General features: G+C 41.9%; 4 protein-coding genes across 4 annotated transcripts; all 4 read left to right on the top strand.

Annotated features, from left to right (window-relative positions):
• The first annotated feature begins 21,807 nt into the window (after positions 1-21,807).
• LOC122403156 lies at positions 21,808-23,968 on the top strand. The gene is made up of 2 exons (XM_043406510.1): positions 21,808-23,047; positions 23,820-23,968. Exons 1-2 carry the CDS (start codon positions 21,808-21,810, stop codon positions 23,966-23,968), a joined length of 1,389 nt encoding a protein of 462 aa, XP_043262445.1.
• Positions 23,969-29,084: 5,116 nt separating this feature from the next.
• On the top strand, positions 29,085-29,555 carry LOC122403155. Its single transcript, XM_043406509.1, has one exon. It carries the CDS (start codon positions 29,085-29,087, stop codon positions 29,553-29,555), a length of 471 nt encoding a protein of 156 aa, XP_043262444.1.
• A 4,388-nt stretch (positions 29,556-33,943) lies between these two features.
• LOC122403154 lies at positions 33,944-36,911 on the top strand. Its single transcript, XM_043406508.1, has 2 exons — positions 33,944-34,001; positions 35,917-36,911. Exons 1-2 carry the CDS (start codon positions 33,944-33,946, stop codon positions 36,909-36,911), a joined length of 1,053 nt encoding a protein of 350 aa, XP_043262443.1.
• A 15,347-nt stretch (positions 36,912-52,258) lies between these two features.
• Positions 52,259-52,894, top strand: LOC122403152. Its single transcript, XM_043406506.1, has one exon. It carries the CDS (start codon positions 52,259-52,261, stop codon positions 52,892-52,894), a length of 636 nt encoding a protein of 211 aa, XP_043262441.1.
• Positions 52,895-72,089: the final 19,195 nt, after the last annotated feature.

The following is a 72,089-nucleotide window of genomic DNA, read 5'->3' as shown; positions in this document are numbered from 1 at the left end:
TTACTTTTGTTTAATTTGATCTGCTGTATGCTCAATTTTATGACAGTAAAACAAAAACAGTTTTGTTGCTTTTGCTAAATAGAAATGAATAATTAATTTTATTTAAGACTTTTTCCATTAATTGTCCGTCAAAATACACGAACAAAATAAATATTATGTTTTTACTTTTAAGTATGTCCGTTTATGTTCATTTTCCCACCAGTTTTTATTAACTACATAGGTGTACGCTCAATTTTGTTAGTAACTGTATCTAAGAGACGGACGTTCTTCGTAGTTTCGCATCGATCGCGGGGAACGGCTGAGCGAACTGAATGTGTCGACTCTGATTGAATGATTGAATGTATGAGTGCGTGAACCATAGAAACGAAAGATTGATGCGAAACGTCGAGAACGTTCTTGAAGCTTCACCGGACGTGAAATCGACAAATGTTCGAGAGTGAGGGGGACAAAAGGACGCGTCCGGAAGACGAGCGGGAGATTTGACGGCCAACTCTGTTACAGTGTACGTGACGTTTACGAATATTATACGAATGTAATACGTTACGGTGTGTCTTTACGTGACGATTGCGAACATTGTACGAATGTTATACGTTACGGTGTGACTTTACCGTTAATAAAGTTATATGTTTATAGTGTCGATTCACGAATTCTTAATAAAGGGTTAGATTTGCAATTCTAATCGTACATATATATGTATATATATATATTTGTTTTTTCTTAATGTATGTTGGCGCCACACTTGAAGTCCCGCGGGACGGCACAGGGGCAAGAAGAGTCGGACCGCCCATCCCTACCTTTAACGCTCCCTGAGCCGCAAGTTCCAACCTTCGACCACGCCGTGTGACATAGTAGTAGGAACAGATTTTAATCGCGTCCCTATTTCAGTATGTATACAAATTTAAAGCTTAGAGACCATATGTTGCCGCCACGTGAAGGGTTTCCGCTACACTCGACAATGAACAGTGCCGTTTTTGAGGAAGTCACAATTTTTCACGGACAGCATGCAATTTCCAAAGGACTAGGTCTGGCCGGATGCCGGTTTCAGATTTCTCTGGAAACGGTCCCCGGTTAGACCACCCTCAACGGCAATTGATGTATCGCAGACCCTCACGTGCTTGCCATCAGGGCCAGGACAGTCACTAGGACAAAGTAGGGTAATAAATTAACCCAGGGATTGTGCAACGTCCTGCAGACCTTGATTTGCAAGATGAACAAACCAGGCTGTGGGCGTTGCACAATCCAAAACCTAAACAAATTCCGGATTGGGCAGGACAAGGCCCAATCCGAACATCGACGCCTCCAAGGAGGCACTAAGAGGGAGACATGACGTCTTCCTCGAGGACAGCATTTTGGACGCCAACCAGACCAATCTTGGTTTCTGAAGGCACTTGGACGCCAACGGGAACATCTTAGTCTCTGAAGGCATTTGGACGCCTGACCAGAACTCGGACTTTGCTAGACCATATTTCTTGTTATTAATTTTAAGAAGTTATTGTGATCGTAGATAAAATAAATTGATCTACTACATAATCTAACTCCTCGAACAAGTACGGAGTTAACATTTGGTCCTTCGAGCCGGATGTAAAATCAGTGAACCGGACAAAGAACGTACAACGAACATTAAAGGTCGCGAAAACGAGTGAAATTTGTGGAACTGTGAACGACAACGCAGTCATAAACCACTCTTGACCCGGACAACGGGTCGGAAGAAGGACGCTGACACCGGACAACAGCTACCTGCTCGGTAGACGACATCAGGCGCTTACCAACGCACCCAAAGGACTCGGGACGCCAAGGCCAACGCCTGACCTGTATCGGACGCACCTGAGGCATTGAAAGGCTCTGGACGACGCACGACGCTGAGTATTCCTCGTCAACTACCTGTAAGTCCTTTCTGATTTCTTTCGACCTGTGTTGAGACAATGGACCCCGCACTAAAGAACCTCATTCTTGAACGCGGAAAGATCAGGGCAACTTTGACGCGTTTCAAAAATTATGTCGATTCGTACGATAGAACATCCAGTCCTGCTGCGCTTAGAGTACGATTAGGTAAAACGACGCCTATATATGAGAGCTTCGATTCGGTGCAACAGAAAATCGAGAGTACAGTAGAAGGCACCGAAGCTGAACGCACGCATGAAACCATACGCGATGAATTTGAACTTGACTATTGCGAAACTGTTGGTCTTGCGGAAGACATCATTTCGCAATGGCAAAAACCGGAGCTCCCAGGGGTCGGACCTGCAACTGGGATGGCTTCAAATACGTCTCAGTCAAACTTTGAGATTCAGTCTAAGGTTAAGCTACCCACCATCGAGCTTCCAACCTTCGACGGGACATATAGTTTATGGATTAAATTTAGGGATACATTCGAGTCATTAATTCATACGAACAGTACACTGAACAACATAGAGAAATTTCACTATTTGAACTCCGCAATTAAGGGTGACGCGGCTAGGGTGATTGAGACGTTGGGGATATCGGACATGAATTATTTGTTTGCATGGGACGCTTTAAAGAGCCGATTTGAGAACAAAAAGGTATTAAAGCACAATCAAGTACGGACGCTTTGGGATTTGCCGACGGTGGCAAAGGAATCATGTACAAGACTGCGACGATTACTGGACGGGGTGAACAATAGTTTATTAGCCCTTAAGGCCTTAGGAGAACGGACAGAATTCTGGGACACAATAGTAATTTACCTGGTATCGACAAAATTAGATTCAGCGACGAAACGCGAATGGGAACGTCACCAGTCACGAATTACAGGCGACGTAACGTTACGAGACATGAACGGATTTTTAGAGGAACATTGTCGATACCTAGAAAAGGTACAATTCGAAAAACCGCAAGTTACCCTCAAACCGCAATACCAGCCAGTTGCAGGTACGAACCGTCCCCGGGTGACTCAGGTAGTCGCACATGCTACAACCTCTCATTCGTGCTTACTTTGTAAGAAACAGCACGCAGTTGCCCAATGTGCGGAATTTAAAAGGCTTACGCCTTCAGCACGGATTTCACGCGTACAGCAATTGCGTGCATGTTTTAATTGCTTAGCGATAGGACACCGGAACATGGACTGTACGCGTGATCCGTGTAAACTGTGCGGGAAAAGGCATCATACGCTTCTGCACCTGGACCAGACTGCAAAACAGTCAAATACAGTCATTGAACAGCCCGAACAAACGAGCGCAAATACTGCGCTGAATTCTATGTCTTGCGTTACACAAGCAGAATCGGTGTCAGAAGCGGTGATCCTTTCCACCGTTGTAGTTTACATTAAGGATCATAAAGGACTAAAGCACGAATGTAGAGCGTTGTTGGACTCGGGATCGCAATCGCATTTTATTACGGAAGCCATGATAAAGAAATTGGGTTTACCGTGTAAGGACTCGAACACCCGCGTCACGGGAATAGGAGGCTCCAATCATGGAGTGCACCGCAAGGCATGGGTAGAAATCAAATCCATGTACAACGGATTTAAAAGGTCCATTTCGTGTCTGATCCTACCGCGGATCACGGGGCATTTGCCAGGGACAGCCCTGGACAACGGACGTATTCAGGTTCCGTCGAACTTTAAATTAGCGGACCCACGGTTTAATGAACCACGCGAGGTACAAATGATCATTGGTGCTGGATTATTTTGGGACATTCAGTGCATCGGTAGGCATTCACTAGGTCGAAATCAACCTATCCTGCAAAAAACCCAATTAGGGTGGGTTTTAGCAGGCAGAATTGGTTTTCCGGACACTGCAACCAATTCTCAGGTCAATTGCAACCTAGTAACAAACGAACAACTACATGAAGAATTACAAAGGTTTTGGGAAATCGAGGACTCCGCATCTGAGCCGTCCAGACAGATTCCCAAGGACCTTTGCGAGCGGCATTTTTTGGAAAACACCGAACGCGGCAAGGACGGACGCTTCGTTGTAGGAATTCCATTTAAGGACACGCTCATCGAACTCGGAACATCGTACGAACAAGCGCACCGCAGACTTCTATCCTTAGAACGCAGGCTCCGCAGACAACCAGAATTAAAACAGCGTTACATAAAATTCATGAAAGAGTACCAAGAATTAGGACACATGACTGAAATCGCGAGATTGGACAAGCAGGACTCAATTCCAGGATATTTTCTACCGCACCACGCAGTTCTGAAGGAGACCAGCACAACTACGAAGCTGCGCGTTGTGTTTGATGGCTCGTGTAAGAGCACATCAGGATTGTCAGTTAACGACGTGCAAATGGTTGGGCCAACGGTTCAGGACGACCTATTGTCGATTTTGTTGCGCTTCCGGAAACACAAGTACGTGCTGTCGGCGGACATTGAAAAAATGTACCGACAGATCCGCATCAGGACGGAAGATCGCCAATACCAACGGATTTTGTGGAGGACAAACGAATCAGAAGAAATAAGAGTCTTCGAACTTAACACGGTGACATACGGCACCGCATCAGCACCATTTCTAGCCACACGAGCACTTCGTCAGTTAGGAGAAATCCACCGAGAAGAATTCCCTGCCGCCAGCCGAACGATCATAGAAGACTTCTATGTGGATGACCTCCTTACAGGAACGGACTCTTGGACACGAATCAAAGAACTAAAGGACGAATTGAAAAGGATTTTGGACAGCGCAGGCTTTACATGCGCATCTTAAATTTGGGCGAAGACGAACAACCACACGTCGAAATCAACGCGGACAAGGAACCAAAGACTTTAGGACTCTTATGGGATGCAAACAAGGACAATTTGCGGTATTCGGTGACTATTTTTAAGAACAAACGGATCACCAAGAGAAGTATACTCTCGGACATAGCCAAAATCTTTGACCCCCTAGGACTGATAGCTCCTGCTATATTACAGGCGAAGTTGTCCATGCAAAAATTATGGCAGCTACAATTAGCATGGGATGAATCGTTGCCCCAAGACATTCATTCCCAGTGGACAACGTACCGGACGGACTTGGATCATATCAACAGCATCGTGGTACCTCGACACGCTTCTCTTCCTGACTGCCAGTCGACTCAAATACATGGGTTCTGCGATGCCTCGGAAAGGGCAGACGGAGCCTGTGTATATTTACGGACTGTAGGTACACAAGGGACATGCAAAGTGCAGCTGCTTTGTGCCAAGTCACGCGTGGCTCCATTAAAAAGAATTTCACTCCCACGACTTGAGCTGTGCGGAGCCTTATTGCTTTCGCAACTAATTAGCAAGGTTAGAAGTGCATTGAGCCATGACTATCAGGAATTTTATTGGACGGACTCGACGATAGTCATCGCGTGGCTCAAGGCTTCCCCGAGTCGATGGAAGACGTTTGTGGCGAATCGGACAACAGAAATACAAAGGTTGACGAGCGATACATGGAACCACGTATCATCGGAACAGAACCCAGCGGACATCATCTCCAGAGGACTCCGACCGTCAGAATTAGCAAATGCTGGACTCTGGTGGAATGGACCCGAGTGGCTGGCGCAAAGTCCTGACTGTTGGCCAGCAATGGAGGTAACCACTCAAGATCCTCCGGAAGAACGAACAATTAGCAGGTGTCTTGTATCGACGCAAACCAGTGAATGGGACATATTCACTAGGTTTTCGTCGTACAGCCGCCTGATCCGCGTAACTGCCTATTGTTCACGGTGGTTGCGAAGACATCGAGAAAACCGAATGACTCGGGATAATTCGGCACCAATGGTTTTGGTCTCTACCTGCCTTTCGGTGCGCGAAATTGCGGACGCCAGGACCGTACTTTTAAAAATAGCACAACTCAGCCATTTCAGTTCGGAAATTCAAAGCTTAAAATCCGGGACGGACATTTAAAAAAATAGTACTGTTTATTCGTTGAACCCATTTCTTGATAACTCAGGCTTGCTGAGGGTGGGCGGACGGCTGAGGAATGCTCCTCTCACGTTTCAGCAGCGACACCCCGTAATTTTAAATCAGAAACACCCGTTCACAAAATTAATAATCCTCTACGAACACTTGCAATTATTACACGCGGGCGGACAAGCCGTATTGTACTCATTACGTACAAAGTTTTGGATAGTTTCGGCGAAAAACGCGGTGCGCGGCGTAATTCGAAACTGCGTAAAGTGTGCGCGCATGAGGCCCATTACGGTTTCCCCTCTAATGGGTGACCTACCTGCGGCACGGGTCACACCCTCGCGACCGTTTTACACCTGCGGTGTGGACTACGCAGACCCGTACTTAATAAAGGACAGAACTAGAACAAGGACGACTACAAAGGGCTATATGTGCCTGTTTGTTTGTTTCACCACAAAGGCGGTTCATATCGAATTGGCAATAGACCTCTCAACAAACGCCTTTTTAAATTGCTTAAGGCGATTTATTAGTCGTCGAGGTCTATGCCAGGACATTTATTCGGATAACGGTTCTAATTTTATTGGGGCACGGAACGAACTACGCGAACTGACTAACGTATTTAAGAATGAGGTTCAGAATCAGCAAATACAGGACTTTCTGTCAGGCAGAAATATACAATGGCACTTGATCCCTCCTCGCGCGCCACACTTTGGGGGGTTGTGGGAAGGCGCTATAAAATCAGCAAAATACCATGTAAAAAGGGTCATTGGTGAGACCATTCTCACGTACGAGGAATTGTACACCATGCTCACACAGGTGGAAGCAATCCTTAATTCCCGCCCTCTCTCTCCTCTCTATACTGATCCTACGGATCTGGACCCGTTGACCCCCGGACATTTCCTGATTGGCGAGGCGCTCACGGCACACCCCGAACCCGATGTGCGTGATATTCAATCAAACAGACTGTGCAGGTTCCAACTTATACAGCAGCGGGTGCAGCACTTCTGGCAACGGTGGCAATCTGAATACCTGCACCAGCTACAACAGCGGAACAAGTGGCGGACCTCTACCCCAGGTAGATTTGGGCCTGGCACACTGGTCGTCATAAAAGAGGACAACCTGCCTCCTTTACGATGGCGACTTGGACGGATCGAGGACATTCACCCAGGACAGGACAAGGTCACTAGAGTAGTGACCGTACGAACAGCTGATGGCCTAGTAAAAAGGCCATTGACCAAGGTATGCCTGCTACCTGTGGACCACGAGTCGGTGCCGACTACAGGGGCAAAGACACCAGATGGACGGACTGCACTTTAGTTTAATGTGCCAATGTTTATGTACACATAAGTGTAAGTGTAGAACAGTGGCGGGACCTTTGATATGTTTCGGACACTCATAGTTGGACACTCATAAGTGTAATATAGGTATATCCTGTATTTTTGGACATTTATCAGTGTATTGTGTATTAATGTTAGGATAACATGTTAATTCTAAGGATTTGTGTGTTGTATGGATTTTCGTTCTTTGTTATTGGACTTGTATTAACTGTGTGGACTATAGAACTAAGGATTATTCTAAGGATCACGTATTGAACGCGAATCGTTCAAGGTGGGCGGTATGTTGCCGCCACGTGAAGGGTTTCCGCTACACTCGACAATGAGCAGTGCCGTTTTTGAGGAAGTCACAATTTTTCACGGACAGCATGCAATTTCCAAAGGACTAGGTCTGGCCGGATGCCGGTTTCAGATTTCTCTGGAAACGGTCCCCGGTTAGACCACCCTCAACGGCAATTGATGTATCGCAGACCCTCACGTGCTTGCCATCAGGGCCAGGACAGTCACTAGGACAAAGTAGGGTAATAAATTAACCCAGGGATTGTGCAACGTCCTGCAGACCTTGATTTGCAAGATGAACAAACCAGGCTGTGGGCGTTGCACAATCCAAAACCTAAACAAATTCCGGATTGGGCAGGACAAGGCCCAATCCGAACATCGACGCCTCCAAGGAGGCACTAAGAGGGAGACATGACGTCTTCCTCGAGGACGGCATTTTGGACGCCAACCAGACCAATCTTGGTTTCTGAAGGCACTTGGACGCCAACGGGAACATCTTAGTCTCTGAAGGCATTTGGACGCCTGACCAGAACTCGGACTTTGCTAGACCATATTTTTTGTTATTAATTTTAAGAAGTTATTATGATCGTAGATAAAATAAATTGATCTACTACATAATCTAACTCCTCGAACAAGTACGGAGTTAACACCATATACGATGCATATATTCACTTTTTTAATTCGCGTTTGGTATTATATTCACATAAGATATTCTTAAATATTACTATACAGGGTGTTCGGCTACTAATAGTAAAAATTTTAATGAGCGATAGTAGAGGCCAAAATAAGACGAAAATCAAGAATACCAATTACCCAACTGAGGCTTCGTTAAAAAGTTATTAACAATTTAATTCAAAAATTTCAAATCGTTTTGGAAAAATTATTTTCGGTTGCGGGGGTCAATTACAATAATTTTTGGTGAATAGACCCAAAATCTTGCGCATTTTCGAGAAAAAAATTCAGTACGAGCGGGACTTTAAACGTTAATAACTTTTTAACGAAGCTTCAGTTGGGCAATTGGTATTCTTGATTTTCGTCTTATTTTGGCCTCTACTAACGCTCATTAAAATTTTTACTATTAGTAGCCGAACACACTGTATATTTTTTATACATTTATTTATTATGTAGACTTTTTTACATTTTAACTATTATTTATTTTACACACTTGAATAATGCTTCAGATTATGATATCTGGTGAAGCATTCTCCTTTGTGCAATGGTGTTTGGTACAATTTGCAACTATATCTAGTTTCGCTTCTTTCTCTACTGGACAAGCAGACTTTACATTTTTTTGTTGGGAGTTTCTTTTTGCCTTTGCCTATTATTGGTTCAAGGGTATGCTGTTTCATAAAAAATCTATTTTTAGTTCCTTAAGACATCGATAGAGTCGAAAAAACATGAAAACGAGATATCTCGTCACCCGTACGCAATGTGTTAATATAGGAAGGAACAATATGTAATATTAGCACTTTTTTTATAAGTGGAGCAATAAAGATGATTTTGAGATATAATTAGTTTTTCTTAATGGGATCAAATATTTTGTCTGAGATAATCCAATTTAACTCTAGTCATTTTCCTCAAAAAAGCATTAAATTATAAGGGTAAAAAACCATGAGTCGATTACTCTTGACCCAAGTTCGATGCATTTTTGCTGTCGAAGTCGAACCGTCCCAATTCATATCTACATATCATAAACAAAAGAGGTCACCGACATGGAGGACCCCTTTTACTACGCACGTTCAAGGAGCTGACTCTCGAATGAATTTTGACCTAAACCTAAATATTTTGCACATCGATACGCATGTGATCTAAGCCTAAACACTTCCATCATCGGCACCAACGATAACATTTCCTTCTCGTGTCAACGTTCCTGTGTTTAAACATAAACAGTAATATACACTTGTTACAATTAGTCCCAGCTCATCGCTTCTAAGAAATTCTATGGCGACCATGGCATCACTATTTGTCGTTTATATAAACAATCTCGATCTATATATAAGGGACCATCTCGGAGCTCTTCATATTCCTCCAAGTCTTCAGCAAGTCAAGTTCAAACGTTTTTTTCTGTATAGCGATTCATAGCGATTTTTATTATTTAATTTATTATTCAAATTTTTATCATTTCTAGAGTATAGTTTTCTATTGTTTTACTATTATAGTTTTATTGTTTTATTGTAATATCTCGTATTTTTGTTCTATTTTTAGTGTAATTTTTATATAAGTGTTTAATCCTAGTTTTAGTTTTAGTGTTACTTTTTTGGCATAGTTGTAGTTTTATATTATCATTTTTTAGTTTTTTCATTTCTATTTTGTTTAAATATTTTAGTAGTTTTATAGTTTTTAAGATTTGATATTTTAGATTATATTCCTTTTATTTACATTTTTCAATTTTAACGTTTTTTTAATTTATTAAATTAAATAAAAAAAAATCATTATGGAACGTAAACAAGGGCAAACCATCCACAGTGAGGCCCGAAATATAGTTCGCCATGTAATAAAACGGTGTGATGAAGAAAAGTTTTCAAACCAACTGATTCACCCTATTGAGCAAGCAAACGCCCGTGTTGCTGAATACTGTGGAATATCAACGAAAACTGTGTCACGCATTCGTAAAGAAGATGCATCATGCAGCGAGGAGGAACAGTTATCGTCGCCCGGAAAGAAACGTCCGAAGACAGAGGAGAACAAAGGGCAATGTTAAGTCATAGAGGGGTTTACTGACCCAAGAGCGTACAGCATATGCTATACACCGTTGGAAAGGTCTTGCCAAGGCGAATCGACTGATACCATTTTTAACTTCGATATCAGATGGGATAATGTCGAAAAATGGCCTCAAAGTTCGAGATTTTGCGGTTTTGAACAAAAGAAACCGGTAGTAAAAGCCCATCCGGCCCGAGGGACCTCGGGTAGGCACCTGAGGAAAAACCGAGGGGTGTAAGCGATACTCTAGCAGATTGGGACGGCAACTGTGCCCCACCACCTTCATTTCAGTGCCGTGTTGGGCCTGCGTTTGTCGCATGGGCCCCGTTCCAAATGCCCAGGGCGAAATCGCCAATGGATCAGTTGTTTTTCATGAACATAATATATTCATGGTAGACAATTCGCAGGTATAAGTTGGGAATGTGCAGGTTAGTATTCAGACTAATGCGTCACTTACAATAGTGAATGGAGTGACATTTTATTGATTGAACGAAACATAATGATGTGAATACTGAATACTAACCTGCACATTCCCAACTCATACTTGCGAATCGTCTATCATGAATATATTATGTTCATGAAAAACAACTGATCCATTGGCGATTTCGCCATGGGCATTTGGAACGGGGCCCATGCGGCAAACGCAGGCCCAACACGGCACTGAAATGAAGGTGGTGGGGCACATTTGCCGTCCCAATCTGCTAGAGTATCGCTTACACCCCTCGGTTTTTCCTCAGGTGCCTACCCGAGGTCCCTCGGGCCGGATGGGCTTTTACTACCGGTTTCTTTTGTTCAAAACCGCAAAATCTCGAACTTTGAGGCCATTTTTCGACATTATCCCATCTGATATCGAAGTTAAAAATGGTATCAGTCGATTCGCCTTGGCAAGACCTTTCCAACGGTGTATAGCATATGCTGTACGCTCTTGGGTCAGTAAACCCCTCTATGACTTAACATTGTCCTTTCATTGCTCCGCTGAAGACAGAGAAGTAATAAAAAGCATTATCTCCGATTTCTATACAGTTCAGAGAATTGTGCCAACGGGCCAAAAATTATTGGTGGCTATTCGAGAACGAATTGCTTTCCTATGGAAATTGACCACATTATATAGGTTATTAAGAAGTATGGGATTCAAATGGAAGCGAAGCCAAAGCGTCCGAAAACTTTTAATAGAAAGACCGGACATTGTTGCGTGGCGAGGAAAATATTTACATGCTATGCAACATTATAGGTTGCAGAAAAGAAACATAGTATTGTAGGGAATCGTGCCGGTAAAAACTATTAAGAAATTATTAAATCGCGCATAAATTTCAGCCGAACAGCGAATCGTTCGCTGTCCGGCACAAGCGGAGAAAAAACTATCAACACGCGGCGAGCGAACGGCCGATCAGCTGACGGGTGAACAACCCAAAGAGCGGGAGAGCATAGAGAGGAAGAGAGAAAGATCGAAAAGTTCGGCAACCGCCGAACGTAAGTGTAAATGTAGTGAGCAAAATAAATACGAGCCAGCCGCGTAGAAAAGGTTAGACATTGTCGAGCGTGTTAAGAGAAAGAGTAAAAACAGTGTAACGTGTGCGAATAAAATATCGTTGAAAATCCGATAAATCGATTTAAAAACTAATTAACCAAACCACCGCCGCTTGGAAAATATCCTACAAATTGGGGGCTCGTCCGGGATTGACAGTAGCAATAGCGGTCAAAGGTTAGTAAAGTCGGTTTATTAGGGATTAGTGTGTTTCGTTTTAAGAAGCGAAGAGAAAATATATATCTTAAAAAATGAATCCAAATGATTTAACTGTGGTCGAACTAAAAGATAGACTAAGGGAGCTAGGATGTTCTAGTTCGGGAACTAAAACAGAATTGGTTCGACGATTGCGGGAGGCAGATCCATCAGGATCAATTATCCTAGACCTTCCAAGAGCACGCGGTGCCCTAGACGATATTGAAAACGCATGTGCTGCGGAGGCACGTGCTATCGAAACGGAGGTTCCGAATGATTTAAAAGAAGACGGCGGTAGGCGAAGCAGAGAATCACTCGAACGGGAGTTAGAATTGGTTCGACGAGAATTAGAATTGTTGAGATCCCTTCGCGGTACAAACATTCCGAATGAAAGGCCACAGTTTGAGAGTGCAGTGAGAACGCCGGTATTTATCGATAACGGACCGCGAGTGAACGTTGCAACGGTGGCAGATTTGCTGAGCATCTACAAAGGTGAAGTGGGTGAATATGAAAATTGGGAGAAACAGCTGCATATGATATGCAGAAACTATGAGCTGGATGCCCGTCAAGTGAAGACGTTAATCAGTATGCGACTCAAGGGGAAGGCTCTCGAATGGTTCTACTCAAGACCCGAACACATCGAAATGAGTGTTGAAGAATTGTTGATAGAGCTCAGAGGGATGTATCATCATCGACAGAACCGAATAGCACTCCGAAGGGCATTCGAAGAACGAGTATGGAGACGGAACGAAACCTTCCATGAATACGTCCACGACAAGGTAATAATGGGAAATAAAGTACCGATAGCAGAAGACGAGCTTCTCGATTACCTTATCGATGGTATACCTGATGTAAATCTAAGGGATCAGGCACGAATTCATAAATTCCGCACAAAAACCGATCTGCTCGAAGCATTTGAGCAGATAAGTCTACGAGACAGAAGCCACAGCAACACGGGCCAGAACGCGAGATTCGGAAGCAGCGGATACAAGCGACCATCGACCACGAGGAACGAGATGACCGAGAGGACCGAGAGGGGACAGGATTTCCGAGGCACGAGACGTTTTTGCTACAACTGCGGTTTACCAGAGCACATGAGTGATAAGTGTCCGACGAAAAACGAGGGTGCTAAGTGCTTCAGATGCCACGAACGCGGACATATCGCGGTGCAATGTCCTAAAGCGCGGGACACAGCAGCGGTGAACGATGTAGCGTCTCAGGTAACACCAAAAAAATGTATAAAAGATGTTGAGATAAACGGTTATCATATCGAAGCACTGATTGACACTGGAAGCGATTTTTGTTTAATGCGTGCTGATCAGTACATACAGTTAGGATCTCCGCGATTACAGCCTAAAGAGGTCAAGTTCACAGGAGTAGGCTCTACGAATACGACATTAGGCGAATTTTACGGAAAACTAACCGTTGACGGCAACTCCTATACGGTCCTCATACGCGTAGTTTCAGATTCATTAATGAGTCATCAATTGATCATAGGAACAGATTTTCTTGAAACTGTTGAGCTCCGCTTAAGGAACGGTAATATTTCCATCAGTCCTTCCGATAAAACAGCCGTTAACGATTTACCGGAGATATACCAAATAAATCTAGTAGAAGAGACGAAAGAGAAAGCTGATGTTTCGCACATCCCCGCCGAACATCAACGGGTAATAGAAAATCTGGTCGAAAATTACGAGCCCGCGAAAACAAAAGAGGTCGGTGTCCAAATGTCAATCGTGCTTAAGGATGATGAGCCCGTTTATCAAAGGGCGAGGCGATTATCGCCTTCGGAGCGAGATATTGTTAATGAGCAGATACAGGAATGGTTGGACGAAGGCATAGTTCAACCCTCACTATCAGAATATGCAAGCCCGATAGTCCTAGTTAAGAAAAAGAACGGTTCTATTAGATTATGCGTAGATTACAGACTCATAAATAAAAAAATTATTAAAGACCGATATCCACTGCCCTCTCATAGACGATCAAATAGACTCGTTACAAGGCGCGAAATATTACAGCACTCTAGATTTGCAAAATGGATTTTTTCCATGTCCCCGTAGAGCAGAATAGTCGGAAGTACACCGCCTTCATAGTCCCTGATGGACATTACGAATTTCTCAAAGTTCCCTTCGGCCTTTGTAATTCCCCGGCAGTCTTTCAAAAATACGTAAATGCGGTCTTCAAAGAGTTGATTCGAAAGAAAGTTGTTTTAACGTATCTAGACGACCTAATAATACCTTCGTTCGAGTTTGAGGACGGCTTAAAAAATCTTACACTTGTATTGAATACAGCCAGTGAAGCGGGCTTACGAATAAATTGGGGAAAATGTAGTTTGTTACAAGACACGGTCGAGTTTTTAGGATACATAATTAAAAACGGACAAATACGTCCTTCCGAACACAAAACGGAGGCAGTTAAGAGATTTCCGGAACCAACAAATACGCGACAATTACAGAGCTTTCTTGGACTAACCGGCTATTTCCGGAAATTTATTTCCCACTACTCGCTGATAGCGAGACCATTATCTGATTTGTTGAAAGCAGATGCCAAATTCACATTTGGCGAGGAACAGAAAAATGCCTTCATCCACCTGAAAGAAATCCTAAGCAGCAAACCGGTACTAAATTTGTATAGAGCGTGCGCGGAAACACAATTACACACGGACGCATGTATGTATGGCTATGGGGCAATTCTCTTTGCAAAGAGATGATAAAGATCACGCGTTTCATCCGATTTACTATGCGAGCGGGAAAACCACGTCGGCAGAAAGAAATTACACGAGTTACGAATTAGAGGTCCTCGCGATTATAAAAGCCCTCAAAAAGTTTAGAGTGTATTTGTTAGGATCACCATTCAAAATCGTAACCGATTGCCGGGCTTTTGCATTAACCATGAAAAAAAAAGATTTGTGCGTGCGAGTAGCCAGGTGGGCTCTCCTTTTAGAGGAGTTCGACTACGTCATCGAACATCGGCCGGGAAAAAATATGATGCACGTGGACGCGTTAAGTCGGCACCCGCTGCCGTCGTGCATGATCGTAGAAGGACAAAGAGGGGGGTTAACGATGAATCTGCAACGAGCGCAGCATAGCGATACCGATTTAAGGAGAATCATTGATCTCGCGGAACAAAACAAAATTTCGGGTTACGAGGTTCGAGGCGGATTATTATTCAAAGAACTCGACGATGATTTCAAGCTAGTAGTCCCAAAACAAATGTTTACACAAATAATTCGGCAAGCGCATGAAAGAGGGCACTTCTCCGTGAATAAGACTGAGGCACTCCTCAGAAAAGATTATTGGATTCCCAATGCAAGAGAAAAAATAGACAGAGTTATCCGAAACTGTATTGCATGTATATTAGCTGAAAAGAAGCGCGGTAGACAGGAAGGATATTTAAATCCCATAGAAAAAGGAGAAGTGCCACTCGACACGTTCCACGTAGATCACTTAGGGCCACTCCCTTCCACTAAGAAAAGTTACAAACACATATTTGTAGTCGTCGATTCGTTTTCAAAGTTCGTGTGGCTATACGCAACGAAAAGCACGAGTAGTGCGGAAGTAATCACAAGGCTTCGAAAACAAGCTACAATTTTCGGAAACCCGCGACGCATAGTGTCTGATCGAGGGACTGCATTTACATCCAAAGAATTCACGAATTATTGTACGGAAGAAAATATAACGCATTCCCTCGTGACGACCGGCATACCGAGAGCCAACGGGCAAGTCGAGCGCGTGAACCGAACATTGATACCTCTTTTAACGAAACTGTCTAATCCGGAAAAGGGTGAATGGTACCGTTATCTGGATAAGGCGCAGCAATTTTTAAATATCACAATACATCGAAGCATTGGCACATCGCCATTCCAATTATTGTTCGGCACACGAGCGCGACTAAAAGACGATCCCCAAATGAGAGAAATGTTAGAAAAAGAATGGACTGATATGTTTGAAAACGATCGAGAAGAACTGAGAGCCCACGCGAAAGAAAACATAGCCAAAATACAAAAGGAAAATCGGAAAACGTACAATAGAAAACGAACGGATGCAAAGATTTACCGCGTTGGCGATGCAGTAGCGATTAAACGGGTACAACAAGGGCCCGGTTTAAAATTAGCCAATAAATATTTCGGACCGTATAATGTAACCAAAGTGATGCGTAACAATAGGTACCTCGTGGAAAGAATTGGCGATCATGAAGGACCATTACAAACATCAACAGCGGCCGACTACATGAAACCGTGGACCGAGGAAGAGAGCGATACATCGGACTGTGAAAGCGACGACTCCGGAGACGATCGAGGGCGAACGTCCGTGCAGGATGGACGAATGTAGGAAATCGTGCCGGTAAAAACTATTAAGAAATTATTAAATCGCGCATAAATTTCAGCCGAACAGCGAATCGTTCGCTGTCCGGCACAAGCGGAGAAAAAACTATCAACACGCGGCGAGCGAACGGCCGATCAGCTGACGGGTGAACAACCCAAAGAGCGAGAGAGCATAGAGAGGAAGAGAGAAAGATCGAAAAGTTCGGCAACCGCCGAACGTAAGTGTAAATGTAGTGAGCAAAATAAATACGAGCGAGCCGCGTAGAAAAGGTTAGACATTGTCGAGCGTGTTAAGAGAAAGAGTAAAAAGAGTGTAACGTGTGCGAATAAAATATCGTTGAAAATCCGATAAATCGATTTAAAAACTAATTAACCAAACCACCGCCGCTTGGAAAATATCCTACAGTATATATAGACGAGACGTGGGTAGATAACACCTTGAGCTTTAGCAAATGCTGGCAAAGCAACGAAATTATTGGTATTTCAAGAAATAACAGCTCTTCACACCGTCTAGTCATTGTGCATGCAGGAGGAGAAAATGGATTCATTAATGGGGCCGAATTAATTTATAAGCCGACTTCAACAGTAGGAGACTATCACGGGCAAATGGATGCGGAGAAATTTGAAAAGTGGATAGTGGAAAAATTATTACCTAATATTCCACAAAGTTCAGTTGTTGTTATGGATAACGCTCCATACCACTCAACCCAGTTAAATAAGCCACCAACAAAATCGTCCACCAAAGCTGCTATGGTGAAGTGGTTAACCGAAAACAACATAACATTCTCTTTTACTATGAGAAAATTTCAACTATTTGATTTAATCGAAAAAAGTAAACCTCAGAAAAGTTTCAAAATTGATCAAATTATGATGCTACATGGACATAACATTTTGCGCTTACCGCCCTACAACTGCGATCTAAATCCTATTGAATTGATATGGGCTGAATTAAAAAGAAAATTGAGAGAAAGAAATATTTCAGCATACACGAAAGATGAATTAGAGACTTATACCTCAGAAGCAATTAGAGGAATTAGTGTTACTCATTGGAGCAATTGCTGTAAACATATCGAAAAATTAGAAAACGAATATTGGGAGAAAGATGGATTGTTAGAAGATATGATGGAATCAATGGGTCTGATTACAACAGACGAAGAAACTGATGCTGAATCGGAATGCAGCACAAGTTCAAATAATGAATAAGGTAAAAAAACACATACTATATTTTTTTTATAATTTGTATATGCAGTTTTTTTTTAAATGAAAAATTATTTTAACAGGCAAACATACCCAGAGCACATCGTCTGATCGTCTTGCGTTCCGAGGAAATTTCACTGTCACACCGCAAAAAATTGTACACATTTCAATGAGGCTTGAATGCTTCAGCGTAATAAATAATATATTATATACATAATATTGCATATATTTAAGTATGTAGAAATTTTATATTTATACAGATTTCATATTTATATTTATGTATAAATTGTGCTTTTTATATATGTATACACATACAGAGTTGTTATCACCTCTTTATTTATTTCTAAATTTTTTATTGAGATGTTTTTATTATTGTATTGTTAAAAGGATTTAAATATTAAATATTAAATAACACTTCCATTGGTAATTACATAACCTATACTTTCCTAACATATTGTTGTCTTGTATTAGATATAACTTTTATAATAATCTATATATATAAAAATAAGTTGTCCTATGTTCGTGATTTTATAACTCGAGAACCACTCAACCGATTTTCAAACGAGTACATACGTTGGAAAGGTCTACTTTCACTGATGGTTTATAAAAAAAAACATCGAAAAATTTCTACGAATATGCGTTATACGCGCACTTTTATGATGGTGTGTTTTCCCTATATAAAATGTATTTTTTTTCTTATGCGAATTACATTTTGTCGGTATAAGGCTCTGCTTGCTCGCGTCATTTGACTTATTTAATTTCTGTGTGTTTATTGATTGTCATTTCAGTTTACAGTGCGAGCATTGACATTTGTAATCTTTCACTTATTTTCACATTTATAATCTTTCATTGACATTTTGTAATCTTTCACTTAAAATTAAAATCTTTTGCATCAAAAAAAATTAAAAAAATTATTCAACAATGCCGCGACGAATACGTTCACAAATTGGTCGACGAACACGCCACAGCAGTCAAATACGTTTAAATAGATCTAATCAGGATGAAGAAGAGCGATTAGAAAGTAATGAATTAGCAAGGCAACGAATGGCACGATCAAGATCAAATCAAAATCAAGAACAAAGAGAAGAACGTATTGAAAGTGTGAGAGTTAGAAACAGAAGAGATCGTGAACGTAACACTGAACGTGACAATCAAAACAGGCAACAACGGAGACGTAGCCATTCAATTGGAAATTTGGATCGTGCAGGTTTTAATTATGATCATAACACTGATTACGCTTCGCATCCATCTATTCAAATTGGGAAAATGGATAAAGTTTGTAATAAATGCAATGCATTTAAATTTAAAAATGAAACCGATGGAATGTGTTGTGCTGGCGGAGAAGTTAAATTAACACCATTAAGTCCACCACCTGAGCCATTATTCTCTTTGGTTCGTGGCAGAACAAATCAGTCAAAACATTTCTTGAAATTCATTCAGTCGTACAAGTGTTGCTTTCAAATGACATCATTTGGAGCACAACACATTGTTCGTGATAGATTTATGCCAACTTTTAAGGTAAATAATGTGGTTTTCAATTCAGATATTAATATATGTTTTCATTTATACGAAAATTCTAACCAATTTGTTGAATATTAATTAAAGATTCAGGGTCAGGTGTGCCATAAAATTGGTGGGTTATTGCCATTCGACAACCAAGAGTATCGCTTTCTACAAATTTATTTCATGGGAAATGGAGATGAAGAAGTTGATCAGCGTTATTCAATAAATCCGAAATTAAGCAAACCAATTATTCGTGAATTACAAATATTATTACATGAACATAATGAATTGGTTAGAATGTTTAAATTACAAATTGATAATGTGCCTGCTGACAATTATGGAATAAGAATAAATGCGGATAAAACGCCAGCTGACCAACATGTAGGAAGATTTAATGCACCAAGCTTTCAAGATGAAGTAGCGATTGTCATGGTTGGAGAAGAATTCAATAGGCGTGATATTATTTTGCAACGTAGAAATGACCAGTTGGAAAATGTTAGTGAAACACACCGTTCTTATGATTCGTTGCAATATCCGCTAATTTTTTAGCAAGGTGAAGATGAGTACCATTTTAATTTAAGAATGATTAATCATTCAACCGGTGCGTACAAAATAAAATAATTTTAAGGAGTGAAATTAAAATATAATTGATTAATGGAATTTATTTTTAATTCTTTTTATGGCAGGTGCGGTAACTGATAAAAAGGTTAGCGCTATGAATTATTACGCGTATCGATTAATGGTTCGACAAAATGAATACAATCACATTTTGCATTGCCGTAAGCTTTTTCATCAGTACATTGTTGATATGTATGCAAAAATTGAAACTGAACGTTTAAATTACATCAAATATAATCAAGCAAAACTACGTTCAGAAGAATACATTCATTTGCGTGATGCTATTAACAATGATGTGGATCCTAATGATATTGGCAATATGGTGATTCTACCATCGTCATATGTTGGTGGACCACGACATATGCATGAATACGCGCAAGATGCAATGTGTTATGTGCGTCATTATGGAAGACCTGATTTATTTATAACTTTCACGTGCAATCCGCAATGGACAGAAATTAAAGAACATTTATTTGAAGGTCAAGGGCCAACAGACCGACATGATATAACTGCACGTGTATTTAAGCAAAAGATGAAATCATTAATGGACATGTTGATAAAATTAAAAATATTTGGTGAAGTACGTTGCTGGATGTATTCGATTGAATGGCAAAAGAGAGGACTACCACACGCTCACATTTTAATTTGGATGGTTGACAAAATAACACCAGAACAAATTGATAGCGTTATATCAGCAGAAATTCCTGATCCTGAAATTGATCCTGAATTGCATGAAATTGTTACCAAAAACATGATTCATGGACCATGCGGTAGTTTGAATATGAATTCAGTATGTATGCAAGATGGAAAGTGTACAAAAAATTATCCACAAGCATTAGTTTGTAGCGGCCATTGTATAGCCACTACGCCCTTGCCAGAGTATGAATGGGAATGGAATGTAAGAATAGTTTTAAGCTTTCTATTTTTCCATTTTCCCAGGGTCTCGTGCGAGCCTGGTCGTCCTGTTAAACACTTGGCGACCAGAGCCGCGCGAGGCGTCTGTTTTTCCTCAAGGTTTCGCCTGGGCCTCGGACCACCCTGATCCGGGCCCGGCGAGCCTCTTGACTTTTATGACTCTCTTTCGCTAAACTTTTCCTACACTGAGGATTTTCCAGTTTCGTTTTTCCGTCTTTCTGTCCTGTCTCTTTACTCTACCTTTGCTATTAGGGTAAGAAATTGTATATATTCAGGGGACGTGAGAAGAAAGACCCCCAGTCTATTTTAGACCCGAGTCTGGCTAAGACGTCGCGCGTTTGCGAAGCCAGTATTATTAACTTTGACCTGCGTGTGGCTACACCTCCGACACCCGCGGAAATAAACACTTTAATAATTGTTGGGGTAGATTGAGGTTTGTCACTTGAACCTCCAGCCCCCTCAAGTTTCTGAAACCATTACTGGAAATGATGGGTATCCAAAATATCGTCGACGATCAACACAAGATAATGGTAGATCAACAACTGTCAAAGTGAGAACACAAGAAATCGAGGTCGACAATCGTTGGATTGTCCCATATTCACCAATTTTATCAAAAACTTTTAAGGCTCACATTAACGTTGAATACTGCAATTCAGTTAAAGCGATCAAATATATTTGTAAATATATCACGAAAGGTAGTGATATGGCTGCTTTCGGTGTTGTTGAAAATGATGAAATAAAACATTACCGAATTGGTCGATACATCAGCAGTAATGAAGTAGTATGGCGTATAGTCTCTTTTGCAATACATGAAAGATACCCGACCGTTCAACATTTAGCTGTTCATTTGGAAAATGGTCAGCGTATTTGTTTTAATGAACAAAATGCAGCACAAAGAGCAATTGCGCCACCAAATACAACTTTAACCGCATTTCTTAAATTGTGCCAAGAAGATTCATTTGCAAGAACATTGCTTTATGCTCAGGTTCCATCATATTATACTTGGAATGCATCAAAAAAGGAATTTCAACGTCGAAAGCAAGGCAAATCTGTTCAAGGTCATCCAAATGTGTTTGAAACTGATGCTTTAGGTCGAATTTACACAGTTCACCCAAATAATGATGAGTGTTTTTATTTGCGTTTGCTTTTGATAAATGTTCATGGTCCAACATCATTTAATTATTTGAGAACTCTTGATGGACAATTATGCGCCACTTACCGTGAAGCATGTCAAAAACTAGGATTGCTTCAGCACGATACACATTGGGAAAATACATTCACTGATGCATCGGTATCAGCATATCCACAACAAATTAGAATTTTATTTTCTATCATTATCTCAACGTGCAATCCGGCTAATCCATCTGCTTTATGGATGAAATTTCGTGATTACATGACGGAAGATATTTTACATCGAATACGCACCTTAAATAATAATGCTCAATTGAATTATACAGAGGAAATGTATAATGAGGCATTGATATTGACTGAGGATATGTGTTTAGGAATGGCGAGTAAAGCTTTGGCTCAGTTAGGTATGCCATCACCCAATCGTTCAAGAAATGATATTTTTAATCAAGATTTGCTTCGAGAACAGAATTACGATCCAAATGTGCTGACAAATTATGTTCAAGAAAATATTCCTAAATTAAATCAACAGCAAAAATTAGCTTATGAAAAAATTATGCAAGAAATTGATAATGGTAATGGTGGAATGTACTTTTTGGATGCACCTGGTGGTACTGGCAAAACTTTTTTGATAACTTTAATTTTAGCAACTGTACGAGCACGTGGTAGAATTGCTTTGGCACTTGCATCTTCTGGAATTGCAGCCACTTTATTGGATGGTGGTAGGACAGCACATTCAGCGCTAAAATTGCCTTTGAATATGACGATAAATGAAGCACCATCATGCAATTTATCAAAAACCTCTGGCATGGCTAGAGTTTTGAAACAATTTGATATTTTGTTGTGGGATGAATGCACAATGGCACACAAGAAATCAATTGAAGCTTTGGATCGAACAATGAGAGATTTCCGTGGAAATCAAAATATATTTGGTGGTGCTTTAATATTGTTAGCAGGAGACTTTAGACAAACACTACCTGTTATCTCAAAATCAACACCAGCTGATGAAATAAATGCGTGTTTGAAGCTATCAAATCTATGGAGATACGTTAAAACGTTAAGACTCACCACCAATGTTCGTGTGCAATTGCAAAATGATCAATCAGCTGTAACATTTTCAAAGCAATTGCTTTTAATGGGTGATGGTAAAATGCCAATTGATAATGATGGTTTCATTACAATTCCGAGAGATTTTTGCATATTCACACAATCAAAAGAAGAACTAATTGAAAAAGTCTTCCCAAATATACAAGAGCAATACAAAAATCATGCTTGGTTGAGTGAAAGAGCTATATTGGCAGGAAAAAATAAGGATGTCAATGTTTTGAATTTCATCATTCAATCTCAAATAGATGGTGAATTGATCACATATAAATCTGTTGATACTGTGAAGAATCAAGAAGACGTAGTACATTACCCAACTGAATTTTTGAATTCTCTTGATTTGCCTGGAATGCCACCGCATAATTTACAATTGAAAATCGGATCTACAATCATTATGCTTCGTAATATAAATCCACCAAAATTATGCAACGGAACAAGACTTGCGGTCAAAAAATTAATGAATTATGTAATTGAAGCAACAATTTTAAATGGGAAATTCAAAGGCGAAGATGTTTTAATACCACGCATCCCAATGATTTCCACTGATATGCCATTTCAATTTCAACGATTACAGTTTCCCGTTCGTTTGGCTTTTGCAATGACTATTAATAAAGCTCAAGGCCAGTCGTTGCAAGTTTGCGGAATAAATTTAGAATTTCCTGTATTTTCACACGGTCAACTGTATGTTGCATGTTCACGTGTTGGGAAGCCGTCGTCTTTATTCATTTTTTGTGAAAATGGCAATACTAAAAATGTCGTTTACCACGAAGCTCTGCAATAAATTTTTTCCTTTTTGATGTTCTCACTTTAAAAAATTTATCTTATTTTGCACTTCTTTTTCAGGAAAATGTCTATTCTTTCTAGAAAATTTAATTTTTAATACAAAGACGTAAACGTATGTTATTGTATTGTCCAGCAACGCGGGCAGGGTTACTCTAGTAGTAATATATGTTGCACTACGCCAATGGGGCTCTGTCCGCCACGTGTTTCTCATTATCTCTTTCTATCTCTTTGCCTTCCTCGTCAGTCAGTCCACATGTGTGTGTAACTGCCGCGACGAATAGCGAGCGAGAGAACAATGTATACGTGGGAATACGTGTATCCCTTCTACTTCTCCCGCATTCTTTCCGCGAGACTTCAAGTGAGGCGCCAACAGTATGTATGCATGTTCAGGCGTGCATCCGGGCCCCCCGACCTTGTCCCCGCGGTTTATGGCTACGGCTAGCGTGCCTTCGTTCATCAGCAACGGCAACGGTCGGACCGACGTTCGAGTCTCCGACCGATCCATTGTCACCAAATTCATACAAAATCAGAAACCCTAAGAGGGCAACATTTGCCGAGCACGTGAGCTGCCATCGGCCACTTTACTACTCTTTTTTTGTACGGAAAGTTCCTACGCCGCACACTTCCCCTCACAGTCAGAAATAGTTACACCCACTACCATCGCCAACCACCTATCAGACAAAATTCGTACACCCCCATCCACAACATCTTCCATCAATAGAAACAGATCCGAACTTATGTAAACCATGAACATCGCCAAAAAATGACACTTCTTCTGTGCAAAGTCAACCGAAGCATACAAAATAAAAGAACTCACAAAACCGTTCTCAGTGCACTATCTATCTATCACGTAACCTGCTCCGACTGCATTAATTTATTAGACGAGCAAACCGGGTTCGCGACTTCAGAAACGTACAATTTCTCACAATAAAGTCCGCGAGCATATCCGGTACATAACTTGGTCCTTCGAGCCGGATCCTCGAGAATTTATCTACGAGGACGACACCATCGAGCAACCGTAGCAGCAGTGCCTGAATCCTATGCCTGAATCGAGACGCAACCTGAGTGCAGCAACAGTGAAGAGATCGCTTCACCCTGTTCCGGGATCAGCATACGAATCAACGAGGACAGCAGCACGGACCGAGTCAATCTCGACCGTATCAACGACGCAGCAGAGTCCAGAGATGACGCAGCGAGATCACACTAGCAGAACAAGCAGCAACGGTAACATACGCACCGAATATTTGCTATCACTTACTTTCCTCTTACAGGTTACCTTCCTCTCATTACGTAATTGGCTAAACAGTAGTCATGGCTGCGTCGCACGAGGATAAAATCAAAACATTAAAGGCAAGGCGCGAGGCCTTCAAGTTAGAACTGAAAACATTTACAAATACATTAGACGCGTACAAACCGGAAAATCAATCGTCCGAGTTAAAAATTAGGGTAGAAGATTTAGAAGCAGAATATTCTATTTTCGCAAAAACACAGACTGACTTAGACTTGGCGGACGATAGCGGGTCATACATGATAGAGCGAATCGAAATAAAAAACACGTACATGTCTTGTCGCGCGCGCGCGTACGACTTTATCGGGGCCTCTCAGAGCACCGCCGAAGCACGGGCTAACACCGAACGCGATCCGATCGGCAGCATGGACAACGAATGGCCTGGGTTCGCGGATGAATTTAGATCGGCTGTGCATGAGAACGCGCGTCTCAACGACTGCAAAAAACTGCTATACTAAGATCATGCTTACGGGGAGAGGCCGCGAAGAACATCGAATCGCTTCCGAATTCTTCAGCAAATTACCGATGCGCGTGGGCACTGCTCGAAAAACGATACAATAAACCGGCGGTAATTGTAGCCAATCATATTAGCGCCCTTTTTAACGTGAAACCAGTACCGAAAGCGAAACATCGTGATCTTCGACAGTTCCTCACGCATATAGAATCGCATCATCAAGCGCTAACCACGGTAAATCAGCCGTCGGCTGATACGCTGATTATTCACCTGTGTCTCTCACGATTAAACCAGGAAACGAATTTAAAATGGAAGGAACATACGCGTAACACGCCCTTCCCCGCGATGAAAGAGTTAGTTGAATTTGTTCAGGGTCGGTATAGCGAACGGGTTTATGATTTGGACGTGACTTCTCCGCTATTTTTGAGGATTAGGCCTTCAAGACATTTTTACTTGCTAAATTAGGATACGGTCATTAACACTAAACCTACCATGCGCGGTCAAATGACCGGTTTTTGAAATTTCGTTTAGAATTTCTCGTATACAACGTTACTGTATCACCATGTAGCTTATTGACTTTTCCTATAATATACATACAACCCATTTTTCAATATTCACAACTTTCTTTATTGTTTACTTTCTGAAAAAAATTTATAGCATGTCTAGTCTACCACGAACGGTCATTTGACCATTTGAAAAATTCATGTTATTTACGACTATATTCTTCGGAAAGCGCACTCCTGAAATTGTTTTACGAGTCTACAATGTAATTGTGGATCTACAGTGTAGACAAACGCGCGATTGGAACAAATGCATAGCGTTCTTCATACGACAATACGGTCTTGCGATCCGAACAGAGAGCATCAAAATTTCAAAGTGTATTATAGAAATTATTACGTGGTATAAGTGATAGTTTCGACAAAGTCAACAGAGCTAACAATATTTTGTGGTATGATTTACAATTTTTTTTTATTTCTGGTCTCAATGTTTTTGCCCCGTTTGATTTATATTTTTATATTTTAGTTTTTACTTTTTACTTTATCATTTGTATATGTTGAGCCCCAACACAGGTAGCTCCAGAAGGTCGTAGCAGCCGAGCATTTTTAGGCTCGGCAATTACCACTCTTCGCGACCAGTATTGTCCCATAAAAACTTGACCTTTCCAACAGCTGCACATCACGTACCCATCACCGCAATACACCCATTACCTGCTAGCCCTAACCGAACAACATTTCCCAAAATATTTAAACATTCAAGCTCCGCCTCAAGACCATTTTCAGATCCACCCTCACCACACAACCGACCAATCCTAATTCTTACAATCCACCTATCCCCAAGATATCAGCAGCCAATTCCAACCTTAACCTCCTCGACAACGACGCTAACACACATCCATCAGATCAGAACTCGGACAGAACTCAGACAGAACTCACCGAGAAACAGCAAATACCACTCACTACACTCTACGATTGTATATATATTGTTTTATAGTAAACATTAAAACATTGTTACAAAAGGTGTGTTAACCTCATTCTAAAATCTCTTATCACATCACGACGCTTCGTGCATTAAGTTGAACGAGGAATAGCGAACACAAACGATCCGTTGAACCACGGACAGATCGTCATCCTGCGTCGCAACATAAAATTGGTCCTTCGAACCGGATCCAGTGCTTTGGAAGAACAACAGCACCAAAGTCAGTCCGGAGAACTCATCACGAGAAGCAACAGCACCAAAGTCAGTGGCATCAGGAGTGTCACATTTGGAGAGAAAATCACGAGCCGTCGTCCAGCACATCCAGTCATCGACGCCGAAGTCTGTGGCATCAGGAGTGTCACCTTCGGGAGAAGACACCAGCGCATTTTGGGTCCAGCACGGTCAGCCACACTAACGGAGTCGATCACTCAGACAAAGTGACATCCAGCATCTAGCAGCATCTTGAGCGAGCTCATCAAACGCCAGGTTGCAGACGTCGCGTCGCATCGAAACGTAAGTCCACACCCTTGTTTTTTGAGTCATCGGTAGAACATATTTTTTAATCCTATTCCGAATCCAATCAAATTCACATAAAATGGCTCCTAGTCATGAAGAACGAATTAAAAATTTGAAATTGAGACGCGAGGCGTTCAAGATAGAACTCGAAACTTTTAAAGTATTGATTGACAACTTCGTTGAAGGAACCTCAGCAACGACTATCCGTGTTCAGTTAGAGGAGTTAGAGTCAGAATTCGCAGCTTTCAACAAATCGCAAACCGAATTAGATAGTTTAGAGGAGGGTCAGCTAATGCGTGAACGCATCAGTATCAAATCAGCATTTATGCAATGTAGAGCACAAGCCTTAGATATAACGACGTCACGGTCAGGGAATAATTCGCGAGACACGCAACATACGCCCCACTCGCAGATAGAATCAACCGAAAGTGAAATTACATTGCCTAAAATCAATCTGCCAACATTTTCGGGCGCGTACGCAGATTGGCCAGGGTTTGCTGACCAATTTCGCTCGACGGTGCATGACAACGTACGCATAGACAATTGCAAAAAGCTAATGTACCTTCGGTCGTGTCTAAAATATGAAACTGCTAAAGCAATCGAATCACTCGGTAACTCAGCAATCAATTATACGGTTGCTTGGGAAATTTTAGAACGACGGTATAATCAGCCTGCAATAATCGTAGCCAACCACTTAAAGATATTGTTTGAGATGCCGCAAATTAATCGCCAAACACACCAAGATCTCCGATCATTCTTGAATAATATTGAAATGCACTATCGAGCCTTACAAGCGCTAAATCAACCAACCACAGATACTCTACTTTTACATTTATTCACAACAAAGATAGATCGCGAAACCACGTTAAAATGGAAGGAACATACGCAACACACAGATTTCCCAACTGTAGAAGAATTATTTAAATTCCTACACGACCGGTGTAAGATAATCGAACCCGCAGGCACGAATTGTAATAATCATTCTAAAAACATAGCTCCACAAAGTAACAATCGCTTTCGAAATTATTCACCAATTAATAATAGAATGCCCATGCGCGAACTGCGTTCAAATACAACACAAGCATTTGTTACTCAGTCTCGTATGCTTTGCAATTTTTGCACGGGACCTCATTTCTCGCAAAATTGTGAGAAGTTCACTTCGCTGTCCGTACTAGAAAGAGCTAGGCTCGTAAACGAGAAAAAATTATGTTTCAATTGTTTACGGCGAAACCATGGCACGAGCGAGTGCCAAGCGTCTACCTGCAAGCGATGCCATAAACGACACCACACATTACTCCATACAGAGGCAGGCAACTCTTCACAGCCAATTCAAACTAATTTAAATTGTCTTTCGATCGATACTATACCAAACATCATGCTATCCACAGCAATTATCCACGTACTTGACAACACCGGGAAATCGCATTCTTGCCAAGTACTATTAGACTCGTGTTCCCAAGCTCATCTTCTGAGCGAACGATTTTGCAAGCAGTTACGGTTAAAAACGCAAACAGTCTCGATTCCCCTTTCCGGTACCAATCAAATGGATTCCAAAATTAATAAACTGACTACCGCGCACATCAAATCACGGTATAACAGGTATTCCACGACGCTTACATTTTTAATCGCGAAACGTATATCACATCGAATCCCATCTGAATCCATAGAAAACACTAAATTTAATATTCCAACCGGTATCCAACTAGCAGATCCATATTTCAACCAAACCCAGGAAATAGATGGACTCTTAGGGGCCCAAGTATTTTGGGATCTCCTATACGGGAATAAAATCGCAGTAGATGGCCAATTAATCACATTACGTGAAACCGGGTTAGGGTGGATCGTAACGGGGGAAATTAAAAATAACACTCAATCGCACAAGGTAGTTTGCAATCTAACGCTGAAATCATTACATGATGACATGCAACGGTTTTGGAATCTGGAAGAGTGCCCTGCCTCAAAAATTCTTTCGTCAGAAGAACAAGCTTGCGAAGATCACTACACAAAACACACCACTCGAGGTCCATCTGGACGATACATTGTCTCACTTCCCCTCAAACATACAGAGCTCAGATTAGGCGACACGTACAACGTAGCATATACCCGATTTTTAGCGCTAGAACGGTCCTTAGATAAACACGCGGATCGAAAAGCACAATACCGCGACTTTCTGAACGAGTACGAAAAACTCGGATATATGACTGAAATTCAAGACGAGCGCACTGTCGGTTGTTACCTTCCTCACCATCCAGTCGTCAAAACGGACAGTATCACGACTAAGATACGAGTCGTATTTGATGCGTCAGCGCGTTCATCGTCAGGCACCTCATTGAACGACATTCTCATGGTCGGGCCGACAATACAGGATGATCTGTTCGCTATCATCATGTGATTTAGACTTCATAAGTATGTGTTGACCGCGGATATCACTAAGATGTATCGTCAAGTAGAATTGAACATGAACGACCGGAAATATCACAAAATATTGTGGCGCGAAAGCATAAACGAACCAATTAAAGTCTATCAACTTAATACAGTCACGTACGGTACTGCGTCTGCACCGTATCTAGCAATTCGAACGTTACAACAACTAGCGCATGACGAGGGTCACAGATTTCCTGTAGCGGCACGCAGTTTCCTTAACGACTTTTATGTTGACGACGTGTTAACTGGCGCGGAGACAATAGAACAAGCTATAATACTTCGGGACGAACTCATCAAATTATCCGCGAAAGGAGGCTTCGAACTACGACAATGGGTCTCCAACGAGCCTAAACTAATCGAGTCGTTAAGGAAACTAAATAACACCGATCACATAGCTCTAGACGCGGTAGAAGAAAAGAAAACCTTAGGTTTATATTGGAATGCCAATAAGGATACGTTAGGATACTCGTTAAAGCAGGCCCCAGCAAAGCAAAAAATTACAAAACGCACGATTCTCGCGAGGGTCGCACAGTTATTTGACCCGCTCGGTTTACTGGGTCCAATAATTGTGCAGGCAAAGTTAATTATGCAGGACCTATGGAAATGTCAGGTAGAATGGGACGAAGACGTACCGATCGGCATTCGCACCGCGTGGACGACCTTCCATTCGCAGTTACAAAATATACGCCAAATTCAAATCCCTCGACGCGTTATTGCAGACAATGCCAAAAACGTGCAATTACACGGCTTCTGTGATGCAAGTGAGCGAGCTTACGGAGCCTGTATATATATTAGAAGCACAGACGCATCACATCATTATACCTCTCAGTTGTTATGTTCAAAATCGCGTGTAGCTCCTTTAAAAACTCAATCATTGCCAAGATTAGAATTGTGTGCTGCGGCGTTGTTAACTAAATTATACAATGTAGTGGTAAAAACACTAAAAATCAAGTTCCAAACCATTACATTTTGGTCAGACTCAACTATAGTCCTTCATTGGATCAAGACCGCACCACACATACTTAAACCTTTCCTTGCCAACCGCGTAAGCGAAATTCAAAAGGATAATAGGTACAACCAATGGCGCCACGTACCATCAGAATGCAATGCAGCAGACGTATTGTCACGTGGATTAAATCCAACTGATATAATAAACCACCCCACTTGGTATCGCGGACCACAATGGTTATCTCAGTCAGAGGACACATGGCCGTATCTTGAGATACAGCCAATAGAAATTCCCGAAAAACGAACGGTGATAGTTCTAAAGATAACAACACAAACAGATTTTACGTTGCTCGAGAAATACTCGTCATTCACTACACTTAAACGCGTTATGGCATATTGTTTACGATTTATAAACAACACACGACAACAGAAGAAACACACGAGTCATCTCACCACTAACGAATTGACACAAGCTACGGTAAAAATAATTGCACTTGTTCAGAAGATTGCATTCCCCCACGAGAGGCAGGAAATACTGAAATCATTAACTCACACTCAGAAAAACAAATTAGCAGCGCTTGATCCATTTATTGATGCCAATGGAATCATTAGAGTCGGTGGGAGATTAAAACATTCAACAATCCCACACGAATCAAAGCATCCAGCAATTTTACCACACTATCACCACATCACAAATTTAATTATACGCGAAGTACATATTAAACATGGGCATAGCGGAATGCAAAGCACGCTCAACGCGGTAAGACAAGCGTTTTGGCCGATTAACGGGAGGGTCATAGTAAAATCGATCATTAAGAAATGCGTAACGTGTCACAGAATGAAACCTGCAATTCCACGTTACCCTATGGGACAACTTCCAGGTAACAGAGTCAAGTTTATTCGACCATTCTTAGTGGCTGGTGTCGATTATTGCGGGCCACTATACATCAAAGAAAAGAAACACCGGAATACGAAAAAAATTAAAACGTACGTGGCAATTTTCGTTTGCTTTAGCACAAAGGCAGTTCATATAGAGCTCGTAAGCGACCTAACATCGGAAGCTTTTCTTGCAGCCTTAAAAAGATTCTTTGCACGACGGGGAAAATGTACAGATATATATAGCGACAACGCAACTACATTCACCGGAGCGGATCGTGAATTAAAGGCAATTCACAAAACCTTGACCGTCGACACGAATAATAATGTACATAAATATTTAGTAAATAATGGCATTAACTGGCATTTTATTCCTCCTCGGGCTCCTCATTTTGGCGGGTTGTGGGAAGCTGCAGTAAAATCATGTAAACGCCATCTCTTTCGCATCATGGGCAACAACTTATTTACGTTTGAGGAACTATCAACCTGTCTAATCGAAATAGAAGCCATATTAAATTCAAGACCGTTAACTCCACTATCTTCCGACCCAAATGATTTAACTTCTTTAACACCTGGCCACTTCCTAATCGGTGACTCAATAACAAGCACCCCGGTGTGCGACCTTACTAGTTTGAAGGCAGGACGATTATCGTCCTGGCAACAGGTACAACAAATCCGACAACACTTTTGGAAACGATGGTACAAGGAGTACCTCAATGAACTCACCGTTCGGAAAAAATGGCATCATGCAACCACCCGCATCATCAAGGAAGGCATGTTGGTGATGCTAAAGGACGACAACACACCCCCCCTCTATTGGCCCATGGGACGTATCATAGCCATCCATCCAGGAGAAGATGGGATCATTCGTGTAGTTACAGTAAAAACTATTCATGGAGAATATAAGCGTAGCATAAAAGGCATCGCGCCATTGCCGATAGATTATCCGGAGACATTAGAATCTTAGAAACTATGATATTAAATTTAGAGATAAGGCAACTAGTATAATAAGACACTTAAAACACACAACAAACACGACAAAGACATACCACACATCGTTTTGTATCTCGTCAATCACATATCTGATTATTGAACTAAATAGTTCAAGGGGGGCGGCATGTTGAGCCTCAACACAGGTAGCTCCAGAAGGTCGTAGCAGCCGAGCATTTTTAGGCTCGGCAATTACCACTCTTCGCGACCAGTATTGTCCCATAAAAACTTGACCTTTCCAACAGCTGCACATCACGTACCCATCACCGCAATACACCCATTACCTGCTAGCCCTAACCGAACAACATTTCCCAAAATATTTAAACATTCAAGCTCCGCCTCAAGACCATTTTCAGATCCACCCTCACCACACAACCGACTAATCCTAATTCTTACAATCCACCTATCCCCAAGATATCAGCAGCCAATTCCAACCTTAACCTCCTCGACAACGACGCTAACACACATCCATCAGATCAGAACTCGGACAGAACTCAGACAGAACTCACCGAGAAACAGCAAATACCACTCACTACACTCTACGATTGTATATATATTGTTTTATAGTAAACATTAAAACATTGTTACAAAAGGTGTGTTAACCTCATTCTAAAATCTCTTATCACATCACGACGCTTCGTGCATTAAGTTGAACGAGGAATAGCGAACGCAAACGATCCGTTGAACCACGGACAGATCGTCATCCTGCGTCGCAACAGTATATTCATCCCCAAAAATGTCAAGACATTCGAGGAATATCAATTTATTAGACAAAATAAATAATATCGACGAGGATTGTTCTGAAGATGACCAAGAAGTTTTCGATTTTGATGATGATACAGCAGAAAATAATTGTGATTTATTTGACAGCGATACGGACGAACAGAATATTTTGAATATACGAAGAGGACAAAAAAGAAAGAGATTTATAGTTAGTTCCGGAAGTGAAAATGAGGAAGGAATTGAAACTGCTATGGACGGAACTGTTTGGCCAAAAATAAAAGAAGGGTCTAATCGCGGAAGAGCACCGATTTATAATATTTTCAAGAAAATATCAGGACCGACAGGATACGCTAAACGAAATATTATAAAGGGCAGAGTTGAGTCAGCATTTTCCTTGATTATTGATCATAACATGATTGAACATGTAAGAAAATATACGGAATTAGAGGCATTTCGTGTGTTGAAAACGAAATGGAATTTATCTATTGCAAAATTATATGCATTTATTGGACTTCTATATGCACGCGGCGCATATGAGGCTAAAAATATGTATGTATCATATTTATGGAACACGAAATGGGGTTCGCCTTTTTTTCGACAACTATGAGCCGAAATGACTTTACAGAAATCATGAGATTTATTCGGTTTGACAACAAAAATCAACGAATCCAACGCTTACAAAACGATAAGTTCGCTTTGATCTCTGAAGTTTGGTACACATTTATCGAAAACAGTCAAAACTGTTATAAACCAGGAGCATATCTTGCTATAGATGAACAATTGTTTCCTACAAAAGCACGTTGTAGATTTACTCAATACATGCCCAACAAACCGGACAAATTTGGCATAAAATTCTGGTTAGCTTCCGATGTAAGTAGTAAGTATATAGTAAACGGCTTTCCATATTTGGGAAAAGATAAAGGGAGAGAACCATCGGTCCCACCAACTCCATCGGGGAGTTTGTAACTTTGAAATTAGCAGAACCATATACAGGCCATGGGAGAAATATAACAACTGACAATTTTTTTACAAGCACGTCATTAGCGAGTAAACTTCTAGCAAAAAAAACTACACTTATTGGAACTATCCGCAGAAATAAAAGAGAGCTACCAAAATTAGCGAGACAGGCAAAGGATAATATGACACGCTTCTCAACAATATTATACAAATCGAATGATTTTATTCTTTCGATTTATAAAGCTAAACCCAATAAAAAAGTATTGATACTTAGTTCAATGCATTCATCCGTTGAAATTGAAAAAAGTGACACCCGTATACCAGAGACAATTAGATTTTACAATAGCACAAAATTCGGTGTAGATGTAACCGATCAAATGGCCAGATAATATAGTGTAAAATCTAAATGTCAAAGATGGCCTTTACAGGTATTTTTCAATATCTTAGATTTAGCCGGGATAAATGCTTGGAGTTTATATAAAGAAACGACGGGTGAAGAAATATCGAGGCAAGAATTTTTATTTCGATTAGCAGAAGAGCTTGGACCGAATATCAGAAGGAGAGACAGCTAAGCAAAGAATGTTCATCAAAAACAATAATAAACACAGCTACAGATTTTTCTGAACGGAAATCTTGTCAAGTAAGATATTGTAAAGTCAATAAGACTAACAAAATTTGTATAAAATGTAAAAAATACGTATGTGGAAAATGTGCAATACAAAATGCTGTAATTTGTAAAAAATGTGCTGAAAATGCATAAAGGTAAATAAAACTTTCTAAATAGAAAAGCGAGGAGCGGGTTTTATTGTAGCACCTGAAAAATATTTTGTTTACTATCCAATTAGCTAAAATCTCTTTCTATATTAAGATACATATGTTTTCTTGAAGCGGTCATTTGACCGCTCCTGGTAGGATTAGGTATACATGAAATGTCGGTAGGTTTAGTGTTAAGGAACCTCCAAACTCCACACGGGACTTGGAATCCTTGGAGCTCTTCCTTGCCTCAATAGCGATTGACGTATCGTAAACCCGCGTTGGCGCACAGCTGCGGACCACCGGGGTCTCGCGGCCATTGGGCATTTCCCAATGTTAATAACAATGCAGCGTTCTCGCTCACTCCTGCATGGTCTACCTGGACACTGGACGGCAGGGTGGGCGGGAATGTTGCAAATTGTTAGGAACCGCCCTGCCAAGGTGACGACGATGAGGATTGGATTGACCAATCCTCCCTCCGGTAGACAATGTTCGTCGTTGTCACCTTGGCAGGGGAAACCGAGGTTTCCTTATGGGAAAAATCAGATTGGGAAGTCAGATTGATCGATTAACTTGAACAGAGAAATCACCTCAATAATCAGTCTCCGCAGACTTCAGTTCTGCGCATCAGAAGCAACAGCTTCTGAGGGTTAAGGCAAAGGTTAAGGGCACAGAGTGGCTGTGCAATACGCAACGACCACGAGCAAGATTTGTGTAACCTGCGAATATTTGTTCGTGGCCGAAACAGAATTTCTGCACAACAGATGCCAAGATTTAGAGCCATCCGTAACCGTAGTCAACGCACCACGCAACAACCCGTATAACGAGTCACGGGATAAAAAAATACCACAGCACGAACAACGTCGCCACGCAAAACGGGAACACGTGTAGCGTCTGCAACGGGTCCCATTGTAGATACGCATGCGAAAAATTATTAAAAGCACCGATCGCCGAGCGTATCAAATTGATAAAGAAGAAGCGAGTGTGCTTTAATGGTTTACGGAAGAGACATTCGGTCGCGGAATGCAAATCCAGCACGTGCAGGGTTTGCCAAAAAAAACACAATACACTATTACATATAGAGCCAGCTAACGAGCCACAGCCCTCTACGTCGCGAGTCAACGTAAGCTGCTTAAAAACAAATTCAGCAGCACAAGTGCTTCTTGCCACCGCGGTAGTAGACATAGTAGACAATCGCGGTCAGTTGCATCAATGTCGCGTACTTTTAGACTCCTGCACGCAATCTCATTTCCTCACACAGAAATTCGTAGACCGCGCGAAATTAAAAACAGAAAAGGTCGAAATCCCGATCACCGGTATGAACCGAATGACCTCACAAATTAATCATTTCACGACCGCACGGATGAAATCGCGAACTACAGCTTTCTCTCAGGACCTCGGATTTTTAGTGGTGAAAGAAATCGCGGATATAGTTCCATCCATGGAAATAAATGAAAAAGACTTGGAAATCCCGAAACACGTCCGACTAGCAGATCCAGATTTTCATATTCCATCAGAAATTGACGGTTTAGTAGGCGCGCAGTTATTCTGGAAATTACTTTGTATCGGCCAAATTAAATTAGCTTCCCCGTACATGTATTTGCAAAAAACGATAATAGGGTGGATAGTGGTAGGAGAGATACACGCACGGCAAGGACCTCCAAAGGTCAGATGCTGCGTGACGTTAAACGCGTTACAAGAGCAGCTCAGCAGATTCTGGGAGATTGAGGAAGGTCCGCGTGAGCGATTACTGTCCGCGGAAGAAAGCGAATGCGAAAGACATTACAAAGAAAACACGCGTCGCGATCCGGAGACGGGACGATACACGGTAAAGCTACCATTTAAAGCCACGGTACAAAATCTTGGAGAATCGCGCACGACGGCATTAAAACGGTTCGAAGCGTTAGAACGATCTTTAGCGCGCAATCCCCAGTATCGCGAACAATACAATGGGTTCATGCGGGAATACGAAAGCCTCGGCCACATGACCAAGGTACAGTCGAGCCCACCCTCCGAAGGCTACTACCTGCCGCATCACGCAGTGCGAAAGGAGACGAGCGTAACTACCAAAACCTGAGTAGTCTTTGATGCATCGGCAAAATCGTCAACGGGCATTTCGTTAAACGACGCGTTAATGACCGGCCCGACCGTTCAAGAGGATCTATTCTCTATCGTAGTCCGATTTCGAAAATACAAGTACGTTCTCACAGCCGATATCGCGAAGATGTATAGACAGATAAACGTAGACGAATCGGATCGAAAATATCAAAAAATATTATGGCGCGACGATCCAACGAAACCAATCGCCACGTACTTTTTAAATACGGTCACATACGGAACCGCGTCGGCATCATATCTCGCGACCAAAACATTGCACCAGCTTGCCGAAGACGATGGGCACACACATCCCATCGCCGCGGCAGCTTCTCGATCCGACTTTTATGTCGACGATTTGCTAACCGGTGCAGACAATTTTAAAAACGCGCTACACCTTAAAGTCGAGCTCAATGGCCTCGCGGCCAAAGGGGGTCTCGAACTGCGACAATGGTCGTCGAACGAAAAGGGTCTACTACCTGCGTCGGCGGCTAGCGACGATGCATCCGCGCTGACGATTCGGTGCGATAAAGAAAAGAAAACGTTAGGTTTATCATGGCATCGCGAGCAGAACGTCTTTAAATATGTGGTGACTCGTAGTGACGCACACAATCAAGTCACGAAACGGGTCATACTATCACGCGTCGCCAAACTTTTTGATCCATTGGGTTTCCTCGGCCCGGTAATAGTTAAAGCGAAAATATTCATGCAAACACTATGTCAATTAAAACTCGATTGGGACGAATCAATCCCATTGAGCGTGCACAACGCGTGGAAGGCTTTCGAGGCTCAACTCCACCTTATTGAGGAACTTTCAATTCCGCGGCTAATCGTGAGAGACAAAGCGATAGTGTTTGGGCTTCGGTGAGTCGACCAGGTTTATGACACAGAACCGCGTTTGTACAGTTTCGTCAAGGCCAGCATGGGCAAAAAATATCTTAGAGTTTCGCTAAACAAAAGGGACAAAGTGTCATAAACTTGGTTGGCGAAGGCAGTCTCGAGTGGTTGCAGCCCCAAGAGACTGTCGGATGGCCCACACGTGCGCGGCTCTGCGCCTTGGGCCTCCCTTGTTTTCGTCGATGGTTCGTACGCGGGCCCAAGGGCTGACGCACGCGGTGGAAAGTCCCCGGAGTTGCCAAACGTAGCACCCTCCGCCTTGGACGCCAAGCTACGTCGGCATCGTCACACCCCCGCCCCAAAGTCAGCAGTATAAAAACGACGGCATGCCGTGATTTCGCCCTTATTGATTATTATTCGCTTACTCGCTTAGTCGCTTACTTGCTTACTTGCTTGCTTACGTACTTAGTTACCATTTGACAAACAGATAGTGCGCTAGCCGTTCCTAATCTGATCAGTGTATATTTTTGTTGAGTTTTTAAAATACAATACAACAGTAAAACGTTTCGTTAGTCCCCTGAATAAGGGGTGGTCCTTCGAAATTTAGTTTAGTCGGCACACCACGTGCAAATTTACTACTCCGGAACGATCCTTTCGACTTCGGACTAAACAGATAGACAGCCAAATACATGGGTTTTGTGACGCGAGCGAGCGCGCGTACGGCGCGTGCCTGTATCTACGGTCTACCGATGCAGCCGGTCACACCTCGGCACACTTAATTTGTTCCAAATCCAGAGTCGCACCACTCAACACGTAGACGATTCCGAGTCTTGAGTTGTGCGCAGCGGTACTGCTAGGGAAACTATTGGACAGCACCTCTCGATCCCATAAATGATAACACTGTTCAACACGAATTTTGTTTTTCAATACCCACTAGGTGATTCTTGTAGAGCTTTGTACCCTAAAAACGAATCTGAAAATGGAATTGCTGTATCACCCTCAGTTTTCGAAAAAAAAGAGTTTTTGTAAAAACGTATAATTTTGGGCAAAAGCAAGGTATTACGCGAAAATTAAAAACATCAGAGAGTTCCAATTAATCTTAAAAGATAGAGGAGAGATTCCTGAATATACTAACATCGATAGTTATAATATTTTGTACTTTTGAACGGTTGTAAATGATCGCCAAAGTTTGAAAAAGTGTCGAAGTACATACTTTATACACAATACTTTTGCATATTTACGAAAAGTTGTTTACCTGACACGAAATCTATACACAGGATCTGATACTGCAGACATTTCTGAAGAAGAAACTGTCCAACAGAAGTGTAAAAGCTGTTCTCAATTGCCACAGGTCGAGAAAATGTGTATTTGCAACGCGTGCACGACGTTTGACCGCCACGCGGCCATCGCTTGCCTATCTCGGCGCGGCAGTGCCGTAGCTACGCATAATGGATGCAGCACCAATAATATCTGTAGGAGATGAGCGTTCTTCGTTGTATCGTATCGATCGCAGGGAATGACTGAGTGAACTGAATGTGTCGATTCTGAGTGAATGGTTGAATGTATGAGTGCAATGACCTTAGAGACGGAATGTTTGGTAACGTTAGGAATATTCGAGAAGTAATACCGGATGAGGAACTATGGAAAATGTCAAGAACGTTCTGGAATGATTGAACTACATGAATGTGTCGACTCTAAATGATTGCATGATTGAATGTATGAGTGCATGGACTATGGTAACGCGATATTGATACGAAACGACGAGAACGTTCTCGAAACATGACCGGACGTGAAACCGGCAAGTGTTCGGGAGCTGGGGGATAAAAGCGCGAGTCCGGGAAAGAGTGGGGCTTTTTTGAGAGTGAACGTCGATCACGAAGATTACGCTACGAACGTCCATTACGTTACATGTTACGTTGTGTTCCGATTATAACTAATTTATACGTTGATACGTTGTGATTCGATTATAATTAATTTATACGTTGTGTTCCGATTATAACTAATTTATACGTTTATACGTTGTGTTTCGATTATAACTAATTTATACGGTGATACGTTGTGTTTCAATTATAATTAATTTATACGTTGATTGTGTTTCTTTCCAATTCGCGCATGTGAATTACAAAAAAGGCAGATTTTACACTTCTGATCCTACATTTGGGGGCTCGTCCGGGATCTAGACATCGATCTTAGAGTGCGCGAAAGAACACAATTTTTTTTTTTTTCTCTCACAAATGGAAGGAAAAATGTTGCAAGATTTCACCACGGCGAAACTGAAGGAGCTCCTACGGGAAAAAACCCTTTCCACAAGCGGGACGAAGAACGAACTGATTGCAAGACTGCTCAACCACGGAGGCGAACTAGAAGGTGTTACCGATGAAGAAGAGGCATCCGTGCAGGGCGACATGATGCAGATACCACCCACCACGACCCAAGCGACAGAAATGGAGCTAATGCAACTACGTCTCGAGCTTCTGGAAAAAGAGAAGGAGATGGCTATTCGGGAGGCAGAGCTGGCAAAACGCGAATTAGAGGTTATGCGGACAATACAAACGAGTCAGGCGCCGCACACCACGAGATCGGAGGTGACGCTCGCGACCCCGGAGCCCCTCCGCACGAGCATCACGGCTATTGCGGACCTGCTTAATCACTTCGACGGTTCGGGAAACGCCTTTGAGACGTGGTCAAGACAATTTTGGCTCTTACGCGACACGTATGGGTTGCGGGACGACACTGCTCGCATCCTTATTGTGTCAAAACTTCGAGGAAAGGCACTGGATTGGTTCCACTCCCGGCCGGAACACATGGAGTGGTCAATCGGGGTCCTCTTGAGGGAAATGGAATCCATGTTCCACCAGAGGACGAATCGGCTGGCGGCAAGGCGGCAGTTCGAGGCAAGAGCATGGCACCGAGGAGAAACCTTTGCTGACTACCTGCACCAGAAAGTGATTCTGGCAAATCGTATCTCCATCGACCAGGAGGAGCTGATCGACTGCGTTATCGACGGGATACCTGATCCTGTTCTCCAGGACCAGGCACGCCTTCAACGATTCAAGACGAACGCCGATTTATTGGAGGCGTTTGGTAGGATCACACTCCGGGCAAGGGCGATTCACGCAACACCTAAGGGGGAAAGTGCATCGACGAGAACTGAGGGTCCATCGAATAACGCGACGGGGAGATGCACCAACTGCGGCGACCGGGGACATCCTACACCGGAATGCCCCGCTCGGAACAAAGGTCGTAAGTGTTTCCAGTGTAATGAGTATGGTCATATTTCTCGCGATTGCCCGACAAAAAAAATAAGCGCTAGAAACGTCCTTGCTGTCACGGTATCGGAAAAAAGCAAGTACAGAAAAGATATTCGCGTGAACGGGTGCGCCGCGGTAGCCGTCCTAGACACAGGGAGCGACGTATCCTTGATCCGCGAAAATGTGTATCACGATATAGGGGCGCCGCCATTAACGGTCGAAAAAATGTTTCTCCGAGGAATAGGCTCGGAAGAATACCGAACGCTCGGAAAATTCAACGCGGAAATTTTGATCGACGGCGAAACTCGCAAAGCTACGCTGCGTGTCGTGAAGGGGGTAGTCTTAGAGTATGGTGTATTGCTCGGCTTTGATTTTATCGACGCTGCGGAATGGTCAGTCAAGGGCGGAAAAATGACGCTGATAGAGCAATCAAACGCGCAGGAAAGTACGCCCGAAATCATGTACATTAGCCACGAACACGATCACGATCGCAACGCGATTGATTTGTTTCACGTCGAAAACGTAAAATTGCGAGAAGATGTGGAAACAGCCGTTCGCGAATACGAGCCTGATAGGAGTCGCGATGTAGGCGTTACAATGAAAATAATTCTAAAAGACGACGAACCGGTATACCAGCGGCCGAGAAGGTTGTCTCCCTCCGAAAGGGAAGAGGTCAATCGACAAATTAATGAATGGATTTGCGATGGCATAGCACAACCTTCTCTTTCGGAATATGCGAGCCCGGTAGTTTTGGTAAAAAAAAAAGACGGCACTGCCCGACTGTGCGTCGACTACCGGCAATTAAATGCCAAGATCGTTCGAGATCGGTATCCCCTTCCACTGATCGAAGATCAACTGGACCTTCTTCGAGATGCGGTTGTATATAGTACATTAGATCTGCGAAACGCGTTTTTTCATGTCACGGTTGAACCGGAAAGCCGGAAGTACACGTCTTTTATTGTGCCCGACGGCCAATATGAATTTTTAAAGGTCCCGTTCGGTCTGTGCAATTCACCCGCTGTCTTCCAAAGGTTCGTGAATACCGCGTTTAGAGATCTTATCGCGGAGAAAATTGTACTGACATACATTGACGACCTGGTAGTACCCGCGACAGATTTCGAAACTGGCACTCAGCGATTAAAAAAAGTCCTCAGACGGGCCGCGGAATGCGGGTTAGTTATAAAATGGTCTAAATGCGAACTTTTGAGGACGCGGGTAGAGTACCTCGGTCACGTAGTGGAGGGTGGTACGGTCCGTCCTACAGAGGACAAAACAAAAGCGGTAGCTCGTTTCCCGACCCCGACGACAACTAAACAGATACAAAGCTTCCTTGGGCTATCGGGATATTTTCGAAAATTCGTGGCAGGATATTCCGCGATAGCGCGACCGCTCACACGCCTATTAAAAGCTAATATACCCTTCAAATTCGGACCGGAAGAACAGTCCGCGTTTCGACTGCTCAAGGAAGCTTTGCTTAAAAGACCGGTATTACGAATTTACCGACCCGAGCGGGAAACGGAATTACATACGGACGCGTCCATGTATGGGTACGGGGCGATACTTTTACAACGCGATAGCGAGGACGGTGCGCTTCACCCTGTATATTATGCGAGCGGAATGACGTCAACGGCGGAACAACGATATCCAAGTTACGAGTTAGAGGTCCTAGCCATAGTAAGAGCGCTAAGAAAATTCAGGATATATCTGCTTGGTATACCGTTTAGATTGGTCACCGATTGTCGGGCATTCGCACTGACCATGCGGAAAAAAGATCTTTGCGTCCGGGTAGCGCGATGGGCATTACTCCTTGAGGAGTTTCAATACACGATCGAACACCGCCCTGGGAACTCAATGAGGCATGTCGATGCGCTTAGCCGTAACCCCGTGTCGACTTGTCTCGCGATCGAAAGTGAGGATAGCGTTACAGCACGAATTCGTAGGGCTCAAGAACGCGATAATGACCTACAGAAAATAATCGACAGCGTCGGTAAGCGAGGCGTTGACGGATACACGTTAAAGCGGGGACTTCTGCTACGAGAAGTGAACGACGATTGGCGGATTGTGGTTCCCAAAGGAATGCAGACCCAGATTGCACGCAAGGCACACGAGCACGGACATTTCTCCACCGCGAAAACCGAAGCTTTATTACAGCGCGACTACTGGTTCCCTGCTATGCGGACCAAAGTCGAGGGGGTCGTGCGGAACTGTGTGGCCTGTATCCTCGCGGAACGGAAGAAGGGACGACAGGAAGGGTTTCTGCATTCGATCGAGAAGGGAGACCGGCCACTCGACACCTACCACATCGACCACTTGGGTCCTCTCCCTTCCACCCACAAACGGTATCACCATCTTTTCATTGTAGTGGACGCATTTACGAAGTTCGTGTGGCTTTATGCCACGAAAACTACAAATTCAGCAGAGGTCATGGATCGGCTGCAAAAACAGGCGGTGATTTTCGGCAATCCACGACGCATAATCTCCGATCGCGGCGCTGCATACACGTCTCAGGCATTTGAAGATTATTGCAAGGACCAGGGAATAGAACATGTACTCATCACCACGGGGGTACCGCGAGGTAATGGCCAGGTAGAGCGAGTGAATCGGACGCTGATACCGCTGCTGACGAAAATGTCCGCCCCGAATCCCGCGGAGTGGTACAAATATCTCGCAACAGCGCAGCAATTTTTAAACGCCACCCCTCACCGCACCACCGGAATACCACCCTTTACCCTGCTAGTCGGCACGCGAATGCACCTAAAAAACGACCCAGAGGTAAGACAACTAATCGAAACAGAATTAAGAGATATGTTTCAAGCTGACCGGGACGAGATACGTCAGCATGCGAGGGAAAGCCTGCAGCGCATCCAACGCGAAAACCGCAGGCAGTATAATAAGCGACGGAAAAACGCCAGGATTTATCGAGAGGGCGATCTAGTGTCAGTGAAGAGAACTCAGTTCGGGCCTGGGTTAAAGCTTGCCGGACACTTTCTGGGACCATACGAAATCACACGGGTTCTCCGCAATGACCGCTACGTCGTAACCAAGGTCGGCGAGCACGAGGGGCCGCTCCGGACGTCAACATCAGCTGACCACATGAAACCGTGGATCGAGGGCAGCGACGAAAGCGAGGAGGAAGATGAGGAAGAAGCCGAAGAAAGAAGTTGAAGGTGGCATCTGAGGCCATATGCCTCTTCAGGACGGCCGAGTGTAGGAGATGAGCGTTCTTCGTTGTATCGTATCGATCGCAGGGAATGACTGAGTGAACTGAATGTGTCGATTCTGAGTGAATGGTTGAATGTATGAGTGCAATGACCTTAGAGACGGAATGTTTGGTAACGTTAGGAATATTCGAGAAGTAATACCGGATGAGGAACTATGGAAAATGTCAAGAACGTTCTGGAATGATTGAACTACATGAATGTGTCGACTCTAAATGATTGCATGATTGAATGTATGAGTGCATGGACTATGGTAACGCGATATTGATACGAAACGACGAGAACGTTCTCGAAACATGACCGGACGTGAAACCGGCAAGTGTTCGGGAGCTGGGGGATAAAAGCGCGAGTCCGGGAAAGAGTGGGGCTTTTTTGAGAGTGAACGTCGATCACGAAGATTACGCTACGAACGTCCATTACGTTACATGTTACGTTGTGTTCCGATTATAACTAATTTATACGTTGATACGTTGTGATTCGATTATAATTAATTTATACGTTGTGTTCCGATTATAACTAATTTATACGTTTATACGTTGTGTTTCGATTATAACTAATTTATACGGTGATACGTTGTGTTTCAATTATAATTAATTTATACGTTGATTGTGTTTCTTTCCAATTCGCGCATGTGAATTACAAAAAAGGCAGATTTTACACTTCTGATCCTACATATCTTAGGCTCCCAATTCCTGTATATGTTTATCATGTTTGATTTTTTAATCTATTTGTGGATTTGTAAAAAACATTTCTCGGTCATTTCCATTTCTAAACAATTTCGATGTTCATTGTATGTATATGAATGGTTTTTTAAATATAAAGCCGTAAAAAAATAAACAACATTTTATTGTTTATGAACCAACAAAGTTTTTGTTGTTATGACTAGATTGTAGAAGAAAAATGAAATATATAAACTGAAAAATTACCTGCAGCGTTTCCACAAACACGTTTAGAAATGCTTGCGTGGCGTTTGTGTGCAGCATCTTGAGTATCATTCTTAAGTGTCCAGCAATAATCTGCAAGCATTGTAGTAATCTTCTTCCCCTTATATCGATTTTCTATGGCGGAAATATCTTGATGGAAGCGTTCTCCATGCTCGTCACTCACATCAACAAGGTTTGCAGGGAAAAAATCCAAATGTGAATGTAGGAAATGTAATTTTAAGGACATGTTGCAGCACAGTTTTTCACAGTTTTTTAATAATTTATTCACAATAGCAACATAGTTCTTGGACCTCTGTTTGCCTAGGAAACATTCTGTCGTCTTAATAAACGAAAGCCATACCGCTTTTTCCAAATTATTTAGTAATTTAGTAAAATTATCGTCTTTCATTAATTGTTTGATTTGAGGACCGATAAATATCCCCTCCTTTATTTTTGCATCGGATATAGAGGGAAATTTTGTTTTTAAATAGACGAAGCCGGGCCCTGATTTATCTATTGTTTTAACGAAGTTTTTCATTATTCCTAATTTTATGTGCAGTGGTGGTAAATATACTTTTTAGGGTCGATTAAGTTGTAATGTTGTACGTTTTTTTCGCCTGGTATTAACTGCTGTCGTGGTGACCCATCTTTTTTCGTATAGAGTTGTTTCCTATCCCTACTGTCCCACTCACAAAGGAAACAGCAATGCTTCGTATAGCCCAGCTGAAGGCCCAGTAATATTGCAATTACTTTCAGGTCCCCACACACATTCCAATTGTATTTGTTATATTGGATTCTATTCAAAACTATTTTTAGGCTTTCGTGTGATTCTTTCATATTTGCGGAATATGCAATTGGGATAGATGGATGTATGTTTCCAATATGGAGCAAAACTGCTTTTAAACTGTATTTTGATGAGTCTATGAATAGTCTCCATTCCTTTGGATCATGTTTAAAACCCAGATTTTTTATTAATTCATCTACATCAGTGCAAACACAAAGCTTTTCATGCATCTGAAAGAATTGTTCAAAATTATGTTGCCGTGCTCTAAAATACGTCACTTTGGTTGCTTTGTTCAACAAATTCCATTCCTGTAGACGAGATGCTAAAAGCTCTGCTTGATTTTTTGATAAATCCAAGTCTCGCACGAGATCGTTAAGGTCGGATTGAGTTAAAAGATGCGGTTCTTTCGATGATGCTGCACACTCTATTTCATAATCTTCTGTTTCTTCAATTGTTGTTTCGATTTGATCTTCTGGAGTATTCTGGCGTGTATGAGAACTAAGTGGTGGTGGTGCCGATACAGATACTTCTAGGCGGGTGGCGGAAGATACATCTGGGTATATAATTTTCTTCTTTCCTTTCTTATTAAATCCACTAATTTTGCATAAACAAAAGTAACAGTCGATAACATGATCGCTTGACTCTCTCCATACCATTGGAATTGTGAATGGCAGACTTTTGTTATTTCCTCTTGTCCAAGCTAAAAGTGCGGAGGCAGAACGTTGACAACAAATATGCGGTGCCCAATATTTATCTTGGTCACCAAGTTTACATCCAAAGTATTGTTCATACGCATATTCTATTTTAGAAGTTATTTTGCGGCGACTCGATTTTACTACCACTTCCCCACAAACGTAGCAAAAAGAGTTTGGATCATTCTGGCATTTTCGTGACATTGTACTATGTTACACTAAAAAACACTATATTAAATTAATCGTAACACAACACTATTTTATAACTACACTGAACTAAATACTATATTTGCTACACTATATACACTAAAAATACTATACTACGATATATGCATATATAGTCAAAAAATGTTAAAAAGCATCCAAGTGCACTATAAATGACAAATATGTTCACTGAACACGATTTATCCAGTGGAAATGAAATCTTTCTGAACTCGTTAGCACGACTATTCCGAACGATTTCAAAGGCAAAACTGAGCTCTCTAAACCAAAACGAAACACTGGGGCCTAAAGCACTTGAAGACTTTTCTCTGAATGTACCAAGTGTTAGGGAAAAGCGTCAAGAGATGTTTGTGTTTTAAACTGTTGTCATAGGAAAGCATTCGAGTTATATTGCGAGACGGAATCTCTTAACGGTTGGGGTTTGCATACGTCGTGGTTTGCACACGTCGTGCAAACGCCCTTTTCTGTTTCGACGATTACTGATTGTTGTGCGTTCGTCAGATCGTTGTGACTTCTCGTACAGATGCGACTGTCGCAGAACGAAATGTATTTCACCTATTCATAATAAAGTTTTATTCTGTTTTTCTTTATCTATAGCTACACTGTGCATCTCCTACTGCTATCCTATTAACAATATAAACGAATACTTTGTAATAAGAAGTATTACTTCTTCGCCTTCACTAAACCTCAGAAGAATATGTTGCCTTTTTATCTCGAATTGTTTTTTAAAAAGAATGAATTTATTAAAGAAAAATGTGTCTAAACGATGATCAAAAGCTGTTTTCAAATATTAATCAGTTTGAAACATTAGCATCTTTGAAAAAGTGTATTGAATCTAAATCATATACAGTCACAATAATTTTATTTGCTAACATTCCGCATAAACTCAGGAATTATGACAAAATTTGAGAAAAGCAATAGATAAATTAAGGATTTGGGTTTCTTTATGCGAAAAAGAAACTTAATCCATGTGTAATGCTACAATAAAGGAAAGCATGTTTGCAACCTATACAGTACATTTTTGCAAATACATTTCTGCAATAGAAAAACAATAGTAGATTCAAGAGATGATTGTAATGATTACAGGTTGTTAAATATGTATATACGAAAAACAATACAGATGTAACATACAAACATTAAAGTAGATGATGTTACTTCATTTTAATTATTGCATTTTTTTTACAGACTAGTTTCCGCAAATATTGTCTAAAATTTTCGTTGACCAAAAATGATTAAAATTAAAATTATAAATATATTTGCGATTACATATTTTCAAGGGTCATTGCTGGTAGTTGGTCTGGTACTATTCGATTTTAAGGCAATTTATGTCAAGTATGTTAGCACTCGTCTTCTCCATTCCGTGGCCAGATCCTTCGGGACAAAGTCTTTATTTTTTCGGCAATACGACGTCGAGTCATCTGTCTCTCTCCATCCATAAACAATTAATACCTCGATACGCGATAGCTTGAGACCCAACGTGGTCGTCCGCTGTCACATCGCCTGCCGCCAGAACTGTTTAGTCTCATTCACTCTGCAGGCCACATGTACTCCAAAACCCTGTCATAAATCTATCGTAGACCAAGCGTCTTTCGGTTGTCCTTACCTTCAACTCTCTTCAAAAATACATTGCCGCTAACGAGTACTTAAACTGCGTGTGGTCAGTGAGCATGAGTATCGAGGGTTCGATTGTTCAAAATAAGAGAGCTGTTGATGGCAAGCAATTGATGGTTGGGTTGCCTCACAGAATAGAAATAATATTCCTAAGAGCGAAGTGTAAATAGCAAGGATTTACTCCAGATCTTTCTTAGAAAAGCGTACATGTTCGAGTGATTCCATTGACAAGTTTACATGGATTTTGAAAATATAATTCAGTGATTAGTATCCTAGAGTATACAAATATATTGAGCAATAAAAGTTACAAAAAAAAATCAAACATACTATATACAGAGTGCATATCCTATTGCACCATTATACCAGTTTCGCTTGTAGGTAGCTACGGCACTGCCGCGCCGAGATAAGCAAGCGATGGCCGCGTGGCGGTAAAACGTCGTGCACGCGTTGCAAATACACATTTTCTCGACCTGTGACAATTGAGAACAGCTTTTACACTTCTGTTGGACAGTTTCTTCTTTAGAAATGTCTGCAGAATCAGATCCTGTGTATAGATTTCGTGTCAGGTAAACAACTTTTCGTAAATATGCAAAAGTATTGTGTATAAAGTATGTACTTCGACACTTTTTCAAACTTTGGCGATCATTTACAACCGTTCGAAAGTACAAAATATTATAACTATCGATGTTAGCATATTCAGGAATCTCTCCTCTATCTTTTAAGATTAATTGGAACTGTCTGATGTTTTTAATTTTCGCGTAATACCTCGCTTTTGCCCAAAATTGTACGTTTTCACAAAAACTCGTGTTTTTCGAAAACTGAGGGTGATACAGCAATTCCATTTTCAGATTCGTGTTTAGGGTACAAAGCTCTACAAGAATCACCTAGTGGGTATTGAAAAACCGAAAAAAAATTGAATTTGTAGAACAGTGTAATCAACCAAATAGTTTTGTGGTCAGATTCAATGATCGTGCTGCATTGGATAGACACACTCCCTCACACACTCAAACCGTTCGTCGCTAATAGAGTCACGAACATTCAGAAAAACACAAGGCACGCACAATGGTGGCATGTATCGTCGTAAGACAATCCCGCAGATTGTTTGTCGAGGGGCATAGACCCCATCGAATTAAAAGAATACGAAGCGTGGTTTACGGGTCCTCGATGGCTGAGGGATTCGCCTGAAACATGGCCAAATCTTGAGCGAGTGGCTATCGAAGTCCCAGAACGTCGCGCAATAATAACCCTAAACACTCAGACCAATACATTATCAAAATATTTCGACAGATTCTCATCCTTCTACAAACTGCAACGAACGATCGCCTACTGTATTCGGTTCTGCCACAATGCAAAAAGGCTCTCGAACGCGCAGGAAATACAGGTCGCGACCACTCGCATCATCAAAATATTTCAAGAGGCAGAGTTTGATGAAGAATTACGGGGACTTCGCGAGTCAAACAAACCGCACAAGGGCAGGCTAGCCTCACTAAACCCCTTCTTAGACAACGAGGTTGTACTTCGCGTCGGCGGTAGAATCACGCGAGCCACGATCGCACACGACGCGAAACACCCGATCATTTTACCTTTGCAATCGCACATTGCAACATTAATCATACGACAATTTCATTTAAAGCATTTTCACTCAGGAGCACAGGCCACTTTAAACGCCAGTCGTCAATATTATTGGATTACTGACGGATTAAGCAACGTAAAAAAATACATACGGAGCTGCATCGTGTGTCATCGCGCAAGGCCTCGTCTACCTGCCTACCAAATGGGTAACCTACCCATAAACCGCGTTACGTTCGAGCGCCCGTTTCTGTCCACCGCACAGTGGTCCCAAATGCCGAAAAGTTGGCCATAATATGTAGGAGTTCTTCAATTTAGCTAAAAATTTGTAGGTAGGGGTTATCGAGGTCGCTGATTACGAATCAAAAGTCAGAATTTAAAAAAAACAAAATGGCGGCTCCGATATAGCTCACACATATGCGAAAGAAATGTCGGAATTACCTGAAATTTGATACATAGTTACTATCGAGGTTGCTGATTACGAATCAAAAGTCAGAATTTAAAAAAACAAAATGGCGGCTCCGATATAGCTCACACATATGCGAAAGAAATGTCGGAATCACCTGAAATTTGATACATAGTTACTATCGAGGTTGCTGATTATGAATTAATGGAAAAATTACAAATAAATAATCAATTGCATTTATTAAATGAAGTGTCTCCAAAACATCTTACGCCAATTACATATATACTGCTAAGTTTCAAGCAGAATCATCGGAATCATATTCATTATCAGATATGTCGCTTTCTGTGCTGGATTCTGTTATTAACATTTGTTGATTAAGGTTTCGTTAAAAAGTTATAGAAACATTTCCGGCCACACAGTATATTTTCGGTAAAGAATTTTTTTCTCGAAAACACGTCGGATTTCGGAGGTATGTGTATTCACCAAAAGTGATTATAATTGAGCCCCGCAACCACAAATAATTTTTTCAGAATGATTTGAAATTTTTTAATTTAATTTTTTAATAACTTTTTAATGAAGCCTCAGTGAAGAAATTGATACTCTTGATTTTCGTCTTATTTTGGCCTCTAGAATCTCCCATTAAAATTTTTCCCAGGGGTGGCCGAATACCCTGTATAAGTAAAAAATCTAAATGAAAACGAAAGAAAGAGAAAACGAAAGGCAATACCGCACAAATGTTTTATGTCTGTCATAAAGTCAGGCAGGTATAAGGCACAATTTACAGCTTACAGCAGTGCCTTCATATTATTTGATTCTTAGTGCTTTTACATGGCAAATGCGAAAAAATGTTTTAGATTGGAATTCTCAAATTTTATTAACTATTTTCGAAATAAATAATTTTTCATGTAAATAGTTTAATGCAGATTTATAGTCAATAATGAAGTAGATCAACTGGTTCATTGAAAAATATACAATATTTAATAATGAAAAATTATTTATGCATTAATTTAAAAATTTATTAAATCTAATAATAAGTCCACCCAAAATTATACATTATTTATTTTAAAAAATTTGTTGTATCTGCCACAGTTTCCAAGAAAAAACCGCGTGATTTAGTAACGCGGTCACCCTCCATTATAAAATAGGGTGGTACGACTTTACTTGCAAAAACTTGCAGCTAATTCTTGCAAATTCTGCAAGGTGAAAGTATCACATACAAGCCTCAACAAAAATGGCAGTGGGATATTGAGGAATGAGCAACTTTTTGCCTACTTGTTTGCGATGCATGCATGAAATTTTACATTTTATTTTCAGTAATGAATGTACCGGTTTAAAAAATTAATGGATAACAATTTTTAATATGTTAGTACTCAGAAATGTTCTACTTACTTCCAGGAACAGCATCCATTTTGCAGAATTGAAATTGATGTCTTCTAAAAAAACTTATGCACTTTTCACTCTGTGGTACGAATTGACGCTTACGCTCTCGACAAACGACTGACTAACGAAGCCGAAGTTTGGATCGCAATTGCCATCCAGGTATAAAAATATGACTCATTTCATTTTCCCTACCCTAAAGAGACATCCTTAAACTGCCGATTCCAACAGGTAAAACCTCCATACCGAAAAATTATTTTTTGGGGTTTTGGCCACGTTTTCACGATTTGGGACCACTGTGCACCGGCGTAGACTATTGCGGGCCCGTTCTATTAAAAGAGAAACGCCTTCGCAATACAAAGACGATCAAGGCCTACGTGACAATATTTGTTTGCCTCGCGACAAGGGTCCTACACGTGGAACTATTAAGCGACTTGACCATGGAAGCATTCTTAGCAGCATTAAAGCGATTTTTTGCGAGACGGGGAAAAGCGGCTCACATGTTTTCCGACAACGTCAAGACCTTTGTTGCAGCTGCCCGTGAATTGCGCGAATTACACAGGTCATTCATTCAAGTCACAACCAATCCCGTTATCCGGGAGTACATGGTGACCGAACAAATAAATTGGCATTTCATACCACCACGCGCCCCTCACTTTGGCGGAATTTGGGAGGCCGCGGTAAAATCTCACTTAATTATAGTAGTTGGTAAGACGGTATTAACGTTTGAAGCCATGAATACTTATTTAGTCGAAATAAAGTCCATATTAAACTCGCGTCCTATCACTCCACTATCCTCCGACTCGAGGGACCTATCCGCCCTCACCCCTAGTCATTTCCTCATCGGTGACGTAACAGCAAATATTCCGGAGCCGATCGTACCTCAGCTGCCAGCGAACAGGCTGAAGATGTGGTCACACGTCCAGCAAATGAGACAACATTTCTGGACGCGCTGGCACAAGGAATATTTGCACCAGTTAAATGTTCGCAGCAAATGGCACAACAACAAACCCGTGGATGTAAAAATCGGCACTTTAGTGATCGTCAAGGAGGACCACCTACCGCCCCACTGCTAGCCACTTGGACGGATCACAGCCCTACATCCTGGAGAAGACCAGATCGTCCGGGTCGTAACGGTAAAGACAATTGGGGGCGAATAAAAGCGGGGAAATCCATTTAGAATGATCAAAAAATGCATTTTTTTTTCTTGCATAAAATGTTAGCTTAACATTTCAGGAATATAATTCCAAAGTTTGAAATTGAAATTCGAAGACGTTTTGAAGCTACAGCTAATGAGCGTGATGCGCCTCTTGAGGCCAGGTAGCGCGCCGCAAGTATACGGGCACGCTTGGCGCAGAGCTTTCCACTTTTTATTATTCCTACATTTTATTATTCGTTATTTGGAAAAGCAGGTATGTCTCCGAACCGGGTATTTCCGACGGTCTATTGTTCACATTTAACAAGTGACTGTCGTCGTCAGTTTCTCTCTGAAATTTAGCCTGTGTGGACGTATTTTTCGAGAGTTTCGTGTTATTTTTCATCGAATTAATATGTCTTATCCGAAAGGTAGCCAAGAAATATCAGATCGCGCATCAAAGAGGCGCAAAAGATCATTTTCGGGTAATCAGTTTACTAAAAAAAGTGATAAAAGTGAAGAAGGAAGTACCAGTGCGAGCAGCAAAAAAATTTCAACAAGCAATGTCTCCGATATTCCATGGAATCCTTTACACCATTATCGCATAATCGAATGGTACACTGTTTTTGCAACTTTGTCACAGATGGTTCTTTGTTGCGAGTGCAAACAAACTTTGACCTTTGAAGAAGGTGCACATTGAGGCCTCGGATTTAAATTAATTTTGATGTGCCGTTGCGGGCGAAGAAATATTAACTCAGGCCCTTTAATTAACACTGGATATGAAGTGAATCGACGAATTGTTTTCGTAATGCGACTTTTAGGCCTCGGTAGAGAAGGCATCAATTTATTTTGTAATATAATGGGCATCTGCAACGGTTTAAACGAGAGCACGTATAATAATATCATCATGCATATTCATTCGGTTGTAACCTCCGTCTTTGAATGCCTAAGCAAGAAAGCTGTGGACCAAGAAAGGAAAGTGAATGAACAAAATGATCGGCCAATTTTGAATTTGAAAGTATCCGGCGATGGTTCTTGGAAGAGACGTGGCTTTAAGTCATTATATGGTGTAACTACGCTTATAGGTTATTATTCCGGTGAAGTTATCGATTTCGTAGTTAAAAGCAGTTACTGTCAAGCTTGTACAGCTTGGAAAAGTAAGCAAGACGATCCATGTTATGAAGAATGGTTTGAACAACACGAGGAGGAATGCGCAAAAAATCATACCGGGTCAGCAGGCAAGATGGAAGTTGATGCAATGAAAGAAATGTTTTTAAGATCAGAGGAGAAATTCGGCGTGAAGTACAGAAATTATATCGGGGATGGAGATTCTAAAACGTATAAAGCGATATTAGATATAAATCCGTATGGTGACGATTTTCCAGTTAGCAAAAGTGAGTGCGTCGGACATGTGGAGAAGAGAATGAGCACACGACTCCGAAACATAAAAATAAAGGAAAAGCTCGGTGGCAAAGGGAAATTAACTGACACTTTAATAAAAAAGCTTACAACATATTATGGATTAGCCATTCGAAGAAATTCAGACAATGTAGCTGATATGAAAAGAGAAGTAATGGCTACTTTTTACCACTTATGCTCGACTAACGAAAAACCACAACACGAGCACTGCCCACCAGGCGAAGATAGCTGGTGTAAGTGGCAAAAAGGAATAACGACAGGAGTCAATATGAAATTATTCGAGCATCCCCCTCCTCTTGACAAAGAAGTTGCTAAATTTGTGTTGCCAATATACGAGGATTTGTCAAAGGAAGATTTATTAAGTAGATGTTTAGACGGTCACACGCAAAATGCTAATGAAAGCTTTAACGCAACAGTCTGGCGTTTGACCCCTAAACATCTTAATTCCGGACGTAAAATAGTCGAAATTGCTGCGTATATAGCTGCTGCTATTTTCAATGAAGGCTACGTAGCAGTTTTGCAGATTATGGCAGAGCTGGAATTAAGGGTAGGCAGTCAAAGCAAAAAGTACGCCAAAGAAGTAGACGACCGCCGGCTGAATCGTCAGGGGCGACGCAGCTACCTGTTAACAAAACGCAGCCCGAAAAGCGAGAAAAGATCAGCTTGCTAAAGAAAATGAGTATTTCGAGGACGAGGAAGGAGTATTTTATGGCCCTGGAATTGCTAATTAGTCGGTGAGTTGAAAATATCATGTAGTTTTCATGAGTCAAAACTTTACACGCGTTTTTCTCGAAACGTGACTTTTCACATTGGTGTAACGTGTAGCAAAAAAACTATTTGACCGATCATTCTGAAATTGTTATCACATCTTTATAACACAATTACCTTATCTATGAACCTAATTGTTTTTAAACTAAACAAAAAGAAATTACTTTTTTATTGCAAAAAAGAGAAAGAAAATAGCCTAAAAAATGAACTTTTATTTTAAGTGCATAAAAATATCGCAGTTTTCAATTTTTTAGAATTCTATTTAGGTTCATCGATAAACTACAAGTATAAACTTTGTACTCATTTTTTTTTCAGAAGCTTACAGAGGACGCTACAAGTCACACCCGCACACGAGTTTTTTCCCCTGCGCCTACCTCCGGCCTTGAATCTTATACCGTGCCGCCATTTTTCAATAAAATTAAATGAAAAAATTCACGATTATTGACTAATACGTACTTAAATAAATGCCAGAGTTTAAAAAACGTACCACTTTGTAAGCGTTAAACCGTTTACTGCGAATCTTTATGTTTATCGACGTGCCCGCTAAGTTGCGGGAATATACAGACCGCCCCTCTCTCCCCGCGCTGAGAGAGGACATTCCGTTGTAACGGCTCCCGAATTTTCGGGAGCCGAGAACAGTCGTGTAGAACGTTCCGACAAGGATATCCTTCTCACCACTACTATTTTCAATACACGAGCTACCCATGATTTACTATCATTTTATTCATTTTTCCAACGTTGCCACCTCCCATTCGACCATTTTTGGGCATATCCGCCCACAGTTTTCTCAGAAGTGGGATTAATTCACGTGTCGCGCTTGTCTCCATTTTGACCACATGTTAACGTACTTTTGTGTTGTTGCGTTTAAGGCATTTGAACGGTTCCACGAAGATTTTATTGTTTTGACCCTGTTTCTGCGCTGGCTGAAGTGATTGGTCGGTCGGGCGTACATTGTGGGTTCGTGAATTTTTGTGGATTTTTAGTTATTTAGACGTGTGGTGATCGTTCGAAATTTTTAATGGTTTTCAAGATGGCGACGAGGGAGCCTGCCGAATATACGGTATCGGAACTAAAAGGTATGTTAAAACACCTGAATTTGGGTACGAGTGGTACCAAGGCAGAACTAATTAACCGCTTGACGGCGTACGATGCCGATATCTGGACGAATCTGCCATTTCCGTACAATGATACGGACGGAACGAGGTCATCTGCTCATACTCCGGATGAACAGGGCGGAGGAGAAAATTTTTTAACAGCTGACGAACCTTCTTTTGATCGTCGAGAAATTGAATTATTAAGACGCGAAAGAGAGTTGCTAGAACGAGAGATTCGCGTTTTGCGAAGGGAGAGAGCTGCTGATGCTCCGCCCCTGGTGACGAACGCAGACCGGGATATTAGCACCATCAGCAATTTATTATGTGAATTTTCGGGAACCGAAGATTGCTTTCCGAGGTGGAGGAACCAAGTAGAGATGCTGCAGAGGACGTATCGGCTAGACATCGAGAGAACCAAACTCCTGATAGGAACCAAATTGAGAGGAAGAGCATTAAAGTGGTTTTACTCCAGACCGGAATATATGGAGATGTCCGTCGCTGAACTTTTTGAGGAGATGTCCGCCATGTTTGTCCATCGAGTACTACTTCCATGATAAAGTTATCCTGGCAAATCGAGTTCCGATTGACGATGCCGAAATAGTTGATTATTTAATCGAAGGCATTCCCGATGAGCGCCTCCGCGACCAGGCGCGATTACAAGACATCGCCACTAAGGCGCAATTTTTGAAAGTTTTTCAAAAAATCACCCTGCCTTCGAGGAGAAGGGAGAAGGAGCGGTTCGAGAGGCCATTTGCAGCGAGGAAGGGCCGCGAACCGTCGCGTGCACAACCACCAGCACCAGCGGGGAGTCAGCGACTACGTTGTTTTAATTGTTTCCAGTTCGATCATCGTACGATGGATTGTCCGCGGCCAAGGCGGGCAAGAGGATCCTGTTTCGAATGTGGAAGCACGGAGCACCGCGTGAAGGACTGCCCGAAAAAGAGATCTCCAGCAACCACGACGAATTTGGTGCATTGCACATCGACTGTTACTCCGTACGAACTCCCGTTGACGTATGTAGCGATTGATGATAATGGGGTGCGTAAAACATTTAATCTTCTTGCTCTGCTCGACTCCGGTTCCCCGGTAAGTTTAATAAAAGAACGTTGTGTACCGCGCAGCTCTCAATTACCGGTGTCGCCTAATAATTATAATCTTTGCGGAATCAATGGCTCGAAGTTGATCGTGTTAAGCTCGTTTCGCGGAAATATGACAGTTGGTTCGATCGACGTTAGCCTATCATTTTTAGTTGTTCCGAACGACACAATGAGTTTCGACGCGTTATTAGGCAGAGACTTTATCTCTGACCCGTCGCTAGAGATTATAATCGGAAAGGCCATCGAACTAAAACGCGTTACTCGCGTAGACGAAACCATGCAAGTGGTTCGCGAAATTATGAACATTGATTGTGTTGCTGGGCCCGATGATGCACTTCCACAGTTAGACGTCAATCCACTTATCGGTTCCGAGATTGCTGCAAAAACCCGAGAAAATTATAAGAACGCGGTGAACGCGAATATAGATCAGGCGCCGGTTGATTTTGAGATGCATATCCGGTTGAAGCATGATCAACCCATTACCTCTCGTCCGAGACGCTTGTCCTTTTCGGATCGAGAAAAATTGAAAGATATTCTGGAAGGGTTGAAGAATGAGGGTGTGATTAGAGTCAGTAGTTCGGAATACGCTAGTCCGATTGCCTTGGTGCGTAAGAAAAATGGCGAAATTAGATTGTGTATCGATTATCGGGAGATTAATAAAATTACAATACGCGATAATTTTCCTACTCCTCTGATCGAAGATCATTTGGATCAGCTGAAAGATAAGCGTTATTTTACCAAGCTCGATTTGAAAAACGGCTTCCACCATGTTCGCATGGCAGAATCATCCGTTAAGTACACGTCCTTCGTGACACCATTGGGACAGTTTGAGTATACAGGGTATTTCACCTAACTTGACCACCTTAAATATATCGCTTATTTTGTATGATAGAAAAAAATGTTAAGGGGAGAAAGTATTCTGTTCGAAGGCGCCAATACGGTGATGGATCGAATTTTTTTTCAAGGTCATTTTTTTCGAGATTTCAAGGTCATCGTATTTTTTTAAAATGGGACCACATATTTTCGCTACAACAGTCTTATAGCTTATAAAAAGACGAATCCAACGATGTGCGATATGTTGACCTTCACGTGACCTTTAGCGAAGGAATTATGAAATGTTTGTCAGTAACTTCAGTACGCGTTCGGAGACGGTAAATGAAGGAATTTCAATTTCATTGAAACAGTCTTAAATTAAATGTTTATTTTAGAAGGTGTTCAAAATGTGCACCATGAACCTGGATACATTTTTGGAGGCGGTAAATAAATTCTTGCTGAACATTTTTCAGTTGTTCTACAGTAATTGATCTACATGCATGTAGAATCCCCTGTATCAAGTGAAATACCCTGTATAAGGATGCCGTTCGGGCTGACTAATGCCCCACGCGCCTTTCAAAGATTCATGAATAAAGTTTTTCGGCCGTTGATCGAGCGAAATAAAATACTGCTGTATCTTGACGATATTTTGCTTGCCACGGAAGATCTCGATGAACACCTTCAAATTTTATACGAAGTGTTCCGCGTAGCACAAGAACATCGATTAGCGTTTCGGCTCGATAAATGCTCATTTTTATACACCGAAATTAGTTATTTAGGCTACTTATTAAGTGCCGAGGGTATTCGTCCGAGTAACGAGCACGTTGACGCGATTGCTAATTATGCGACACCTCGTACCGTACGACAAGTGCACCAATTCGTTGGTCTGGCGAGTTTCTTCCGCCGATTCATTCCGAATTTCTCGCGTGTTGCGAAACCTTTATATGATGTTATAAAGTCTAATGATTATAAATTTGGACCTGAAGAATACGAAGCGTTTGATTGGCTTAAGAATTGTCTTGTCGCTCAACCAATATTAGCAATTTATTCACCGAGTTTGCACACCGAGTTGCACTGCGATGCAAGCGCGAGCGGATTTGGAGCTATTCTCCTGCAGAAGCAGGATAGCAATAGATTACAACCGGTTGCGTATTTTAGCCGTCGGACGACTCCCGTGGAGTCAAAATACCATAGTTTTGAATTAGAGTGCCTCGCGGTAGTGTACGCGATAAAACGTTTTCACGTATATCTCGCAGGAAAGCGATTTAAAATCTTAACGGACTATGACAGCTTCCGCCTAACTTTGTCTAAGCAAACCGTGAATCCTCGAATATCACGATGGGCTATGTTCTTACAGTCGTACGATTTTGAAATCGAGCATCGCCCGGGAAGTCGTATGCGGCACGTCGACGCGCTGAGCCGATGCCATAGTGTAATGGTGTTGGAAGGCAATACCTTTGAACAAGTTCTAGCGATCAAGCAAAACCAGGACCCCGAAATCTGTGTGATTCGAGAAAAACTCGAAAATGGCGAAGACAAGTTTTTTGAGTTGCGTGATGGTCTAGTCTATAGAAAGGTTAAAACCGAAAAATTACTATCTTATGTGCCTCGCGAAATGGAAAGCAACGTGATTCGCGCCAGTCACGACGATTTAGGGCATGTTGGAGTTGACAAAGTCTTCGAGAACCTGATACGCGTGTACTGGTTCCCGAAGATGCGAGAGAAAATAAAGATGTACATTCGTAATTGTTTGAAGTGCATCGAATATGCACCATTGAGCGGGAAACGAGAGGGATATTTGTACAGCATCCCAAAAGGGGTGTTGCCATTCGACACCATTCACTTGGATCACTACGGCCCTCTCGGAAAAAGCAGCCATGGCAACAAATATATATTGTCGGTCGTAGATGGTTTTACTAAGCATATTCGTTTGTTTGGTGCAAATCGACAAAATCGGAAGAAGTTGTGTGTCACATGCGGAAATATTTCCGAACATATAGTCGTCCAAGGCGGGTAATCACCGACCGCGGAACGTCGTTTACCTCAACAACATTCAAAGATTTCGTTGATGCCGAATCAATTATCCACGTGCTCATTGCTGTTGGCACTCCCCGTGCCAACGGTCAAGTCGAACGTTTCAACCGCGTGTTAACTCCGATGTTAGCAAAATTATCGGAATCCCCCGATAAATGGGATCGAGTATTACACCGGATAGAATTTGCGCTGAATAATACTGTTTGCCGTTCCACGGGCGAAACGCCCAGTATTTCGTTGTTTGGTGTAAATCAGGCGGGTGAAATGAGTGACAAAGTGCGAGAAGTATTAGAAAGTCGAAGCGAGATAGAGCGAAACATAAACAGGACGCGCGAACGAGCGAGTGAGCGAATTGACGAAACCCAGCGGTGTAATGAGAAACGTTATAATTTGCGACACAAACCGGCGACTAGCTATAGAATAGGTGATTATGTGATGTTGCGAAATATAGATACGACGCCCAACGTTAATAAGAAGTTAATCCCTAAATTTAAAGGACCCTACGAGGTCAAAGAAGTGCTCGGACACGATCGGTACTTGGTAAAGGACATCGAAGGCTTTCAGCTTACGCAGCTACCGTTTCGCGGTGTCGTTGGGCCAGATCAAAAGAAATTTTGGATTCGCCCAAATTGAAATGTATATACAGGGTGTCCCGTAAATAGTGTAAGAACCGGAAATGGGGGGTAGGTGAGACGATTCTAAACAACAATTTCCTTTGCAAAAATGTCGGATGGGGCTTCGTTTTTGAATTATTAACGAAAAACACTAACCAATCACGGCGCTCGCCTTTCGCGCGCTTAGGGCCGTCCGACCTCGGAGAGCCACCGCGCCGGGTAGGTAGCAAGATGCACGTTGAAGATACATCGAGGAACGAATACAAATAATTAAAAATACTGCCACTGCAATTGTTACCGAATTCGTTAATAACTACGTAATTAGTACGTAAATTACTAAATCGAATTTATTAATTATTTGTATTCGCTGTTTCCGAGAAAGAAGGAATAAAATTTCGGAATTTTTAGGAAATTAACCCTTCGCAACCGAGTGACGCTTCTCGCCAGAGTGTTTTAAAATTAAAATAAAAATTATTATCAGAAAATTAAAAGAAATACGGTAAGAACCATTTGTAACCGTTTGTTATTAAAAACTGTACTGAAAAAGCAGACTGGATTTCTGAGTACCGAAACATTCCTCGAATGCAAAGGGTTAATAGAGAAATAATTGAAATTCGACTTACCCATTCATCTGCAAGTTGACCTACTGCGCTGACAATAGGGCCCTGCCAATGCACCGCTGTCGATCATGGCAAGGTCGAAGACCCCAACGAAAATCAGCTGATGGGCCAGCCCGGTCACTGTACCTGCTTCTCACCCCGAAAACACTTCACAGCACGGTAACTAACACTTTTCACTTTCGCATACCGATGCGTTCCGTTGCACCCTTCTTCGATTGTTGCTCCTTCCTGGGTTGATAACGGTGCCTGGATGTTGCTCCCTCCTGAATTGTTACTCCTTCCTGAATGGCTGTTGCTCCATGAATTGTTGCTCCTTCCTGGATTGTTGCTTGTTCGAACCTTGCTCCCTTCAGTATTGTTGTTCCTTTTCGCTGGGATAATGGGCGCGATACGTGCGGGCGGCTTTCTTCGCGTTTCCCTTGGAGTCCGCGAAAACGAAAAACGAACGATAATACTCTGCGTTTACGCGTTCCATCGCGTGCGTCCGCTTCTGTTCAGAAACGCGTAGGTTCTGTGAAAAATTTTGACTGACAAATTGCATTTCCCTCCCCGAAAAAGTTCCAGGTACGGCAACCCATTGTCGCGCGACTCGGAATTACCTGCGATCGGCGAACGCCTGGTACGCAGAAATCCAGTCTGCTTTTTCAGTACAGTTTTTAATAACAAACGGTTACAAATGGTTCTTACCGTATTTCTTTTAATTTTCTGATAATAATTTTTATTTTAATTTTAAAACACTCTGGCGAGAAGCGTCACTCGGTTGCGAAGGGTTAATTTCCTAAAAATTACGAGATTTTATTCCTTCTTCCTTGGAAACAGCGAATACAAATAATTAATAAATTCGATTTAGTAATTTAACGAATTCGGTAACAATTGCAGTGGCACTATTTTTAATTATTTGTATTCGTTCCTCGATGTATCTTCAACGTGCATCTTGCTACCTACCCGGCGCGGTGGCTCTCCGAGGTCGGACGGCCCTGAGCGCGCGAAAGGCGAGCGCCGTGATTGGTTAGTGTTTTTCGTTAATAATTCAAAAACGAAGCCCCATCCGACATTTTTGCAAAGGAAATTGTTGTTTAGAATCGTCTCACCTACCCCCCATTTCCGGTTCTTACACTATTTACGGGACACCCTGTATATTGTTCATACGTGTTTTTTTTGTATGTGTTTGTATTTAGACTAAGCTACCGTCAAATTGTGTGCTTGACCGAGGACGGTCAGTTGTCAGGTTGGCCGACTGTAAGCGTTAAACCGTTTACTGCGAATCTTTATGTTTATCGACGTGCCCGCTAAGTTGCGGGAATATACAGACTGCCCCTCTCTCCCCGCGCTGAGAGAGGACATTCCGTTGTAACGGCTCCCGAATTTTCGGGAGCCGAGAACAGTCGTGTAGAACGTTCCGACCAAGTATATCCTTCTCACCACTACTATTTTCAATACACGAGCTACCCATGATTTACTATCATTTTATTCATTTTTCCAACGTTGCCACCTCCCATTCGACCATTTTTGGGCATATCCGCCCACAACTTTTTTTTTGTCTAAAAAAATTCCCAAAAATCATGTAAATTTGCAGCTTCTAAATGGATTTCCCCCCATTAAGCACCTCTCGCCGCTGCCCGTGGGAAACTAACCGCGTCGTGTTAGCACCATGTAAATAGTCATATTAGTATCAGTTTTCTCCCCACGCACATGCGAACTATATTTAATATTTTAAGACAATGTAAATACTCAGCTATCACCCACGAAAAAAAAAAACATTCTCTCGTAAGTTACAATGTACATACAACGCGCAACAGTAAGAAAGAAAAAAAACATGTATATAATTAGGTTAAGATACACACTTGTACACTTGCGTACACACACATCCACATGTATATATTGTCGATCGTTTGATAGAGCTTATATTGACCGTAGCCGGTCAAGGGGGGCGATATGTTCAGGCGTGCATCCGGGCCCCCTGACCTTGTCCGCGACCGATCCATTGTCACCAAATTCATACAAAATCAGAAACCCTAAGAAGGCAACATTTGCCGAGCACGTGAGCTGCCATCGCACAGTGGGGTATTTGCCCGATCTAGCTGGCCAAAAGTCAGTTTAGTCAAACTCGTTGCAGGCAAAAATAACTTTTTACCTGAAAAAGGTAAGTACCTGGGATGTCATAAACTGCAATTTTGTCGCCTTCACGCTAGCAGTCGTAACATTTGATCAGTTTGAACTTGAGCGTGTCGAAGAGCGAACGTGTGTTTCCTTGTTACTTTCTACGGCATTAGAGTTTCAAAGTTATTATTCTTTTTTTTAAAAGATATTTATAAGCAATAAATTATGGATTCTTCTGAAGCTGGTAAGTGTGCATAAATATCAAGCATTTTAATTAAAACTTCGTTTATTTTCATATACTTAAAGAGTGTTGAATAAAAGGAATTTTTTACTCAATTTTAGAGATACTATTATCATAACTCGAAGGGTTTTGTCATACTTCAGGGTGCGTCCCGATTTTCATTTTTCTTTAACATTCAAGGGAAAGGCTTTAACATTATATTCGAAAAAGAAATTTCCGCGGAATCGCGTGAATCTTCTTGTAATCATTAGAAATATAATAAACAGTCATACGTGATATATTTTCACTATGGATTACTTTTACTTTAAAAATTATAATTTTGTGTTTAGGTTCATCTGGAGTTAGAGTAATGACCCGGAGAGATATTTGTAATATAATGCAAAAACAAAAAGACTGCAATATCAATGATAAATTGAAATTCATTGAAAATTACATTCTGAGCCGCGAAGAATATTCAGAAAATGAAAGAAAGGGAATTAAACATAAATTTTCGTACGTGAAATCGGAAATAAAACACAGATGGGCAGCGGCACATAAAAAAGAAGAAATTTTCTTCAAAAGAATCAAGAATGGCTTGAAGGAATATTTGAAGTAACTAAAATAAAAACACGATCGGGACGGCCACTAAAAACTTTCGAAGAATCAAGCTAGCGAAGCAAAAGAAGGAAGACAGAAGAATTACGGAACATAGTGGAAAAGGACCAACTAATTTTTGCTGCTCGCATGAAATTACAAACCAGTGGAATGAGAGATGCTTCCCAAATGCTGAAAGAGATAACCACTTCCCCAAGGCGTGCAAATAAGTATAAGAAAGCATATTCTAAAAGTACACAACAACAAAATTCGCAATTGTTACCATTCCAGGCATTGGCAATGTATGTAGAAGCCGATCTTTCTAGAAGACAATACGAAATTATCAGGTAAACTAACAAAAAATTCTACCCATGTTACTCAGTATTAAAAACAGTAAAAATGGATTGCTATCCAAATAAAAATTCATTTACAGTGACTGCTACCTCTGCGGAAATAAGTGTACAGGAATTAATGAATCACACCACTACCAGATTATTAATGTAGGATCATACGGACCATGGAATGACAAAATACGTTGATATTTTGAAGAATGAATATATTTAACAATAACGAAATAAACGATTACAGAATTACAGAAATACAGAAATGCCTTGAACTACGCTTCTCCACGTCTCGACGAGAACTGACTTATGCCGAACGTTTCTCGACCTCGTCAACTCGTCCGTTATTGCGACGCCACGGTATCGCTCGGGCCACCTGGGTCCGCGCGAGTCCTTTTTAGTCCCGCCGCCAGACATTAAACGCTGCCGCCGAACGCTCGCGGAACGAAGGCACACGGAAACGACACAGCCGCGCCCGAGAGCTTATCCTTTACGCACGGCCCTATGATTCTCTCTCCTCTCTCTCGAATCATTCTAGACACGCACTGAACCCACAACCGGCCGTCCTGCTCGGGTATCGTCCTCGATACCTCCCCGCTTAATCTTCCAGATGGTCGTTAACATCCAGGGCGTTATCTTCATTGCTGTTATGAAATACCTTATCCAAATCGGCCAATCTCATCCATGGTTTCATTAGGTCAGCTGCTGAACTCGTTTTGTTTGGGCCCTCATGATCTCCCACCTTCTCTACAATGTATCGGTCGTTCCTCATTGCGCTCGTTACTTTGTAAGGACCTAAAAATTTCGGATGCAATTTCGCACCTGCCCCAAATTGTGTCCTTTGAATGGCTACAAGGTCATCAACTTTAAATTTTCCTGCTGGTTTCCTCTTCCTGTCGTACGTCTCTTATTCTCCCTCTGGACGTTGAGAATATTCTTCCTGGCTTCGTCTCGTAAATTAGTGCGCTTTTCCTCGTATACCTTAATAAATTCTTCTTCTATCAGCTCTCTTAACTGCTGGTCATCCTTCAACCTCATTTTCTTTCCAATCATTAGCTCAAAAGGAGTCATCTGCGTGCTTCTATTGAATGTTGAATTCATAAATTGTTGCACCTGATCCACGTGTTTCCACCATTCCATAGGATTGGATATCGCCATCTTGGTCAACATGGGGATGATGACGCGGTTCATTCTTTCAACCTGTCCGTTTCCCCTCGGAACGCCTGTAGTGATTAACACATGCTTGATGTTTTCCGTTGTGCAATACTCCTTAAACACATTCGCGGTGAATGCCGTTCCACGGTCCGAAATTATGCGTCTAGGACTCCCGAAAACGGTCGCCTGCTTCTTCAATCTATCGATAACTTCGTTTGCAGTCGTCGACTTCGTCGGGTAGATCCACACGAACTTCGTGAACGCGTCCACAACTACAAACAAATGGTTGTATGCTTTTCTCGTGGACGGCATTGGCCCTAGATGATCCACGTGATACGTGTCCAACGGTGTAGCTCCTTTCTCGATTGGATTTAGTAGTCCATCGTTCTTTCCGTATTTTCTTTCTGCCAACAAGCACTTGACACAATTCCCAATCACCTTCTGAATTTTCTGCCGCATATTAGGAAACCAAAATTCCCGTTTTAACGTAAATTCAATTTTTTTCCATCCAAAATGTCCTTGCTCGTGTGCCTGCTTTATTACATCGTAGTGCATAGTTTTGGGTATCACCATGAGATCGACTCCACTATCTTCTCGGTACAAGATTCCTCGTTTAGACATCGAAAAATCCGTGTTTCGTCCGGCTTGAACAGCGTCGATCGTCTTTTTTAATTCAGGATCGTCTTGCTGAGCTTTTTGAATTGTTTCAATTAATCCGTCTCGGCCGTCCTGCACTAGAAAGACTTCAACGGGATTCCTGCTTAGTGCGTCGACGTGGCGCATCGATGCTCCTGGTCGATGCTCGATTGTGTAATCGAACTGATCGATTAAAAGTGCCCAATGCGAAACTCTTAAACATAAGTCCCTTTTCTTCATCGTTAACACGAAGGCTTTGCAGTCCGTCACTATTTTAAACTTTACGTCGACTAAGTATACGCGAAACTTTTTTAACGCTTTAACCACAGCCAAAATTTCCAATTCGTAGCTCGTGTATCTCTCTTCGGCGGGCGTCGTCTTCCAGCTGGCGTAATACACAGGATGCAACTTACCGCCTTCTGAATCCTTTTGAAGCAGCACTGCCCCAAGTCCACCCATGCACGCATCTGTGTGCAGCTCCGTCTCCGCTCCGACTCGATACAGCTTCAATACTGGTTCTTCAGTTAGCGCTGACCTTAAACTGTCAAACGCCATTTGTTGCTCCGTCCCAAATTCAAACTTTGCACCATTTCTTAACAGCTGGGACAACGGTCGCGCACGCACGGAAAATTGGGGAATAAATTTTCGGAAATACCCCGTGAGTCCCAAAAACCTCTGCACCTGTTTTATAGTTCTGGGTAGCGGGAACTTCGACACTGCCAACGTCTTTTTTGGAGAGGGCTGTATCTGACCCGCCTCCACTATGTATCCTAAGTACTCTACCTTATCCACTAGCAATTCACACTTCTTCCAATTTATTTCTAAACCGAATTGACTCGCCGTTTGCAACACAGTTTTCAGTTTCTTTAAACCTTCACGTTCGTCTTTCGAAGGGATGATTAAATCATCGAGGTAAACTAACACCACGCCATTCGCTATCAGCGGACGAAAGATTGCACGTATGTGTCTTTGAAAAACAGCCGGCGAATTACACAATCCGAATGGCACCTTTAAAAATTCGTAATGTCCATCGGGGACCACGAACGCCGTGTATTTTACACTGTCTTCCTCAACCGGCACATGGAAAAAACCGTCTTTTAAATCCAACGTGGAGAATAATGTCGCATCTTGCAGTCGATCCAGTTGGTCCTCAATTAAAGGCAACGGGTTTCTGTCCTTGATGATCTTCTTATTCAGGGCTCGATAGTCGACACACAGTCTCGGTTTTCCATCCTTTTTTGTGACTAGTACAATTGGGCTAGCAAAATCCGATACACTCGGCCTCACTATTCCGCCGTCCATCCACTTATCGATGATTCCGTTCACCTGCTTCTTCTGCTCGGCTGATAGTCGCCGAGAGTTCTGGAACACGGGGGCATCGTCTTGGAGCACTATACGCATTTCTACTCCTGTATGTTTAGTATGCGTCGGCGTATAATTTTCAACGATTTCCTTCACCTCTGATTTAATTTCAGGATCGGCTATATGTTGAATTTCGACGTTATGCTCCTTCTCCGGTTCCTCATAAGCATTAATCGCTAATACTTTCCAGTCACCTTTCTCCAACTGCGTCTCTTCTGATTCCACTTTCACCAGCGTCGCTTGTCTGTGTCTCGTACGCACTTCAACATAATCCGATAATTCTCCGCCGACCAGCATGTCGTGACCCAGGAAGTCATCCGGTACGACGTCAAAATTGAAATTAAATGACCAACCATCGATCACAACCTCTGCTCGAAAGCGTCCCAACGTGCGTCGATTCACAGTACCTACTCCGTCGAAAGCAATGGTTTTGCGTTCGAGAGGCGGCGCCCCAAGTTGTACATAAAAGCTGGATCGCACTAAATGTAAATCGCTGCCTCCGTCCAACACGGCCGTCACTTCCTTATTTAAAATTTCTACCTTCTTGTATGTCTTCTTATCAGTTGATGCCAGCAAGTCACACCGTGGTTTCTCCGTTCCTTCCTTCCTTTCTTTGTTCGCACCCTGAGACTTTGTACATTTTGACGAAACGTGTCCGAATTCGCCACATCCGAAACACTTTGGACCTTTACCTTTATGCGGACAGTACAGACTTATGTGCGTCTTACTTCCGCAATTAAAGCAATGCTTGGGGTTTTCATCGCCTTGCGCCTGAGCTGGTCTCTTCGGTTTTTCATACTTCTGGATTCTTGCACTCGTTTTCAGTCTGGAATTATTCTTTAGCGTCTCGTACTGATTTAATTTCTTTCTCAGCTCCTTCACTGTAGAGGCGGTGTACAAAATCGTTTTGCTTACTTCGTCATCTTGAATCCCGTCGATTATATATTGGATTTTTGCTTCTAGTTCAATTTCTGCGTGGCTGGCCATTTCCAAAACGCGATACACATACGCTTGGTACGACTCATCGTACTTCTTCTTCACCTTACTTAATTGGTCGTGAACTTGCTTACTATTTACTGTATTCGAAAATTCTTTGATGAGCTCTTTTCTCAATTTTGTCCAGGTTTTCGCATGACATTCGAAATTGACAAATAGCTTCGCTGAGCCCTTTAACAACCGTTTACAGTATATAACTTTCTGAGTTTCTGACCAGTCACACATCTCCGCCGTTTCTTCAAACATTACAAACCATCTGTGAATGTTCTCGCTTCCATCGCCACTGAAAGTTTCTAACGCATCTTCAACATCTTTGAACGTTAGCAAGTTACGGGAAAATCCGGCATCTCGAGAGTGTCTACGATTTCCCACGTCGCTTCGTCTGGAAGGTTTCACTACTTTTTCCTCTTCTTCGTCTTCAGCGTCATCTTCATTGTCGTCATCTTCTTCACCGTCGTCATCACCGTCTTCGTCGTCATCGTCTTCGTAGACTGCCTTCAGTCTCCCCACCAATTCGGCCTTCTTACCTATCACCTTCAGGCCCAAGGCACGGAGTCTCGTCTTGACTTCGTCTTTAGAGAGCGCGTCGAAATCTTCTTCGTCACCGTTATCATTTCCAACGTCTGTCGTCGTCTCTCCACCGCTTTTCGTCTTTTCTGCGTTCCGCATGGCCTTCCTCAGTCTAACGGCCAGCACGGCCTTAGACCCTTTTATCGGGCGGCCAAGCTCCTGCAGCTTGTTTCGCAATTCCTCGGTCGTCATCGATTCGACAGCGGGAACAGATTTCTCATTCGAAGACTGCATTTTGACACCCCAAATACACTGCGTAATATAAATCTTCTTGCGGCCGTCTGCCTATCACGCACCGCACAGCACCCTACAAAGCTACTGTCCCGAATGAGGTTCTGCACGATTACTGCGTCACACGTCTTGGACAACGCGAATATTCACGCACAACCAAAAAATAATTTTGCCAACATATGATCCGATTCGATCCCGGCTGAGCCCCCACTATTGTAGGATCATACGGACCATGGAATGACAAAACACGTTGATATTTTGAAGAATGAATATATTTAACAATAACGAAATAAACGATTACAGAATTACAGAAATACAGAAATGCCTTGAACTACGCTTCTCCACGTCTCGACGAGAACTGACTTATGCCGAACGTTTCTCGACCTCGTCAACTCGTCCGTTATTGCGACGCCACGGTATCGCTCGGGCCACCTGGGTCCGCGCGAGTCCTTTAGTCCCGCCGCCAGACATTAAACACTGCCGCCGAACGCTCGCGGAACGAAGGCACACGGAAACGACACAGCCGCGCCCGAGAGCTTATCCTTTACGCACGGCCCTATGATTCTCTCTCCTCTCTCTCGAATCATTCTAGACACGCACTGAACCCACATATATATTTAGAAAATGTTATAGGAACTTTAACCTTTATGTCAACAGCAGAAAAATTATACGTACGTCAACAACAGCATACCCGGGTATGCACATACATTTTGTATCGGAAATGGCATGGCGTTGTGACAAAAATGTGAATAATTAACACATTTCTTTTAATCTGGTTAACTTTTTATTGTTATGTTCTTGGAAAATATGTTTATTTTAAGTATGTGAAAAAAGGTTTGAGAAATATGTTATTTTAATGTATAAATAATGAGTTTCTTAGATCACACTTTATGGTGGTGGTATCTGAATATATGCAATCTACATAGCAATTATGTAGCAGGAGCCAACGTCACTGTTGATGAACAACTATATCCTTTCCGTGGTGGTACTGGTTTCACGCAATACATACCATCAAAACCCGCTAAATATGGAATAAAAGTGTGGTGGGTATGCGACTCCATTTCGTCTTATCCATTGAAGGGACAAATCTACACGGGAATGGCGGCGTCCGGTCAACGGGGGAAAAACGTAGGTGAAAGAGTGGTGAAGGATTTGTGCGTCAATCTTTTCCGTGGAAGTGGGCGAAACATTGTGTGCGATAATTTCTTCACCAGCTACAATTTGGCAAAAAGTTTGATGATGGATAGCAAATTATCGATGTTGGGCACAGTAAATAAAAGACGAACATTTGTGCCACCACAATTTCCTATTGCAAAAGGACGTGCAGTGGAATCCACCATATTTGGTTTCAGCAACAATATTACCATGTGTTCCTACGTGCCGAAGAAAAATAAATCAGTTGTGGTCCTTTCAACAATGCATTACACAACCGAAGTAGAAGGTCCAAACAAGAAGCCACTAATGATATTAGATTACAACAAAACCAAAGGTGGCGTTGATAACATGGATAAATGCCTGGCAGAATATTCAACTAAGCGGCGAACGAATAGATGGCCTTTGGCATTTTTTTATAATATTCTGGATGTGGCTGCCTTTGCTGCGTACATAATTTACGTGGAGAAGAACCCAGACCTGAAGGCTTCTACAAGCCGGCGTAGGATGTTCCTTCATCAACTTAGTGAACAACTGACGAAACCTGAAATAGAAGTAAGAGTCAATAATAGTCGAATATCCAGAATATTCTCTACACGCAACGCCATTGAAGCAATAAACGGCGGTCCCTTGAGGATAATGGATGCTGCAGTAGGAGGCGAGGAAGAACGTGACAGCACGGGCAGAATCAAAACAAAGGGTAATTGTTACATATGCGCCAAACGTCGCCCAACAAGGAAAGCCTGCACATTATGCAAAAGACCCGTGTGTGCAGAACATTCTACTAATATGCTGCAATGCAATAGATGTAGTTAAAAACTTAATAATTTCCAATTTATTCATAAATTTTTTATTTTATATGTATTATTTTATTATATTATCATTATATTCTTGTACTATTTTAAGAATTTGATGAAAAATAAAGTTTACTTTTCAATTATATCAACATATTTGCATGCGTTTTCATATATGTACATACCCGGGTATGCAGCTGTTGACGTAAGAGGTAGAAATCGAAAAATGGCCATAACTATGGTCCTGGTTGTCCAATCCCACTCAGACTTGGGAATATGGTGTAAAACACTTTTGTTGAGGATATCATGAAATTTCAGGTCGATCCGATTGCTAGTTTCCAAGATATAGCGATTTGAAAACGCAAAATATACCCGGGTATGTTGCTGTTGACATAAAGGTTAAACCAACAAGATGCCAATACTATAAATCTAATTTCCAAGTGGGGTTGTGACGGATCGCAACAGTCCCAATACAAAAAAAATTTAACAACGATGCAGATTCGGACGCAAACATATTTCAAAGTTC

This window comes from Colletes gigas, unplaced genomic scaffold (genome assembly GCF_013123115.1).
Source record: "Colletes gigas isolate AHSC1104 unplaced genomic scaffold, ASM1312311v1 Colletes_gigas_Sc00045, whole genome shotgun sequence".
Lineage (NCBI taxonomy): Eukaryota > Metazoa > Arthropoda > Insecta > Hymenoptera > Colletidae > Colletes > Colletes gigas.
This window is presented reverse-complemented; position numbering and strand designations above follow the sequence as displayed.

What these genes read in the sequence shown, in the direction of transcription:
- LOC122403156 (XM_043406510.1), top strand. Translation starts at nt 21,808, where the DNA reads ATGACGGAAGATATTTTACATCGAATACGCACCTTAAATAATAATGCT. An exon ending in ATCTACAATCATTATGCTTC is followed by an intron (nt 23,048 to 23,819) that starts GTAATATAAATC and finishes ATGCATGTTCAG; the next exon opens with GCGTGCATCCGGGCCCCCCG.
- LOC122403155 (XM_043406509.1), top strand. Translation starts at nt 29,085, where the DNA reads ATGCAACGGTTTTGGAATCTGGAAGAGTGCCCTGCCTCAAAAATTCTT.
- LOC122403154 (XM_043406508.1), top strand. Translation starts at nt 33,944, where the DNA reads ATGCCCAACAAACCGGACAAATTTGGCATAAAATTCTGGTTAGCTTCC. An exon ending in GTTAGCTTCCGATGTAAGTA is followed by an intron (nt 34,002 to 35,916) that starts GTAAGTATATAG and finishes TATTACATATAG; the next exon opens with AGCCAGCTAACGAGCCACAG.
- LOC122403152 (XM_043406506.1), top strand. Translation starts at nt 52,259, where the DNA reads ATGGAAGCATTCTTAGCAGCATTAAAGCGATTTTTTGCGAGACGGGGA.